The sequence below is a fragment of the Myiozetetes cayanensis genome, unplaced genomic scaffold (assembly GCF_022539395.1).
Source record: "Myiozetetes cayanensis isolate MyiCay16 unplaced genomic scaffold, myiCay2020 scf20-37, whole genome shotgun sequence".
In the NCBI taxonomy this organism is placed as follows: domain Eukaryota; kingdom Metazoa; phylum Chordata; class Aves; order Passeriformes; family Tyrannidae; genus Myiozetetes; species Myiozetetes cayanensis.
The window spans coordinates 5905966-5963930 of NW_026087412.1; the positions used below are offsets into that span (position 1 = coordinate 5905966).

A 57965-nucleotide genomic window follows, 5' to 3' on the forward strand; every position below is an offset into this window, starting at 1 on the left:
CGCCGCTCTGCCGCCCCTCCCCTTCTGCAAAGGAAAGCCCCCGCCCTCCGCTAAAAATAATAACAACGATAAGAAAGCGCGCACACACACACACACACACACAGGATCGCTCCGTGGCCATGGCGATCCGCTGTGCCTTATGTAAAGGCAGGGCACACGGCCGATCCCGCCAGGTTACACGGCGGCTGCTGCGCAGCAGCGCCCGCCCCCCGCCCGGTGCCGCAGAGGGCCGGCGGCGGGGGCTGCCCTGCTCCCCCCGGCCCCTGCCCGCCGCCGGCTCCTTGTTTTCCCCTCGCAGAAGGCAGAGCCCCCTCGCCCTCGAGCAGGCGCCGCAGCTGCCGGCACCCCCACGACTTGTTGTTGGTGGGTCTGGTGCCGGAGCACCCGGGAGGAGGGGCGGGGGCGGCGCACGGCGGGGCGGGAGCGGTATATGCTGCTCCTCGCCGGGGCCACCCTCCAGACCGGCCACCGCTCCGGAGCGAGCCCGGACCCTCCCTCCGCCTGGAGTTGCAGTTCGTCTCCGATCCCCTTGGGATTTAAACCTTCTTGCATATATATATATATTTTTTTTTCCCTTCCTCCTTCTCCTCCTCTCTTTTTCTCCCGTGCAAAGTGGAGCAGGAACTGCACCAAGGCAGCCCGCGAGATCCTGCAACACTGCTCCGATTTAATTCCCTGCTATTATTCCTAATTAATTATTATTTTTGACCTCGCCCCCACCCCCCTCCGCCGGGGAGGGAAGCGGGACCATTCTCGACAAGAGAAAACATTTCGCTCCGTATCTATAATAAAGATTTTTGATTTTTCCCCTTTCCGAGGAGGGGCCGGGTGGAGGGCAGGCACGGCAGGGGGGGGCCGGCCCTCGGCGGAGAGCGCAGCCCCGCGGTCCCGGCGCGGAGCGCGGCCGCGGCGGCGGGGGGAGGCGGCCCCAGCGCCGCCCGCGAGAGGGGGGCAGCCGCCCCAGACAGGTGATGGGCGTTTCGGCTGCGCTCCGGATCGACTCCTTGGGTTTCACTTTGGTCTGATCTAAGCAAATATGCAGAAGTACCGGCTGGTCTAGTCCTAAGAGCCAAGAGGAGCGAGCGAGAGCGGCAGAAGGGAGAGCAGCCACGCTCCCGTAGCGAGGGGAACGTACAAACAGCGGCCGCGCCGTCATTAAGCCACCGCCGCCCCGGGCAGCCCCGACCCACCCCTGGATGCGGAGGACCCCGAGCCACCCCGCTGCCTTTCCCCTGAGGGATGGTACTGAATTTCTGCGCGGCAGGAGCCGGCCTGCAGCTCCTCTCCATCAGCGTTGCCTTCCCTCCGTGTCTAAAGTGCACTAGACCGCGATGAGGACCTGGGCTTGCGTTTTGCTGATAGGTTTTGGCTACCTGTCCTTTACCTTCTCCGAGGTAGGTGAGAGCGGCTCCCTGCGCTGCCGGTCCCCGGGGCACGGCCGCAACCGGGGGTCGGGGCGAGCCGCGGCGGAGGGCATCGGGGAGGGAGCGGGCTGCCCACCTGGGCTCCGCGGGCATCCCCGCGTCCCGGCCCCCCCGGCAGCGCTGCCCTGCCCCAGGCCCTGCGCGGCTGAGGCTTGGGAGCAAGTTGCCATTTCACGCATGGCAGAGGCGAAGGGGAATGACCGTGCATTCCGCTCCCAGGCTGCTGGCTGCCCTCAAAAAATTATATATACGTATATAATATATGTATTACATATATTATAAACGCATGGTAAAATATCCACGCCCCGCGGGTGCCAGCGGGCTGCGGCTGTGTGGCAGCCGAGGGTGCGCGGAGCCGCCCGGCCCGGCGCGGCCGCCCCCGCGGCGCCCGGCGCTGCACCGCGGGCACCGCCAGTGCCGCGGGCAGAAGTTGGGCGAATCCCCCACCCGCCCCAAAACGCCCCTCTCCGGTTTGTGAAGCTCCCCCGGAGCAGCCGAGAGCCAGCCCGCCCGCTGGGGCGCGGAGCCGCGCCGTGGCGCTGCTACAGGTGGCCGCGGTCGGGGCGAGCGGGGTGCTCGGCGCTGCACGGCGGCTCCGGTAACTTTTCCCGGGACCGGGTCTGCTTGGCGCTGGGAGCCGCGTCGTGGGCGCTGGTAGGATGGCGGAGGCCCCGTGGGACGCGGTCCTCCTCCTCCTCCTCCTGCTCCCCGGGTCGGGGGAGCCCGCGCCCGTGGGGGACTTGGCACCCGCTCGGGCGAACTTCGGCAGCCGCTGCCCGGGTTGGGCTCCAGCCGCCGAGGGGGGCTCGGGGGCACATCCCTGCCGGGCACACGCTACCCCGGCCGGGCCGTGCGGGATCGAGTCGTGGCGCAGTCGGACGCGCAGGCGGGGGCGGCGGGAGCGCTCCGTGGGGAGCGGGGGTGGGTGTGTATGCGCGTGGGGTTTTCTCCTGCTTAGTCCAAACACGTCCCGCGAACACCCCGCGCCCCTCCTGAGACCCCAGAGCCCCGCCGCGCCGAGCGCTCCGCGCTGCGGGCGCGCCCGGCGGGGACTGCGCGGTGACCCGCGGTGTGTGTGTGTCTTTGAAGGAGGCCGAGATCCCGCAGGAGCTCATCGAGCGGCTGGCGCACAGCGAGATCCACAGCATCCGCGACTTGCAGCGCCTCCTGGAGATTGACTCCGTAGGTAAATTAGTCCCGTCCTCCTTCCTTCCGCGCCGTCGGCCGCCGCCGCCCCGGGGGGAGGCACCGCGGGCGGCCCCGCGCCCCGCTCCGGCCCCCGCACAGCGCTCCGGCCCCCGCGCCTCGGGGGCGAGACCCGTGCGGGGACCCGGCCTCGGTGCTGGGCTTGTTGTCAGAAGGGAGGCGGCGGCCAAGGGGCCGACCGGGAATCAAAACTTCAAGGGGTTCAGGGTGGAGAGGGACCTGGTGACCCCCTGTGTTTTCAGACCTCTCCGTCTCTCAAGCGGAGAGAGGAATTTCCCCGAGGTTTGTTGTTGGTCTTACATTGCTCTGTTATCTTTAAACTACTGTCCTAGAGGTATTTAAAATATTTGAAACAATATTTATGAATGAAGTAATGTCTCTTCAAGAGCTGGGCTTTATTAAAAGGAAAATAAACCGTCCACGCTGATTTTAAACAGGAACCTGCATATGAAGCTTACCCTGAAAAATACATTTTTTTTTTCTCTCCAAAAGAAAATAGTGCAGGGTTATTTTCTGCATCATTAGGCATGCAAATGGGTGTAGTGAGAACGTGCAGTTAAACAGATCGTTGCAGCAGTAAATCAGATCTAGAAGCACTGTATTGCTGGGTTTCTTATCATTTGGTTTCACTTGATGCACTTTGTTCCTGATGATTTCTTTCCTCAGTTGAGAGAGAATAAGCCCGGCACCTTTGATGTGCCCAAGGGAAACCTGCATCTTGCTGAAGCACAAACATGGAGAAAAATGAATGAGTTCTTGCTTGCATTGGTACTGGGCCATCTCCTTTTAAACCATATGCTGTGTATTTTTGTAAAGTCTGTGCCAGGTTCAATCACCTTCATTCACTGTTGCAGGATCCTTCTAGAGTTTAACTCACTGCTTTTTGTACAGTGCTCTATTAATGAGCAGGAATGCATTAGGAACGTATTTTGCAGGCATAGCTTTCAATTTTCATGTGATTAGGGAGCAAACGGTTTCCCATTACACTGAAAATGGGAATATTTCTCTCTCGCACAACACTTTACCATGGAGGCTAATTACTGATTACCAGATTGGCATCGGTTTAGTATTTTTGGAGAGCAGTGCTTCATCATTGTTGTTTATCACTGCAATTAAAGAAACTTTCACAACAGGGAAAGGGTATGCAGTACATATTTCCCCAGTGAAGGCTGTTTTGGACCAGACAAGTGCACTACTGCTAAAATCTTTTTCCCAGTGAACTCGGTGGAGTTGGCTGCTGTTGCAGAAGGGCTGGATCTGAGTGCTCACATTTTAAAATAGTGTATGCTGCTTCTGCCTTTGAGTCAGGGTTCTGTAGCTACCAGAATACATTATTTTTTCAAATACCTCAGTGTAAGAAGCACATGCTTCATTTTTAAATACAACTTAGAAGAGGAGCAAAAGTTCACGTGGCTCCATTGCAAGAGAATCAAGCAGACAAGTGGAGCAATGGCAGGAACTGAACAAATTAGTAGATGGAGCAGAGAAATTTATTTCTGAACATAATTATTTACCTCGCAGCGAATATTAACCAGGGGATGCAAGACCAAAAATGGAAGAGGTCAGCCACGAGTTTACCATTTCATTTTGCTGTTTTCTTGCAATTTGTCAGTTTAGAAACCATTAGAGAAACAAGACACATAAATATTTTACTATTTCAACATGAAACAGTAATTCCTTAAGACATGAACTCAAACAACATTAAAAAATAAAACCAAAATATTCAGCCTTTCACCCGGTTCTTGCTTATGTGAGTGCTCCCTTTGCCCGTGTGCTGAGCTGTACTCTGAGCTACTGGGTCTTTTCAGAGTAACCTGTCTTTACTACCAGCATTTGCATTTTCTGGGCACAGTCCCACGGGCTTTACTGTCATGAGTAATTCTTACTAAGGGCTTATCAGAATGACTAATCAAACATTGAAATTGCCATGCTTTCTTCAGTAAACAGGATCAGACCTGTTTACTATATATAGTATTAGCTTCAATTAGCGAATCAAATGTTTTCTAGTTTTCCCTAGTAAGTTGATATTTCTGAAATGCATTTCCTTAGGGCTGCAATTGCCTTTAGGGAAGGGCTAGTTCAGTGAGGGCTTGTACAGTAGGTATATTTCTCTTCTGTAGCGTATACTCATTTTAAACTAAGGCTCAGAGCAAAATCACTCCAGTGACTATTCTCTCCCTCATTTTAGTGTATGGTATTGCCAGTCCTTCTGCATGTGAGTAGCCCTGTTTAAACTCTGTGGGTGGACTTGAGAATTAAGAATGATCTTGTAGGCTAAGAGTTTGCAGGATCAGGCATGCATGCAGAAAATGTCTGATATTCCTGAGTAACAAGGCAGAATCTGTGAAAAATGAAGGAAGAACAGTCATTTTCTCTCCTGCAGTGAAAAACATATATTTTTAATTGGAAAAGTAAGTTTTGTAAGTCAGAGTGGGCAGGTTTTTCTTCTATTCTGACAGATTTGGTCTCTATATTGTAGCGCAGAGATGACTGATAACCCCCTTCATAAAATTAGAAACCACACCCCCAGACCATCTGGCATATTACTTAAAGAAAAACACTACCCAGCATTGTATTCAAAAAAGAAAATCCAGGCCAGTTTGAGAGCTTCCAGTGCTGCATGTCCGAAAAGGCAACGTGAAAGTTCCCTCTTCACATCAGAAAATAGGCTCTTGTATTAATTTGCTGTGGTTGGGACCCGTAGGCAGTGGCAGAATTGCCTTGGCGTGAGGGAGAGCAGAATCTGACCCTGTTTGAAGGAGAAAGCGTGCCCAGCCCCAGGAAGTAGGCAGCTCTAGTGTGCAGAGTACAGTTTTACTACGAGCAGACTAAACCACGGAAACGGGGGCATTTCCTATGTTCTGCCTGTGAAGTTCTCTTCGGCTTAGCAGGGGTGGTTTTTCTCCTCGCGCTTCACCTCTTCTGTCTGTCCTGTGGGAGGTAGAGTTCATTTCATCACCTATTATGTTTGCCTCCCGCTGGGAACAGATTTTCTCCCAGTCATCTCCCTGCTTGGGGAAAGGCAGGGCTGAGTGTGCTTCTTTGCATGGTTTAAGGGCATCCACCGCAGGGTCCCCTTAGGCCATGTGAATTTAACGGCCTGTGATTAAGAACTAGCAGAGCAGCTTTTGTTAAGTGGAGAAATGTTCTAAATTAACAGTAATACTTTCATGGAGAAGTGTTAGATTGCTGCAGAGCTCAGTCTATTGGAAAATCTGCTGTTGACTTTGTGGCTTTCGGTGTGGTGCTCAGATGGAGGATGTTACAGGGCAATGTGTTGGCTTTCCTTGCACCTCTTAGGCACTATGAGAGGAGGGCATCTGCCATGTGTGTCCTGTGTTTTTCCTGAGACAGATGAGGGAATACTCCTCCTCCTTTACAGATGGTTGATCACATCTAGGTAAAGGAAAAAAAAAAAAACCTAAACAAAACAGGATCTTGCAGGCTGTTACTTATATTTCCTTCAATAGATCAAAGTTGAAAACTTAATGACATCTATCTCTGCAGTTGGATGTCAGAAGGGCGTATTTTGAATCAGCCAAAAAGATCAAACAAACAGTCTGATGTTGCCTTGGGCTTTCTGGCTCTAGGACCGATTTGTAAGACAGACCATTTCAGTTTATTGTACCTTACATTGAATTCCTGAGAAAAAGAAGATAATGAGAATTTCCTAAACTGCTGCTGTTGGTGCTAGAAGTCTTGGATCTGTAATTCTGGATGCACATCAAAGTGACTTCTTAGGAGGGTTTGTGTTAAGACTGCATGTATTGGGGGTTGTATCTCACACAAAGTAGTTTAAGAGGAAGATGGTAATGCAAAAGTATAAACTGATAAATATAAAATAGTAGTAAACTTAGGATGCTTTCCACATGCTTCTTCAGGGAGAAGAGTAATCACGTATTGGCAGAGTGTCACAGGAACTCTGTGATATATACTCCATGACCCAGTGGAAAATTGCCAATCTGACAAAAAAGAACAATTTCAGCTACACTAATGGATTGACCAAGGCTAATTGCAAGAGTTTTTATGCCCATCATTGATATGTTGTCAGTACATAAAAGATTACAGAGAAATTTCTTGATCGGCTGCCACGAAAACATTTTTTTATTATTAAAACGTTAAAAGAGAGCTGCATTAATCTTGCTCTGTGCAGCATCCTCCATCTTCACTTGGTGACAAGCAGTGTTCGATTTCTAAACTAAGAACCACCCGTTTGTAGGCATTCTGCTCTGAGCCTCATTTTGTGAGGCGCTAAGCACCCATAAACTCCCATTTCCTTTGCTAAGAGCTTATCCTGCAACTAAATCAGTACATTAGGGGGAAAAACTGATGCAAATTAGGTATCAGCCTTAGTTAAGTCAAACCAGAGAGTGCTGTTTGTAGCATTGTAGTTTAGGTGAAGTACAAACAAGTCTTCTGGCTGTACATCCAGGGTCCAGTGTGAGTTTCAAAGCTGACTTGGTGATTTTTTCAGTCCTGCTTGGGCAAGACTCCTGTTGACTTAGAGATTGCTTGAAGTGCAGTGATTTTCCCATTGACTTCACTGGGAAATGGAATTTCTTCCAAATGCCTGTGGGGATCAGGGGAATGCCAAGTGCCTTTAGCATTTTAGTGTCTTCTGGCTCCAGACATGCGCTCTGTAATTCTGTTTATTAAGAAAAACCCAACATGGATGCTGTGTTGATAGAAATAATAGAATTTGTGTTGCATAATGCACTGAGGTTTGACTGGAACTTGTTTTGCAGTCTGCTGTGCTAGCTGTGTAGATCTCTTCTTTTAACCCTCACAGCAGAGACATGAACTTAGGAAATGATATACATGTTTAAGATATGTAGTGAGACAGTGAGATACAGTATGAGCCAGGGGCCTTCTTCACCTTAGAAATCATCTTATAAGCAACACATGCTCCTCGACGTGTCATTTTGCTTTGTAAACATGACGATGGAATATGGCTAATTGCAGCTGAGTCGAGCAGTTATATATAAGCACATGGCTTAACATATTGGTTAGCTGATCATACTAGTCCTTTAGTCTAACCAGTTTCTTTGAACAAGACAGCAAGGAATCCATCGTGGTAGAAGGGGGAGCTATGCCAGTGTGTTGTGTGTGGGATTAGGACCTGTAGACCAGAGCTACTGTACAGCTGGTGGCATCCACAGTTTCTCTTTTCAGCAGGATGCCTGTGCCCACCAAGCAGTTTGGATTAGAGGCTTTAGTTTTGTGTTTCATCTCTTTTTAAGCACTGTTTGCTTGTGGACAGAGATGCTTCTTGCTCTGAGCCTAGCCTGGATCTTAGGCTGAGCAGAATTCATGCTGCTTTCTTTTGAGTATCACTTCATTGCCTCAGATTGAGGGAGAGGTTATGACAACTCGAAGCTGCCAGAAAGGAGGTCAGTGTGAAGGTGTTGGGTGGCTGAGTGCTAGGAAACAGAAGAGGGCTGGAGACACATCAGAACGGATCCTCATTTTGCATAACACCATTTGGGATCAGGTGGATGGCCTGGTGCCATTGGAATGGGAATGTGGGAGACCTGGCTTCACTCCCCAGCTCAGTTGCAAACTTCCTGTGGGATCTCTGGCAAGCCATTTTATTTATCCCACTGATGAGTTTTCTGGAGTATGGGGTACAATAAAAGCAGAAATAAAATCCATTAGTCATTGCTGTGTTACATTACAGGACTGGGACTGCAAATAAGGCCCAATACCAGATAATTGGTCAGGTTCCAAAATTTCCCATCAAAATCTATGGGAAACAAACACCCTACATAGGAAGTAGGAGTCAGTTTATTTGGGTAAAATGAGACTCTGGATTTCACAATGACTTATTTCATACAAGGATCTGTTCAGCTGATAAGGAGAATAGGCAGGAGCGGTGGGTGATCCTGGCACTATCTCTTGGACCTCCCATTATATCTTCTCTTAGCTACCTAAAATAGTGTTTTCCAAGAAGTGATGATAAACCCTGAGGCACAGAGCTCTTTCTGAGGTGCTAAAGATACTGCTGTCTTCACATCTTACCTGGCTCTGCAGGTGATTTCACAAGCTCTGTGTTCCTTAGGGCACGGTTTCTTGGAGGGAGGAGGAGAGGAGTTGGTTAGTTTGTAGACCAGAACCTGATGATGTGTGCACCTAGTAAAGCTGAGAGTAAAACAAGTTCCAGAATCACAGTCAACTGTGTGTAGAAAAGGAACTGGAAGCAGGGAGCGTGACAGTGCAGAAGATGGGAGTGTAGGATGTTGGTAGCTTGCAGAGAGGGTGATTGAGTCCTGTGTAATATCCACTTACATTTTTCAGTGCACACCACATTTTTTGTGGAGCCAGCAGTGAAACTTTGAAACTCTCCAGTGATGTTACAGAGGACACTCCAAGCAGCAGAGTGCTAAACCCCTTAGTTTTGGTGTATTGGAATCTGTGTGCAGTCCTCTCTTTGCTTGCATCTTCCTGATCCCCTGTTTGCAGATTGTGCTTGTCGTTTTCAGAACCCCACTGCATGGGACACGACCTGAACTGCTTCACTTAACAAAACCAAATAGTTGGAGCAGTTATTTTGTTGTTTTTTATGATAAATGAAATGCCAAGTTTTCCATCTTTGCTTTTTCTCATGGCCCTTTAACCCATGTGGTAGGCTTATTTAGGGAACAAGACAAGCCTGGATGCAGTCCCAGAGTCTGCAGTAGCTTCAGATGCCCCTCCAAAGGTTAGGATACTTCACAGGGGATTTGTTCTGCAACAGAGAGGCTAAAAGGAAACCCATGCTAGTTACTTTTTGCTTTTGATTCTGTCCTAGTACTGCCCTGAAAACCAAGGAAGAGAAAATTTACAGAGGCAGCATTGTTGCTGTTGGGTCTGTAATACCATATTTTCTACTGTAGCCTCATACCAGAACTTCAAAATGCTTGTAAGAAACATTTCACGTGCAGTATTATTGTTCCTATTTCTCCACCTTTCCTGTAAGAAAAGCTTTATTATGCCTTTCACATAAAAATGCAACTGTTTTACTTTAGATAGGGTTCTCTGCCACAGTGTGTGCCCTGTTTCAGGGTAAAATGGATATTAGAATTAAGTTGTGCATGCTTATACATGCCATTTAACTATGTCTGTGTCTTCCCTGCCTTTTGCCCTTGCAATTGCATTGACAGGAGTTACATTAGACTAATAGCAGCAGGATTTGGTCTTGTGCATATGAACGGCACAGATTTGTATGGAGGGAACAGCGCTGTAGAGACATCGATGCAAATAACATACCTGAGGTTTAATATTTTGTTTCCTGTCCTAGGATACGATGATGTTTCAGAAACAAACTTGAGGTCCTATAGTGTTCATTCTGCTAAACATGTGCAAGAGAATCGTCCTGTGCCCATTCGCAGAAAAAGAAGCATTGGTAAGAAACAAGCTGTTTGTACTTTGGGAGTGAAAGCAGAGGGGGTGCTTTTGGTCAGCCAAGCGGGACATTTCACTGGAAAAATGTGACACACACAAAGGGAAAAAAAAAAAAAAAGGCCATTTCTAGTGTCTGCCTTTCTTTTTGCACAAAACGAGCCGTTGCCTGAGAAGCTGTCTTTCTTCTGGAGGATGTCCATAGGAGACAGACAAGCACAAATTCTTTACATTCACTTTCTTGTTGCAGCATGTTCGAAAGCTAGACCTCGGTTAGAAAATGCTGTGATATTCAATGTATAATTCATAGTGTGGGGAACAACTACAGCAGTGTGCTTTAAAAAACATCAACAGTTGGTAGAGTTTTCAGTACAGAAGCTCCACAAAAGGAAACAGCTTGACTCTTTATTCACAAGAAAAATACAGTTTATCCTAAAAATTAAAAGCCATTGATGGAAACGCTGGGACATTGATTTCCATCACTGCGTGGGGCACCAGGCCTGTTTACAGGGGATTTTATTCTTATTAAGCAATGATGATGGTGACCCAGCAAAGCCCACATATAAATGTAAAGAGATGCTAGACCAGGCTTTGTAATCAGTGCTTGTCCATCTGATTAGGTCTGAGTGTTCTGCCGTTCCCATTTGACTGTGGAAAACATCCATGATCTTATCTGTGATGGGTAGTTCAGAGTCAGTCTATTTGTACTTTCAGCTGTGGTGGTACTCAGAGATAGCACAGCATGCTGTCAGCGTGGATTTGCAGTGTGAATTGGCAGGCGCGCTCGTCACATTGAATGCCTCTAGAGAACAGCGGTTCTGAAACAGTCTGCTACGCTTGGCACCTTACCCTGCAAGGTGCTGAATGCCTCCCCATAAAAGTCAGTGGGAACTGGATATGCTCAATAACTTGCAGGAGTTGCCAGCTATCTTGTGGTATTGGATCCGTTAATTTTCTTGAGTTCACGGCACTGGGGATTGAGAAAAAGAATTTTCACTCTATTTAGTCCATTGAAATGCGTCTCTTTCAAACCTAAGCCTAGATTTTCATGTTACAGGCACAGGCCAGGCCTGAACTTCTTGTACTTCAGAAGTAACTGAAGAAGTGCAGGCAGTGTTCCAGTTCCTTGACACATCTAACCCAAAGCTATCACTGCTTCCACTGTAAGGCAAAAAAAAAAAAAAAAAAAATCCAAGATGTCTGTGGAGAACTTATCGTCAAACAACTTGTCCCTGTGACTGCTATTTTTTGCTGGACCGTTTTGAAATATCAGCTTGACTTCTTAGGCAGTCCCTAGGTTGAGAATGATAAATGGTTTGGATCATGGCAGCATCACACAGTAGTTCAGAACTATATAATATGTGGCTGAAGCTGTGGTTTGCAGGCTCACCTTACCTGAGGCCCAGCAGGATTTGGTTTAGCTGCAGATTTTTTGGTCACGCTACTCTTGTGGTTTTACCTCATTCAAGAAATAATAAATTAAATAAAACCCACCATGTACAAAGCTTTGATAACCTCAGTAAGTTGTTAAGGTTTTGGATGTAATGGCAGGGATGTTAAGGTTTTGGAAGTGGAAAGCCAAGACTCGAAAGGTTCAAGCTGGTGCAGGTTTTCTCCCAGCTGAACCAGTATGACTCATATATCCTGAGTGGAACTGCTGAGGTGGTATTTGCCAGGTATTGCATGTTTGTGTGATACCATGTGCGTGCAGTGATTGCCCCAGTGCTGGAAAACAACAGCTGCTGTTACGCAGTCGCTATGAGGCTGTATTAGAGGGTCGTCAAATCTGGAGGATCCCCTGGCTTGCTGTCACTTCTAAAGAGCCAGGATTGTCTTATCTAATGGTTTGTGCTCCGAGCTATGTCGGGAGCCAGGCCATTGTAAACCCTCATTTCAGGGCTGGGCTTTTGGGAGTGAGTCAAGCTTCTCCCTCGGGTAGCACGCACAGTTTAGTGGCAGGCAAACAACACTCAGCACCGACTTGTCAGTAACCAGTACTCACAGCTTAAGGGTGCCACTTAACAGAGGGTGTAAAGTATCGGGGTGCTGTGAGGTGAGAGCAACTGCTCACCTGGAAGTGTGAATTTCTTGTGTCCGCAGAGGAAGCCATCCCGGCTGTCTGCAAGACACGGACGGTCATCTACGAGATACCTCGGAGTCAGATCGATCCCACCTCGGCCAACTTCCTGATATGGCCGCCCTGCGTGGAGGTGAAGCGCTGCACTGGCTGCTGCAACACCAGCAGTGTGAAATGCCAGCCATCCCGGATACACCACAGGAGTGTCAAGGTGAGCAAATCCTGGCTGCAGAGCCCGAAAACTCCACATGTTTTCATGGCTGTGCCGGTATGACCCGGATCTTCATTATCCATCCTCCAAGCCGCAGGATCAGATAGAAATGCTCCTCTCCGTTTGGAGTGAGCAGATGGCCTTTTCGAGTTACACCATCACTGGAAAATCTTGGGTTTGGATTCGGTTTTCACAGGATTCCCTTTAGGTTTTCTTCCTTTGTAATGAAAATAAAGTTGATTGTGTCTTTCCCATGATCTCGCGGAGTACAGATCTTAAAAGTTAAGAAGATAAAGTGACTCAAGGGGCATTGGACTTAAAAAAATAAATAAGTCACAGTATGGAACGCTGTTTTCTTAATTAAATATTATGCAGCCTAAATTGGGCTTTTATATTTGACAACATAACACTTTTGATCTGAAAAAATGTGTTTCAAATTATCTTACCCCAGGGACAGAAGACTCAACAGCTTCATGCTGTATTTACTCATTAGACAAAATCCCTATTGCGACTTTCCAGTAAATATTATGTGAAATATTTATGTTCATTTGGCTTCACTGTGTTCTAGTTTTTATCAGTATTTAAACAAGTAGTGTTGATCTACATCTGTGTGTAGGAGATTAGACTTACACTTAGCATTTATATTGTGAAGACTCTGAGTTCTTGTTGCCCTGAGTATTTTAAGAGCAGAATTAAAAAAAAAAACACACTGCATTCTTGAACATAAAATTGCCCAGCACAACACACTGATCACTGTACTTGCAATGGATTTCTTATTTAGAAAAGTGCTGTTCACTTAGTGCTGCATGCCCTAGACAGAAAATCAGGCACCTAAGCCATTTCATTGTTTTTCGTGCATGCAGACATGAGTCTGAGCAGGATTTCTTCTTCTTTTCTGTTTCTGAATATCTGAAAAATGTTTTCACATCCAAATAAGCCGGAGAAACATCTGAGCAGATTCCCTCAGTGTTTCCAAAAATAATCACTTTACACTTTGCTTGCTGCCTTTCCTTTGTGGGATATGCTTTGCAGAAACAATTAAAAATGAGTTAAAAATTGGGATCAATAATTATTTGAGGGCTGAGAACAAACTGGGGAAGTTGAATGACTTGCAACTGTAAGCCTTTCCCCATAGGAGCTAAACAGCAAAGTGCCTCAGGGTTTAGTGCTGTTGCCTTTGGGTTTGATGCAGCTTCCAGTTAGTTTTGTGTAGCAACTAACTCATAGAAAGCAGTTGGAAGTGCCCAGCAAAGAGTTGAGACACGTATTACGAACTTGCTGTTGGTACCTGTGTGTGACACTGCAACCTTGTGCTTCTTTCCTACCCCTGCAGGGATGGGGGAGATAATAAATGAGAGAGGGAGGTTTGGCTGCCCAAGCCCCCCATTGCAGGGGACACCAGGCGTCTCCTAGAAGCTGCAAACTTCCCAACTGGCAGCAGCTTTGCAGGATGTCATTGCTGGGCCTGCTTCCCTCATTCAGTTTGCTGATATGGTTGTAGTGCTTTTAGATTTGCATTCGTTTTAGTAGGGCACAAGCTAAAAGTAGGCTCAGCTGAGCAGCTGCTTTTCGTGGCTGTGTAAATATATTGCCACCAGCAATATCAATATACGTCAGCCAGCTTTGGAGGACATTTTTTTTTTTTCCCAAGCTCCAAGACTGCTCCAAACAGTCATTAAGTAGCAGGGAAAAAAAGGACAAGAGGTCAAGCAGGAACAGGATGTTCATTGTAAAGGTTGTAGGCTGACCCCACCGTCACACCAGAACTCTCAGAACAGAATCCATATTTATGCCCTCCAGAGTCAGATCCTCTTGTAGCTTTGATGTAATTGATGGTTTTCTGAGCCTTTTGGCAATCCTACGTTTAGAGCTGAATGCCTGCTCATGCCATTGAGTAGCTGGCCCAGAGTGAGGGTCGCTGGAAAGGTAGGGGGAGCGGTTTTGGAGAGCCTTCTCAGCTGTTCCATGGTGCAGTTGGAAAGCCGGCTTGTGTTTTCCCCTGATGTCAGACTGCATGAAAGCTCTCTTTTGATTGAACATTGAAAAGGCTTTCCCCGCTTCCTCCTCATTGACAAGGTAGTGAGATCATAGCTGGCCCATTCACACTAGAAAAATGTTCATCCAGAAAGGTCAGCATCATCCAACAGGCAAAAGCAGAGGGTGTTTTCTTTGTCTTACTGAGGGCCACTGCAGTCAAGGTTAAGAGACAGCTGTGGCAGTGTGGGAGGAGCAGTAGAGGTGCTTGTGTTGGGGCATTCCCTTCCTGGGACATGAGTCAAAGCTGGAGGGTTCAGGGATGTCCTTACTTTGCCTTCACTGAGGTCTGGTCAGTGAAGCACCATGAATGGGCTTGTGGAATTAGAGCTGTAGGGAGTCTCCAAGCCAGGGGTGTGGGCGGAAGAGCTTCCCTGAAATGGGTCTTCTAAGATTTCGCTTTCATGAGGTGGGTTAGGGAAAGGTAGGTTTGCCTTGCAGTGCAACAGAGTGAGCCTATGAGAGCACAGCCTCCTGGCCCTAAAGACATCTCTGTATAGCAAGCTGCACCTGCACAGCACTGCAGAAATCAGACTGAAAGGAAGAGGCTGGTTGGGAGTTGCTCTTTGATAGGAAGGAAGGGATTGCATTTCTCTCCTGGTAGAGTAATGGTGACAAGAACGGGTGAGTTAGGGGTGTTGGTGTCAGTTACAGAGAGATTTCCTCCTCTGCTTGCAAAAGCATTTCAGTAACATCTGCAGATCAGTTGCTTCTGCCCAGTGAGACCAAGTGCTTACCAAGTACCAGACTTGCTTTTTTTGGAGGGGTTCTGAACTGAGTCTTTTGAAGAGGCTTTTTGTAATACTGAGCATGGCAGTGCTCTTGGTGGTTTTGGTCACAGCAGCATAAAATAGTTAATCTTATAAAGCAAATCTTGACTGTACTGCTAATTTTGAATAACTGAGCTGAACATTATGGTTGTTTGCTCATTTCCAAGCTAAGAAACAAAAGCTAAATGACTCCATCCAGCTCAGCTTCACCTCAGGTTGGCCTTCAACCATAGCCCTGCCAGCTTCAGCCATTTCTGCATATTCAGTGTTGAGCTAATCTGGGGAAGTTTAACCTAGTATATTCTTGGAGTACAGTAATAGGAGAGGAAGATGCAGAGAAAAGGCCTGGAAGGGAGGGAATGCAGGAGCAGCTCCTCAGCTGTCATCGGGGAGTTGTTCAGAGGTTTGAAGAGAGTTGGAAAAAAAATGCAGGAATTCAGAGTGAGTTGTTCAGCAGGGCTACCCAGTCTCTGAGGAGGTTAAAAAGGCCTTGCAGAACAAATGGGACATGTAGGTAAAAGGGCTGTGTGTCATGTTTGTAGGTTTAAGAACATTTTTCTTCAGTGACTTTCCGTCAGTAGGATAAACAGCAGTTTAATTTAGCTGTGGCTTAACTGGCGATTACAGCCAGCACTCGGTGGGACCTGCAGGCAGGACCTGGTATCAAAGGTCAGTTCAGGAATGGGAGAAACAAAGGAAACTCTGATACAGGTGAAGGCGGAAAAGCAGCGATGTGCCCTCAGAGCGTGAGGAGCCCTGGCAGCGGGCAGGGTCTGGCTGCTCTGCTCAGAGACACAGCACACAGAGACCCCACATCAGCCATTCCCTCTGGCCAAGGGGGTGCCAAGTGTGCTTCAGCTGCCCCTGGACCTTGAGGCTTTTCTGAGGCAAGGATTTTGGCAGGGTAGTGCCCTGTAAATGTGTTTTTAGAGTGGGTGCCAGGCTCTGAGGTGCTGGGCAGGCACAGCTGGCATGGTGTGCCCTGGAAGGCATCACTCCAGTCCTGCCCTTCTATCCCAGGAGCAGTGACTTGCCAGGCCCCAAAGCATCCCTGATGCCTCCCCAGTACTTTATTTCCTGTTGACTTATGTCTTCCTCGTAGACAGGTTTTCCATCCATCATACCAGCATGCATAATAGTGAGGCAATAGATTCCAAAAGGTGTCCTCATTCATTTGCTTTTAAGGTTTATTTCCCATCCAGTATTTAGTTGTCAACCACATGAGAAACTTTCTGTGCCTTGCAAGTTCCTGCCCATAAGGTTTGGCTTTGTGCTAGAGGTGTTTTGGACATTTCTGCTTTCACTCTGTAGTTTTTTCCTGCTGTTAGTCCCTGATTTCATCTCTCCCAGATCAGCTTTGAAAAATGTGTTCCCATGATGTTTCCATAGGACCACATACTTTTATCAGATTTTATTTTCATTTTTACTTAACCACCACACTGTATGGCAGGGTATAGACCTAGAGTCTACACTGATGCAACGATGGTGCCACTGGTTATACACCATTTAAGTTAGTCAATCATTTCACTGCCTTTCTCTTGAAAAGTTTTTATATAGTGACATTTTGTGGGTCTGGAGGATTTGAGGATTTTTATTTTTGTTGCATTAGAGACAAGTCGAAGCTTGTTGATTTGTGGAGGACTGACCACCTCAAGGCATTGGGTAACACATTTGAGAGTTACTGTACAAGATAAACACCAGGGAGAAAAATACAAAGAAAAAAAGATCTGCACACAAGGCCAGCTCTCACACTGTTCACAACTACCCCTGTTTATACCCACTGAAAATCTGACCTGCAGCCTTCATCACTGTAGATCAGCACTGTGTGTGGCAGCAGGTGTTAACAGGTGGCACAAACACAGCAACTTGCTTGGTTTGTGCTGCTTCAGTTTGTATATTTGCAGAGTCTTACAAAATGACATTGCTTTAACTTGTGTAGCATGAAGTAGGGCAGTGGAACGTGTGCTGATTGTATTTTAACTGCAGTAGTAAAAAACAGCTTTAAATTGCTGCGTAAATTAATTATCCTCTTCAAAGTATTATCTTTTTTTTTTTTATTAACTGATAGTTTAATACCAAATAGCCACAGGAACTCCATATATCTTTCAGTTTGGGAAACCAAGTGAAACAAGGGCAGACTTTTAAAAGCTTGATTACAGTTTATTTTTGTTGCATGTAATTTGCAATGAGACTGGTTTATTCTAACAGCCGTAATAAGCATGGCAGATCTGAAAGCTGTTTCATGATTGCTGGGTCTCCTTCTTTGTCTCTGACGATGGAGGTGTCTTAATTACTGTTTGTTTTCATAAATTTTAAGGATTAGTCATCCTTTGATGCCAGATGACTCAGTTGTAGCATACATTTTCGAATCTTTGTGTTCAAAGGCTTGATGGGTTCTGATAGGAGATTTTGAAACATACTGCTTCGACCCAGAGTTAAGAGTCTTTCAGCTAAAGTGTTGTGTGTCATGGCCAGCTCCTAATCTGTTTATATGGAGATCTGACAGTTTTGGAATGTACCTTTTAATGTGGATACTTTACTACTGCATCTGTCTCTCTAACTTTTGTTTGCTGGGTAAATGAAAATCATCTCCAGATCCTGTTGACACAAGGGGCAGTGACTAGAACATGTATCTCAATTCCTTGTTCCATGAAGGAAAAGGCAGATCTCCCACTGGCTTTAAGAAGGCCAGGATTTTGGTCTAGATTCTGTCACTGTCATTCAGAGGTCCTTGATAGTTGCGTCCACAGAGCCAGAAGAGCATTTCTGGGAGCTGGGAATGTGATGGGTTTTTCCAGCCACCACTCTCATTTTGTGACACTGTTCCAATTTTGGAAGGGCAAGGGAATGATTTTCATAGTGTGAAGGTTGATTTGGAGCATTAAATCCCCATCAAACACACAAGGAAACCATGACTGGGAGAGTCTAGTGTAAGTGTGGATGCTTTATTTGGTAGTAACAGGAGCTTTTGGCTGGACCAGCCTTTATGGCTTTGTCACGTAACTTTTGTAGACACAACCAACCTCTCCTGTACCTTCTTCTCCCTCTTATTTATGCATCCATGGGATATGTAGTCTTCCTGTTTGCTGGGACAGCCACATTGCAGTGCCCTTTTGTCAAAGGATAAATGGGACTGAGAAGCCATCATTTTGTTTCAGTGATTTCCATTTCAAGCAATTGATTATCACTTAATCTGCAGTGTTTAACATAATTGAAAATGACACATTGGACCCCTTACAAACTCTCTAGGACTCTCTTTGCCCATGTAATGCCATATTCCCTTGCATGGCCATGACCATCACACCCACCACACTTAGCACAAGTCAGTGCCCAGCATCCCACAAGCAGTTTCAGCACCCCAGAACATGAGAGTTCCTGCCCTCTGTGCCATTCCTCCTCTCCTGGCTTCCAGCCTGCTGTTCAGGATGTCCTCAGGTTTGGCATCCCCCCAACCAGTGTCTTTCTGTTCTGCATAATGGTTCCCTTCAGATGAGAGACCTGTGTGTAGTCAGAGCTGCTCCAGCAGCATGCTCCTTCCTCCAACCTCATCTTGCCCTCCAGGCTTTTTTGTTGTAAGGATGCCATAAATGGAGCAGTGCTCTTGGAAAGACTGGAAAGGAATAGTGTACCTGCCAGCTATCCACAGTAAGGCCAAAGGCTGTATCCAGTTTGCAAGTGGTAGTTCCCTTAGACCTAAGAACTATTCACGGGAGCTCTTGTAAACAAGTCCCAGGTTATTGCAGGAAGTGAGAAGGAGTGGGATTGCTGCTTTCTGAGGTGATGCTCAGATCCTGGTTGTGTAGAGTTGAGCACTTTACATTCAGAAGGCTCAGAGACACCAATTTGTAAATAATGAAGTGAATTACAAACCAGTCTAATACCTTCACTGTCAGCCTTTAACAACATGTACAGAAGATTGTGCTAAAAGTGGCAGTTTACAAGAACAACCACTGATTTGAATCCGTATGGAAGTTTATTGTGATATGTGTGAAAACCTGAGTTGCTTAAAACTTCAAACCGAAATGAATGGGAAATTGTTTTATCTCTTGGGGGAAAAGAAAATGGTTTCAAACTGCTGAACTTGAGTAAACAAATAGTATGTGCAATAAATAGTTACACGATGCACAATTAAGATAAAGGATGATTAGTGTGCTAACGTTTTGTATGGGTTTGGCTACATTAAAAACAGAGCTATATAGTTATCTGTCTTCAGTTCTGAACTATAACCATGTTAATGTGTCTCAGTACGTACCTCATCGTATTTTATAGGTGGCAAAAGTGGAATATGTTAGAAAAAAGCCAAAATTAAAAGAAGTTCTGGTGAGATTAGAAGAGCATATGGAATGCACCTGTACATCATCAAATACTAATTCAGATTATAGAGAAGAAGAAACTGGTATGTTTTCCTTTTATTTTTGCATTAATGCTGATTTCATATGGACCTTATTTTTATATTAGTAAAGAATGCAAAGCAAGTGTTGCTTCCAGTAAACTCAGTAGAGAAGCTCCCAGCTACTTCTCCCTGTGTTGAGGATGCAAAATTAGGGGCAGTTTGTGCTATGTAAGGAGTTTGCTTTTCAGGTTTAAAGTGTATCAATTCTCACTAGGTTAGCCTTTAAATAAATGTAAATGCTCAGTAGTATTCAGGTCTTGCTTCACTAAGTTAAAGGTTGTCATGTTGCAGCTTATTGGTGAGCTCTGTTGCCTGATTTCTTTAGGCTTTGTGGAGACAGGGCTAAGGCTGAGATTTACGTGACCTTGGGGAAAATATTAATGAAGTTAATGTAAAGCACTTCAGAATAAATTCAGTATTCAAGGGTAAGGAGTTAGTTTTGTATCAACATTACCCATTCCTGTTGGTTTTCTAGGTACGTGTGGTCAAGAATTTGTCAGTTTGTCACGTTAAACCTAAATTTGCCTTATCAAGACAACATTTAAGTTACAATGGGGAAAGATTCTTGGGGAAAATACTTTCAATCTGGCTTTCATAAAATCATTCTAAATTGATCTAAAATCATAACCTAAAATCTTATCTCACAATCTTCTTACTGGTGTGCAATCCATGCAGAGCTTGACACACACATTAAGGAACCCCCACTACAATAGAAAGGACATCTCCCTTTCTCCTGATACTGATTGAAGGTGAACTCAAAAGTTTGTTTTGCACCTCTGCAGGAAATTTAAGGGTGCAGTAGACCCAGCCCAAAATTAAGAGTCAGTGAAGAGCAGGTAAATACAGGAGGAAAGCTGCCCAGAGGTGATGGATTTTGTAGGTGGCTGGGTGAGGAAGGGCTTTCTGTACTGGCTCCCTCCAGCATGGAGATGTGAACCTGGTCCAAGCAAATGTAAACTTCAGTTGCTATGAACAGAGCAGAAGAGTTAGAATTTGTATAAAAGCAAAGTTAGACCTCTGCTGTGATTTTATTGGACATCAATTTATAATCTGAGCTGAGTGTTTAGGTGGAACTATGTGGAGTTATGAGTAGATAAAGCCACATTTAAAGTGGTTGTTCTTAATGTCTGTATGGTTTGATATATTTTCTGTGTCTTCTATTTGGAAAAAAAAAGTTTCATTTGATCAGTTCCACTGTTCCAAATTGTCTTTAATCGCCAAAGAGTAAGCAGTTAAGATTTTAAGATGAAAATTTTTCTTTCTGATATGTGTTAAAAAAATGGGGTAGAATTGTCATGGAAAATATATAGATTTCTAGGATTTAATTACTGATAGGAACAAAACTTTCACCAGCAAGTGGATGGTGAGCTGAAAATAGCTTAACTCCAGAGCTGAAAGCAAATGTTGAGTACTGCATGGTAACAGTAATTATAGCTGGATCTTGGAAATGACGTATGCAATGCCAACCTCGTTTATTATTTCTTTACTTTTGTATAATTACTTTGTAAACGGAATGTCAAATCAGACCTTATAAAGTTATTACTTTAATGCAAAGGATAATGAGATTTCTTTGAAATGTAAACGGTTTGAGTATTTGTTACTTCAGTGTTCAACGAAATGCATTACCTTAGGGCTTTTTACCAGCCCTGCCCTTATGTTAACAGGAAGGCCTAGGGAATCAGGTAAAAAACGGAAACGAAAAAAGTTAAAACCAACATAAAACCTACTGGAACTATTTGATATTCAGGTAGGACCTATATGCTGAACACCCTAATAGCACAAGTACTGGAAAACTTAATCAAATACCATCACTTCAACTTAATCACTGTTCAAAATCTTGACACTTGCTACCTCAAGGCTGCAAAGAGATTAGATTTGATTGGCTTTGATAATTCTACCTGCTGGTATTTTCCCTTTAAGCTCCACATCACCATCAGCATCTTACATTCTTTAGCTACTTCCTTTTCTTGCCTTTTTCGTTTCTTTTTTATTGGAGGGTGCTAATACTTCAGCTTCTGAAATCTCAAGTTCCATTGCCTCTGCTTGTGTTTCATTATTATTGATTTCTGAGGTCAAAGCATCCCATAATAATGCATGAATGAATTACCAGGTTACAAATTGTTGTGTTCCCAGTCCTTGGCTGTAAAACATTGAGTGTACATACAGCAAATACTGTTACATGTGTGGCCATCAAACCCACGTTCTGTCATGAACTGGGATTGATTGTTCATGCATCTGATAATCTGCCTACCTGGCAAGGAAGATGCTGTTATTTACACCAGAAAATTAAGACTTTTTTTTTTTTGGTCTGTTCAGTCTCAGTAGGATGATGACAGTCAGTCATCAAAATTCATGAGGTTTTCAGTGTAGTGAAAAACTAACACCCTCTCAGTGCAAAAATGACTGAAATCCTTTGGCCAGCATATTAGCAGTGTATGATGATGGCGATACACATTCCAAATTAAATGTGGAATTTCCCTTTTCTAAATGACTTGAAAGGATGTAAACTGCAGCACTTGCAACTGATTCTAGTATTTGGAGTGGGAATGATTTGGATTTTTCAGTGTATGTGCCTAACGCCTGGATGATGGTGAATTTAATTTCAAGCCCCTGTTTTTGCACATGAACTCCCAATGGCAGTTTTTCGTTTATACTGATGTATCGTTGCTAAAAAGTGCTAAACTGGATATCCTGTTTCAGATTAACAGGTATTTATTGGGAGTAGTATGATAGAAGCAAAGATTTTCTAAAATTCAACTTTAAAAGTGAGCATGTAGACTCAATCAAAACAGCATTTAGAACTTCTTGTCCCAGGTTAGTGACTCTTCATGCAGAACAGTTTTTTTTTTTCAAGTCATCTACTTCGAGGACAGGACATTTGATTCTAATCATAGAGTTATTGTATCTTTTTTCTCTCCTACAGATGTAAGGTGAAAATAAGCTAGAAAAAAAACTTCTCTCTGGGACATGGATGTACATGGTTTGTTACATTCCTGAACCTACTATGTATGGTGCTTATTGACTGTATACTTTATTTGTTCTCCTGTGTGAAAAAACTGGCTCAAAAGAACACTTAATGAGAACAAAGAGACAATGTACATTTGTTTAATGTGACATCAAAGCAAGTATTGTAGCACTCTGTGAAACAATAGGAAGCTTCCCTGTCCAAAAAAAGAAAAAAAAAAAATGAAAGAAAGAAAAACAGAAAAGAAAAAAAGACAGTTGAATGAATGGAGGATACCAAAAGTACTCAAAAACATGACAAAAATCTAAGTGAATAGTGGATTTCTGTCAGAGCAGTCAACGGTGCTTTACGTCAAGAAATGTGCCTGCGTTCTTGATGAAGATGGATGGACACTGGTGGACTTCAGGCACAAAAAAAGCAGGAATGTATGAAATGATCAAATGCCACGCAAACACTATAGAACAATACATCCTTGCTTGGTGGTGTTTTAAAAGTCTATACAAAAAAAACCTTCTGGGGAGCCTTAAGTGGAATTTTTTTTTTTTTTTTTTTTTTTTACACCATAAAGTGATTATTAAGTTTTCTTTTTACTCTTTGCCTAGCTTTTTATTATCTCTCGGACTACATTTGCCAATAACACATATAAAAGACTGGTATAACAATAAGCAGAACACAAAACATTATGGTATTTCTCCTAGTGGGATGCAAACTAATGAGATGTATTAAAATAAAAATGGTATACCTATGCATAATTTTCTAGACGTTTCTTGGTTTATGTTCCCCAAACTCCCCCGTAATTTAAAGCATTACATAAAAGAAAAAAAAGAGAAAAAAAAAAAAAGAGATGTGCGTAAACAAATCATAGGCTATCCATGCAAAAATCTTTTTTTTTTTTTTCCTTTAAGACTTATGCCAGTTGCCTACTAGTGATATTGTGTTAGCAATTGTCATTCTTATCAGTATACAGATACTTTTATTTCACATGTTGGAGCTGTGTGAAATGTACAAATTCTTGTATTTGCATTGTATAATGTCATGGTGGCATGGGAACTACCTTGCTGCAAATATTTGAACAAAACCTAAAATTCTTTATTTTTGGTAAAATGTTATGCTTTATGTGTATTCAACAGAAATATGTGTTTTTGTAAAGGTGAAGTTTGTATTTTTATCTAAAAATTAACAGTTTTATATACCTGAGAAAGCCTGCTATGTTTTCTTGAACCAAAAAAAAAAAAAAAAAAAAAGAAAAAAAAAAAAAAAAGCATTTTGTGGTCATATTTTTGTAGTAGAATAGCCCAAATAACATCAAAATCTATTTTAACTATAGCAGGGCAGATAAAATACTCTGGCAGCAGCTCCTGTTTTTTCAAAGTGCCAAAGGATTAAATGTTCAGTTCCCCTTGGATTGCAGTGGGAGCCACATGGCTAAATCCTTCTGTATTGCTTTGGAAATTTAGGGCTGTGCCAGATATGACATGGCTACTCACTTGGCCAAAATCACTGCCCCACCCCAGTAGTTTGGATTATGTACCCTTTGTTTTATTTGGATTATCACATTGGATATGTAAAATGAACTACTGGATTCTTTTATTGTGAAACATCTGCAAAGAGATGAAAGAGTTTTCTTAGTTTGGAACAACAAAAAAGTTTGTCTTGAAGACAGTTTTTCCACTCAAAAATATATTCAAATGTGAATGAACTGCAGAACCGTAAAACAACAAAAGAGAGCAAGATTTTTAACCTTTCCACTTCTCTAAATATAGTTCAAACATTCCCCTCCTGTTCCTGTAGCTATGTCGAATTTCAACCAAACAAAGCAATGTTAGCTAACAGGCATTATTGGCTTCAGATGCTAATGCAGAGATAGAGTTAGTCACCGTTCTATTTTGTGATCATTTTCCCAGTGTATTTGTTGAGCACCAAAACTGGAAATACATTTAACTAAGATTGTCTGTGCTTGTTTTCCACTAAGTGTACTGTTCACAATGTTATGCACATGAATGTATGTGTCTGCGTTTAAAAAAGTGTATAAAATGTAATTTATATATTTATGTTTCAGTGGGATGCCAATAATGTTGCTCCGTTCCTTTTTTGTCTAAAAGATATCTAATGAAAAAAGAAAAAAAAACCAACAAACATATATCCATTAAAATCATGTAAATGAAAAGCATTATGTGACCCACTCAGACACTGTGCAGGTGATGAAAGGATGTCAAAGTCACTTAAGTGGAATAATTTGAAAAACAACTCTCTGAGAGTCCTGTGGTTGCACTGGCATAAGAAGGCTGTGTTGGGATCTGTGGGCCAGCTCCCCTGGAGTGACTCCACGGAGCATCCTGGAGCTCTGCTCATTTACATCACGAGGGAGTCTGGCCTTAGAGTAAAGTCTTGCAAACAAAGCCAGCCGAGGGGCACGTGTTTTGTTGGTGCCAGCAAATAAATGTGTTATGCCAAATTCAGCAAACCAGGGGAGAATGAAGACTGAATGGAGTCCTTTCCAGTAGTCGTTTGTTTGAGACTTGTGGTCTCGAGTTAATTTTGTTACGGGGAATGAAACGCACACGAGTCTCTGTTCTCAAGCACAGTGTTCACACAGCATGTGACAGAAAACACAAAAATCTCAGGGCTATATTCTCAGCTACTATAAAAATTGGCAAATGTTTCTGACTTCAGCTGCCCCTAAGCTAATTTACATCAGATGAGGATCCAGTCCGTGCTTTTATAAATTACGAGGAGTAGTGTCACGACATGAGCACCACTTCCTGTAGTCCAGCTGAGATCTTACCCGCCACCCTACCCGACGTTGCAGGCTGTGGGGTTAGTCCTTCAGAGTGGCAGATACGACCAGAAGGAAGAGTAACGTTTAAGGTTGTGACACGGGAGACGTTAATTCAAAGTTAAGTTGGACATTTCAAGGGCCATATCCTCAGCTGGTGTAAATCACCCATCACTCCATTGCCTGCAATGGAGCTGTACCAGCTTACACCACTTGAGGGGCTGGTCCCTCATTCTTGCTCATCCCTTCCACTCCTTGGTCCCGCAGGGATCCCAGGTTGTCGTGTACGGTTAATGTAATCCTGTGTTCTCTAATACTTAAGCACAATAAGTGAATATAAGAATGAGTGTCAGACTTAACTTTGAATGTCCAAGCTCTGAAATGGTTTGTTTCACCATTGTGGCTGTAAATTAAACAGTTCTCTGTGCATTTGTGGATGCCGTGTCCTATCTTCTTCTGCTGTCTGCTGGAGGTGGACTCCCTCTGCACTTGTAATGTGCTGCATTTGGAGTGTTGCAGGGAAGGGTGTGAGCAGTTGGAGCCATGAGGTATCTGACAGCTCTGTTATTTGTGGGGTGGGGGGCTAGTAGGGGGCTTAATGGAGTTGAGGATGATAGTTGTCATATAAGTCGTGCTTCCATGCAATGCTGTAACACCTTGTTGGTTTTGTCCTTCCACATTGTAGGTAGTGATTTGGGGATAAAATGTATTTCTGTTTCACATTGTGCAGCCACTTCCTCTGTCCAGAGATTCAGAACTTGTTGATCTGATTATATTGTTTTTTGAGGTCTTGTCTGAACAGAAAATACATAGAGAGAGGACTGCCCCAAACCAATCTCAGTTGTTAAAATATGGTGCATGATCACTGATTCTCCAGTCAATGCATTATGTTTAATTCTGTGCTTCATCTTTCCAGACCTTGCAGCAATTGCTTTTGTTGAGTGAAATCAGTGATCACTTCTAGTTTTCTTTCCTTTTTTCCTCTCCTCTGCCCTCCCTGGCATCTGCTTTATTAGACAGTGCACAGTAACTACAGGCAGTTGCTCCCCTCCAGCCCTGGAGGTTCCTAGGCAGCTCCACCACTTTCCCTCTGGGCTTAGGTATTTTAATCTGCTTGGAACACCATCTGTGGGTCTCCTCCCTCCAATGGGCTTCAGCATTCCAGCTGTGAGGTTCTCTTGCCAGTCCTTCTCAGGTCCATGTTGCCTTTCTGTGGTCTCTTTTCCAGTTATTCTCTGCCTGACTTTCCCATCCCTCTGTTTCTGTCTCTCAAATTATTTTCCCTTCCTAAGATGCGTCTCATCTCTCTTTTCTCCTGCCTGACAGAACAGCCTTTGATCTGTTTGTCCCCAGATCAAATGCCTTATCTGTGTGCCCCGAGATCCTACATCCCAAACCAGCAGGCCCATAACTGACCACTCCCCCACATGAAAGATGCTGTTGTGTAGACGTGTGTTTGTGGAGAGAAAAACATTCAGCTTTGCATTTGGAAAAACACCCATTACTGAAGACTCAGCTAAAACTCTGTCCAATCCCAGCAACAGTGTGACTCTGGAATAATGGCAATGAAGCTATACCAGAGATCTGACAGTTTAATTAGGATCAGTTGGCCCCATTTATGATGTAATTTAAAAGTTTTGAATTTTATTTTGACGTTTCAAAGCTACCTCAGATTTGCATGCTCTTATTTTACTGTAAAGTGAAGGAAATCATGTTTGTAGGCCCCTTCCATAGCTTTGAAAAGCTTACTGTGAATAGTTATCTGACCCTGCCTTGGGCTGGAAATCACGGTTGCTTTAAAGCAGACACCATGTGAGGTTTTCAATGAAATAATTTTCTTGGTGTTTCTAATACACAGCTTCCAGTACTAGCAGATCTCAGGTAAACTCATAAGAATCCCACTTAAATTTCCTTTAATATCAGGTAACAGAGAAAAGCCTATCAGTGCTGCATTCCTCAAAGATCACCCTATGTTTTGTATTTATTATTCAATTTAATTACTGTCTGTGTTCCCACATTTTAATAGCAAGGCATTATTCTGTGTCTGAGCTTTTCTGTGCTGCTCTTTGCTGTAGCATCTCTGCAGCACAGCCTTGAGCTGGTTTGTATTCATCTCTCTGAAATAAAGAACTATTGTTATCCCATTTTAGGCGAGACCGAGGCATGGAGAAAAGACTGTGCAAGGTCATACAGCAAAGCTGTGGCAGAACCAGGGATAGGACTCAGATCTGAGTGCTCATCCAGTGCCCTAAATCACACGACCATCTTCCCTTTCCAAGAATGAATCCTTGCACCCTTAGAGCTAAATACTGAAAAGATTGAGGGTAAGTCATTTTGCCTAATTACTGTGCATCGGATACATGATCAAAAGCCACTGCCATATCGTCAGAGAACGTAGTGACTGATGAAAATCCATCTTTCTGCCCATGCAATTAAGCAGCCTTTTATCCTATCATGAGCTAGTCATTTCCTTCTTCTCAAAGGAGTCAGCCTTTCGTGACTTACAGTGAAAATTATGCACATAGAACAAGACTCAGATTTTATGGGAATTTACAAAAATTCAGTAGACAATTTTTATTCCTTCCTTTTATGGTGTGGGTAACATTTCCTAAGGGAACTGTTTTTATCACGGGCCCAATCTTAAATTTTTTTTCCCAGACCTTAACGTGGAAAAGCACTTTAGGAGATGGCCTCTGTTTGCTCTTCAAACTAAGCATGCTCCTAGCTTTGGACAAACATCCCACTGACCTCAGGCAAATGGAGCAGAGTTGATGCTTTCTTATTTTTAAGTAGGGTGTGCCTTCCTGACACAGGCTCCCAGCTGTGGGTTGGGGGTCTTCATGCTCACAGAGAGTTGACATATGTTGTAAGAAACCTTAAAGATGAAGTACCCAGAGTAGAACATACAACTAGGAAGACAGCTGGGAGAGTTCCACTCTCTTCTGCTCCCATGGAAGCTGCCATTTTGAACTACATACTTGTTCTTTTTGGGGAAAATACTTTCTTGGCATGGGGTGGATTCAGGACTGCAGTCACTAATGCCAGGGAGCCCACTTAAGGTTATCTGTTTGGGTACCTCAGAGAATATAATTTGAAAACTCACAGTTGTACCTGATAACAGACAAATCTGAGATGGGAAAACATTAATGGGAGCAAATTCCAGGTGAAATTTGGCAACTTTAGTTTAGGAAAAAGAATTAATGAAAAGGTAGAATAAACAAGATCAAAAGCTCAGTCATTCTTTTTGCAGTTGTGGTGTGTCACCTGTCCCTTTAGTCACTCTAAATATTTACTGCATCAGGCTGAAGTATGTGCTGAAGTAGCTCAGAATCACTACAACATGTAAAAAGTTACTGCTGGTTCTTGTTGAACTGCTGCCTATTATCATGGCATATGACTGTGAGGTGGGGCCTGCAATCAGAGCTGTAAATCAAAGAACAAGTCATAGGTTAGGTTCTGTTTTCCTTAGATATTGTCTCTAAGTTTGTTTTCTCTATGTTAGTCTCGAGTGACGTTTGGTGAGCTTTCCAAATAGGTTTAAAGTCACGAATACCTAGTTCCCAACCTGAAAGTAAGGAAGTGCTAACTCTTGGTGTTGTTCATAATCAATAGATGAAATTCTGGACATGTTCTAGTGGTAGAATTTCTGTCACTAAAAGTTTCAGTGTCGCATTTTTCCGCTGTTAACTTCTTCTTTAGAGGGGAATGCAGTCACTGTTATATTTGACTCAATAGCAGGCCATCAAATCTGACTTGGTTTGAGTTTTGAGTAACTCAGAATTTCCATTTGGACCGATGCTTGTGCATGCTAGTTGTCTTCCAGGAACTTAGATAAAAATACACGAGGACAGACTCACTTGTGTGCTTCAAAAGAAAAGAAATTCACATATGAAGGCTGGAGTGGTCCCTCAAACCAGAAAATAAGAAGCCGAATTTGTAACAAGTGTTACATGCTCATCTTCAGATCAGACTTAGTTTTTTGGCCTCTATATACTGTCTTTGATCTTGCAAAATGAAGACAACTGGTTTAACTGTCCATCTTTGAAACTGAGGGTGGCTGATAAGATCAGGGATGCAAAAAGCAAAAGCACCCAGTGATGCAGTTAAGCTCTTAGTGCTTGAAATCCCGTGGGGATTTTGAAAACTTACTGATTCTGGAAAGCAATCACAAATAAATAGAAGAAAAGCATTTTAAACACTACTGAAAATCCCACCCTGGATTATTTGCCAGGTGAAAAAAGAATCCAAAAAAGAGACTACTTATAATGATCGTTCAGTGACAAAGTAGATATTCATGGAGAGTGCTCATGCTTAAATCTCTCGGCAGTTAATTATCATCTTTACAGACCATAATACTGAAATACTTCACTTATCATCAATACATCAGGGCTTGGATGAACTTTGAGACGCATGAAAATGAGACACTCCTTAGGCTTATGGTAGCTCTGTGTTCTAGTAACTGATCAACCCATTACATAATTGGTCAGATCACTAACTTGCATAAATAGATAGAACTCCATTGACTTCACTGGAGGTGACAGTTACCTGAGAATTGACCCGAAACTCTTGCCACAAAGCAGATAATGGTTTCATATTTTGCTGTTTAGTGTTGTAAAAATAGAATCATTTCCTGGAGGAGTTAAAACAAGAAAGTAGGGAAAAGCAATTTCCCACAGAGACTCATCCACACTGGAATTCACCAAAGTCCCCGGATGTGAACATGTGCTTTTAGAAAACAAAAACAGCAACTTTGTTTAGGGAAGCCTCTGACCTGTCAAAAATGCAGAGCATTTCTTACTAGACTTTTCCTTGGCAATTAGCGGGTAGAATTACTCATAGAAATTGTTTTGTTTGCTCACAAGGGGAGAAGTAAGACATAAATTCAAGATAGCTCCCATTTGACCACAAGAAAAAAGACTGTTCACAGAGGGCCTGTGGGTGAAGTGCTGAGCGGCCTCAGCTCCCTTTGGGGATGAACTCAAATTTTTAGACCTCAGTGAAGTATGAAGAGCCCCTCCACACTTGCTGGGCATCCCTAGCTGTAATTTTTTCAGCAGTTTAAGGGATTTGGCATCCAATTTTAATTCGTTCTTATGTGACTTTCAGGAAACTTTTGTTGCCTTCAGAATGTCTCTATTCCAAAGAGAGACTGATTTCAACCCAGTGATGTGACCATACCTTCCATCTCTAGGTAGCAGCACTCAAACCTTAGATTTGTTTATTGTTGTTTGGGGTGCTTCCCAGCAGTGACCTTTCAAGTGCCCCATTCACTGCTGGAGCAGCCTGGCTGTTCAGGTGGGGAGTTCTCTTCACTCCATTATCTTTTCCTTAGCACTTTGGCTTTAGATGTGTTTTCTGTATAAAGGTGGTGCTGGTTTAAACTGAAGACCAGGGAAGTTTCAAGTGGCCAGATTTTGTGCTGTGGGCCCTGTTCTGCTGCTGCTGGGTCTCTTTCCCAGCTGTGTCAGCTGTGTGAGGCCAGAGGAGGAGAGAGAGATGCTCCAGCACTTCGAGGAAGTGGGCTGAGGGCTCTATGCTCACACACTCGGAACTGAAGACATTTCTTGGTCCAAACTTGTATCCATTTGTTGTGAAGAGGCTGCTGGCCCATCCAAAATGGTTAGGCTATGCCTGCATGGCTGATGGGGTTTTGGGACCTTGCAGCTGGGGTTAGCAAGTGCAAATGTTTCCCATTAGCTCCCTGCATACCCTGCGTTGTGATTCATCAAGAGAGACAGTGGAAAGCTGAACTTGAGACATGAGATGTTTCTTTGAAGTTACTCGTGGTTAAAGTTAGGCATGACCTGAGCTGGCTTCCTAAGCTGAGCCCCTGAAGAGCCCACTGAGTCTCTTCCTCCCATGCATAGACCGGAGTGGTGCTGTTTCAGAAGGATCTGAAACCTTTCAGTAAACCATTTTGTAGTAACAAGGGAAAACTTTAACTATTCAGTGGCTTCCTACCAGCAAGCTCAGCTACACTAGAGAGCCCATAGCAATGCTTGCCCTCTCTGGGCCTCTTAAGGTATATTCCTGCCTTATTTTCTGTAGCATGTTCCTTTTTTTAAGTGAGAAAACTATCTTAAAATGGGACCTTAAAAAGGTGGGAAATTAAGTAGATCATATCATCTTGATTCCTTTATCTCACTTAATTAAGGAGAAGTTTGCCCATAGTGATCTGGTATTTCCTAAAACAAGCATACATGAAGAACACTTTGAGGAACTTCAAAAGAATTTTCAGGCTAGATCAGGAAAAGATAAAACCAGAAGTGGAAACTTCTAATACACTTTATGGCTCATTACTTACAGGAAGTACATTGTTACATAGGATACTAATGAATTCTGCAGGATGAGGTTTCCAAAAGAAAAATAAAATGGCACCTTCTCTATCTTAGAGGAAAGGTCTGAGAGCTTTTGCAATTATGACAGATATGCAGTGGATATGTATGGTCATATCACCTGGATGGAGTCTATCTCTGGGAAAAGGCTATTTAGAGTTTCAAGTGTGTACACTATTGAATTTCTGCAGCAACTTCCTGGTCTAGCTGTTAAAAGTGATAAAGGGAATGGTAAAAGTCTATGTTGTTTTCAGTTGCTCTGTTCTACACCCCAGAGGGCAGAAGTGCTGCCCTGTGTATGGCTGGCAGTGAGCAGGGTGGCAGGAACACAAACTTGGGTGACTAAGGGTGAACGTGTAAAGTTGATGCTGATGTTCCCAATCAGGTAGTGAGGCCAGCAAAATGGACACTCAGATTTTCCAGTGACACTTGTCTGGAAAATTATTATTTGGCAGAGCCTTAATTAACTGAAATGGACAGGTAATTGTAAAATCCTGATTTTGGAATCCCCAGCTACTGGGTTTACTGTTAGTGAGTTAATGCTGCTCAGAGGTGTTGTGGTATGGGAATATTTAACATTTGTAAAGCACACAGAAATCCTAAGGACAGCAGGTAACAGTTTTCTACTGTCTGAAGAGCTCCGTGGTGTAAGGAGGCCCCTCGATGGTGCCTCGAGAGCTGGGGGGTTGTGCCCCAGGCTCAGCTCATGGTTTCAAGTCCAGACGTGCTGTCCCCAGGTCAGCAGCACCTGGAGCTGGGTGCACCTCTGTCACATGCAGTTATTGCACACATGCTGGTTACCTTGTGTTCTCCACCACGGGGGATGTGTCCACCTGCCAGCTCCTGTATTTCACTCAGGTTGTAAGGATAGCTTTGCTTTATGTATGAACATATTTTAGGTGGCAGAGCATTTCCATCAGGACTGAAGCACATGGGCAGTGAAGCTTGAACATTTTTTCCCTGTGTGCAGGCAAGATATTTAAATATGGGGTTAGTTGCTCTTTGTATCTTCAGGGCCCCAGATACTTCTAAACATGTGGTCACTGGAAGGCTGTCTTGCTAAAAATCCAGAGGCCTTTGCCCTTGTGAAAGTTTCTACTCTTGCTTGAAAAGTGAGATTTGGACTCCTGAGTCTCAGAGATGCTTTTGCAAGTGTTGTATCTGTCTTTCTGCTTTTCTATAAATCAGCTTGCTTGGCCTGAACTGGATGTTTAAATAATAAACAGCTGAAGGACAGTCTGATCACTTCTTTCTGAGCGTTTCCCATGGGGAGCGCTTGGGGTCACATGGCATCTGCTCTGACCTTAAGGACCTGCTTTCTGGAGGCTTTTTTACGATGCTGACAAACCTCACATTTTAACTAGCTGTTAAATAAGCCGGTCAGTGGTAACTATTCAGGATAGGGATTAGAAGAGTATTCTTGCTAGGATACAAGATGGCTCTGTCCATGTGCTGGCCAGGGATGAAGGGCTGGAAAACTGTGTGGTGGAAGAGACTATTAATGTGATTTTCCACAACTTTCCTTGCAGCTGCATTTTTGAGAGGAGAGAGAGAGATGGCTAGGCTTGCAGTAACATGTTGTGCCGTCATAAATGCTACAGCCACCATCTGTTTCCAGCCCACGACTTGAAAGAAAACTGAGCAGTAATCTCATAATTCACATGAGCATTTTACACTTCTGAACCCTTCCCAACCTTTGTCTAATAATGAGGGGAGTGCATGGTGCTAAGTTTTATTTTTTTTCCTGCACTTATTAGTGTTTATTTTTATGTGTCTTTCTCTTTTGTTGTTTCTGTTTTTTTTTTTTCATAAAAAAAATTTCACTGGGAGGAAAATCAGACCAGTTCCATGGACAAAAGAAACATAATGAGGGCAAAATCCCAGTTTCATTGATCTTGCTGACAGAATTCTCCAGGAGTAGGTGTATTTAATATTCCTCACTGTGTCTGCCTTATTTACTTGTTGATTAAAGGAAAGACAGTAGAAAGTGAAGAGGCAGGTTGCTGAACTGCCCTTTCCCTGCAGAAACAGAACTGCTAGAATAGCTGGACATGCGCATTTTTAAAACCAAGCCGTCAGAGAGGATGGTAATGGTGGGTTGGATTTTAATGAAAACAAATTCTTCTGCTAATCTTTGCTTGGGGCTGGCCCTCCACAGGATTAAGGATACCACCTGCTGTGCCAAAGACATGCTCAGGTTCGAGGCTGCTGGTGGGTGGGAAGAACACAAACATCTGAGAGCGACTCTGGTGAGGGATCACAGTCTGTCCTGTTGTAGTGCCCTCAGGGAAGCCAAAGAGTTGAGATCATTTAGTTGATGGAAATACTGCTCCCCTCCAGCCTGCAAAGCAAGGATAGCATCATTAAGGATTTCTGTTTGGCTGTTCTGCAAAACCAAGGGCTGCTGTTTCTCTAGGCCTCCTCTCGTCTTTGGATCCGGTTTGCTCACCTCCTCCAACCACAGCCGGACCGGCTGAATGAACTCCTGCTCTCCTCTGGCCTTAGGAACAATGGCTTTCATCATCCCCACCAGACTGCAGAGCACTTTAAGGATGAAAGGGCTTCTCATTTCATATATCTCACTGCTGCTAGAACTATAAATCATCAATGGACTGAATTTATAGCCAACTGCTACTGCAAGCGAGTGAAATTTATTTTGTGTTGTCATATGTATGGTCCAACTGTCCAAGAAGTTGCCAAACAAAGAACTGAGCTGCTGATGGGCAACCCACTCAATCTATTCTCATTTTATTTAAAAATAATAAATAACTATCAATCAAAGGAACTTATTTTGACATGTGCTACCTGTTGGGTGATCCTCAGTATCTTTGGGATGTGTCCATAAATGGAAGAAAACTGCCAGCTGTTGCCAGGTCCAGCAGATATTACATGGATTTCCACCAAGAAAATCACTGGGGTTGAGAGCAGATTAAGGACTTTCTCTTTTTTTAACACTACTTGCTGTTCTGAGAGTGTTTGGCCAGGTAGCAAGTGTGCACAGAGGTCACATCCAGCCACGCTGACCTCTGCTTGAATCAATGACAAATCTGCATTGACCTGTATACAGCAGTGGTCCTTCTTCTGCCTCACAGTTTGATGACAGGTGGATTTTTGGTGGATTTCTGGGATCTGGAAAGCTGGCCTGTGTCTATCTTGGTGCCTTGTGATGGTGACGAGCTAAAAAGGAGATAGTAGAAACTCTTCAAGCTGCTGGGGTCTGAATCACATATTTCTGTATGATTTTCTTACAGAGCGAACAAGCCTGAAAGGTCATTTTTGTGTTTTACCCAGGCCCATTAATTACAGCTGGGGGTGTTGGGAGCTGCCTTTCCCCTCCTTGCTCCTGCTGTCCTGCCCAATTCAATCCCTGCAGCCTCCCAGCCCCTTGTCTGCGGTTTATGGCCACATCTGGAGTGTCTCCCTGCACACGTGCTGGTAGGAGCCTCCTCCCTGCCAGCACACACATTGTGGCTTTTTGGTGTCCGTGGGGTTCTAGGCATCTTTCCCAACACTTGTTTTTGCCTGAGAGGGAAAGAGAGAAGGGGCACGGGAAGGGCAGTGGCAGAGAAGGCCTCTGACATGAAATTCCCAGGAACAGGATTTGCACATTTTATGACCGTTCAGATGGAAATGCAATGGAGCTGAATTATTCCTCCTTAATCCTGCTTTCTCACTTTTCTCCCAGCAGCCTCTTCCCCTCCAGTTTAGGTAATACAGAAGCTTATAAACAAATCCCCCCGCGTGAAAAATAGCAAAGCCCGGGGGGAAAAAAAAGGACCTGGGTTAGGGCTGTGATGGATAGACAGGTGGAAGGCAGGCACCAGAAGGGAGGATGAATGGTAAAAGCCTTTGATGGAAACACTAAAGAGCTATTGAAAATCCAAGGGGTAGGGGGAGGGAGGAGAAAGAATAGCAGGAGGAGGGAAAGCAAGGGAGCCGTGCCCCCGTCCCCCCGCCCTCTTTCTCAGGATGTTGAAAGTATTTGTCCTTCGTTACAAAATGATTGAACTGCCGCCAGGCCAGGCCACCCTTCCAGCCATTGCACTGGGAAACTGGCACTTCTGAAAGCCTCGTCGCCTCTCAAATTTTATAGCTTTCCCTTTTTTTTGTGGGAGTTTTTGTGTTGTGCTATTTGCAGGATTGTTTTCAGATTTGCCGCATATCAAAGAAACTATATTTTGTTGCTCTGACAAACACAGAATCCAGGTAATGAAAAGAAGAATTAAAAAATAAAGGCCCATTTTTATCAGAACACCCAGCTGTCTGCCTTTCATTGAGTCCAAATTTCATACATTTGGTATTCACTCTGTGAATTTGGTTTACCTCTAGTGCTTTTTGTAGGAGGAATTTCATGCTGTAAATAAAGCTTCTACTTTACTAATGTCTCGATTTGCACAAAAGTGATGCCTATTCTTCATAGTCAGAGTAGTGAGTATGATCTTGTGTCATAATTAAAATAGTTTTTGCATCAGGCACACATAGACAACAGTGGAAAAAAATAATAATTTCCATTTTCAGAACGGTCCCTGAAGTTCTGCGATGTCTTTATCCTGCAGGATCTACAGATGGGAAGAACTATTGAAGATCTGTGTACGAGACTGTTCCTGCTGCCAGAGGCTGTATTTTTATCATGTATTTATATGTGTATGTATTTATATAAGCCTGATGCTTGGAAAGGACTGCAGTCATGTGTGTTCTCAAGAATTAGATTTGGGTGTCTGTAGATGCAGCCTCCACCCAGGCTCTTGTTAACCAGGGGAGGACCCAGGGCCATGGTGTCTCCCTGATGGCAGTCACATGCCATCCCTGACAGAGATGTCGAGGAGCTTGTGGTGCCCTGTCCAGGTGGATGATCAGGGCTGCCCCTGGGCAGGTGCCTGCTCTGCATGTGGGGTGGGTGCATCACCCCCACTGCAGCCCCAAGGGTGCTTCTCTGAGTACACTGTGCAGACAGTCAGCTGTCTGTTGCCTCCAAGATTAGATCCTGGGATTAGGTCTCTGATGGTCTGGCTGTGACATATAATTAAAATAGTCCCAGGAGAGCAGAGAGGCAACGTGCCACCCATACACAGCTGAGTACTGGGGGGCTGTGCTTCCTCACAGACCCGCCACAGCTGAACACAAATCTCTCCACTAACATAATTTACAATAGCAATTTCCACCTAAACATCTCCACTGCCTAGTTATGTTCATTATTGTTTGCAGTACCCAGAGAGATAACACTGCCTTGATCCTCACTTCCAAAAGAGGAGAAAGGGTAGGTTATTTTCTCAAGGTTAGATGGGGAGTCACTGGAGATGGTGCTTCAGTTTCCTGCCTCCAAAGGAATTTGCTGCAGTGACCAAAGCAAACAGTCCCTGCTGTTACCACGCCGGACTGCGGCGTGTCATTCGCACTTTGTATCTGAGATGCTGTGTCTGGGTAGGTATCACTGTCCTTGTGAACTAACTTTTAGTTCTGGAGCGTGGGTGAACACTTGTCATCGTGCCAGGATGACACAAAGTCTAGAAATTATGATGGCAATTCAGGTCATGGGATAACGGGGGAAAAATGCTGTCTCAGAAGTGTCCCTGTCTGGTGTCACTGCTAGTAATTATTTAAGTTGCAGGACATGGCTGTGGCAAAGATCAGGTTGTAGCTGATATGAATCATGCCTTGAAATAACACTTTCCTTCTTACATTGTGAAAATTACAGTGGTATGGGAAGTGAGGGAAAATGGGATTTCCCTGGAGGTTAAAGATTTTCCTTTAATCAGCTTTCATAATGTTAATTAAACGTTTGGAACAATGGCTCAGTCCCGGGATCCGCCCGCTCTTGCATAACTATCTCACAATACCGTTTTCACTTTCATGTTTATTTGCCAGCGTGATTCAAAGTGAGAGCTGAGCAAGATCGCTGCATCAAGGAGCTGTTTGGGATTTGGGAAAACTCACCTCCCTCTCTTCCCTCTCCTAGAGAGAGAAGACCCCAACTCTCCCCTCCCAAGGAGGAGCAGTCCAGAGGGATCATAGCACTTTGTCTGTCATCATCACCCCATCTGCAAATGGGGCTAATAAAAACTTACTGGTATTTTGAGGCTGGTACATATAAATATATACCCACCCATATGGAGAAAAGGGTGTGTTTATAGAGATCAGTACATGGATAGATCTATTCCGGGTAGGTAAGATAGATTACAGTGCCACTTGTTCCCTGAATTTTTCACTCTCTCTGTGGCGTAGTTGCTATGTGCCCATGGGAGCCATCGTCTCTGGTCCTTTGAGCTGTGGGCTTAATATAACCCAGTCTCATATCACACACATGGAGCATTCTGAGGAAGGTAAAATTTGGGGAATGGTTCACAGGCAGGGGATGACATTGATTACCCCAGGGACCACACACCATGGGAATGGGAGTTGCGCCGGGCACGTTCCCTGGGCCCCTTGGTGCCAGACTGGGACATCTCTCCTGGTGGTCTGAGATGTGTCAGTGTGTCCTAGAGCTGGTCTAGTGATGTGCTCAGAGCACCCACTGGCCACACACGTGCAGGGGTTGCACATGCATCCAGAGCCTGGCCACTTTGTTCTTCAAGTTAGAAAAGACTTTTTTCAAAAATAAGGTATTAAAATGTACAAATGTCAGACACTATCAGAAGAGAAAAAATGAACCTTTTATATTTTAGGTCAGAGTGTTATCTAGTTCAAGATTTCTAAATATGTGCAAAATGCACATTTTTCTGCAGAAGGACCATTAATCAGTCGCTGGAAGAACTGCCTTTTCTGCCTTTTTTTAAGCTGCAAAGATTGTAAACAAAATGCGGTGAGTGCCGGGGCAGCTCCATTTTCCCATTGTACGGACAGCGGGTCTTGGAGCAGGAGGGCACCTTTATCCACAAGGGTTCCTGCTTCCCTAGCAACGTGTTAACATCTCTGCAAAAGCTGTTTAAATACACTGAGCCGCTTGCCATGCAAGCTCTACATGGCAGTTTCCCTGTTGACACACGCTTTTGTCTGCTCAGAGGAGGTGCTCTGTAAACATCAGTGTGAGACGGTTTTTATGTTACTTATTTCTGATTCATTGGTTCTAAATTGGTAGCTCAGAGGCACATACCTTTTGTACAGGCAGGGAAAGGGATTGCCTCTTCTCCCCACCTTTGGAAACTTTGACCTGCTAAGATCACAGACTGTTGGAAATCTCAGAGGCGAAGTCCCAGGTACCACCAGCAGTAAAAGCTCGGAGTAAACAGATTAGGTGTGTTTGAAAAGCGCTTTAAGGGAGCTTGGGCTATCTGGCTCAGTTTCTATATGCCACAAGCAAGATTATTTCAAGACTGATTTTGATGGCATGAAGCCTTCTTCCTTAATACAGGAATTGGCTGTGTAATTTGCATATATATATATATATATTTATCTTTTTTCCGTTTGGCAGTGCGGGACATGAGGAATCGAAACTTCTTCTCCACACCCCTTTGATTAGCACAGGAGTGGCAGGAGGAATTTTTTTTCTCTTAGTCATTCTGGGCAACCTTTGAGCCCGGCTTTTCCACCCTGTTCCCATTAGGAAGCGGCAGAGGCCACGCGAGTGAGTTCCTGGCCAGCTGGGAGCCGTCAGCTGCCTTCAAAGCCTTGGCCAGCCCTTCTGTGATAAATCTACGGCGAGGTGTGTAATGTGCATGGTATCAGCCCCGTATCCCACACAGTTCCTGTCCCAGCAGGGATGAAATGTTTAAAAAAATTAGAGTACAAAAGGGATAAACCTATTTCTTGAACTTATAAGTCAGTTTATGGAGCAGTCAAGGGTATTAGCTTTGGGTCTTGCCTTCAACCAAGGGCTGCTGGCTGTGTGTTTTACCACCCTTTCACGGGAGTGGGGTGGCAAAACCCTGAAACCTGAGCTGGTTCCTCCTGAATCCTCCCTTGCAGATGGTGAAGGACATTGTTAATTTGCACAAAAAAGAAATGCAGAATCCTGTCTATATATTTTGGTCTGAGACAAATGAAAATTTTGTTGTCAGTCTGGCTTGGCATGACCTTTCCAATTCTCTTTTATTTGGTCTCTCTGCAATTCATCTCTCCATTTCACTTCTCTTTTGTTTGCTCCATAATTGCTGGCTTAACCTGGAGGCACGAGGCTTCCTTGTGGAAACATCACCAGGCTGTCAGTCAGCCATGGAGAGGTGGTACAGCTGGTACAGTCCATCCTCCCTCTCAGGAGTGAGTGAATCATCCCTTGAATATGCAATATCATCCAGGACAGGAGCCAGGATTCTCAACAGGCACATGAATTCCAGCATCTCTGGAAACATTATTTCCACATTTTGGGCAGACTAAGAGACAGTAAGTAAATAAGCAAGCTGTGGCATTTGCAATCTCTGTAGTTTTATTTAAAGTGACTGCCTGTGCTCTAAATGCTTGTGTGGGTATTAAAAACACAAAGAGAAAAGCGTGTATCCTTGATCTGATACTGCCCAAGGCAGCTTCACGGCATGGCCCATTTAATGCCATTGAGCAGTCCATTGAACAGTTAAGAACCCACCAGAAACAGTAACTGCCTGCTTTCCTCCTGAAAAACTCACATGAACTGACACATCCCAAACCCTCTCTGTTGCTGGCCTCTGGATTTCTCCTTTGAAACAGTGTCAGTGCTGGCTCTTGGTCCTGCATGGAGTTGTTTCCCATCGCCCTCGGACAGAAGCAGTGACAGGCACACAGGCTCCTTCCCTCAGCCAGGATCTTCTTCAAAGGTGTCTCCTCTCCAAGGAAAAGGCCCATTTCCAGTGATTGCTCCTGGGAATGTATCTGGAGGATCAGGGAATATTCACTGCATCATCAGGTAGCCCATGACACAGCATTTTACAACATCAATTGGTTTTCCTGAGCTCTCGTGTGCTCTGCTCATGAATTCAATAAAGCTGCCTCAGAATGAATATACAATTGAGAGAGATACAATGGGAAAGGAACACTGCTCTGACTGAGCTGGAAAATACTGGTCAGAAGGGCTATGATATGGTTTTCTCTACTCTGTTGGTATTGCCAATAGCTAAGACTTTTTCTGCTTCGCTTTTGTGACAAGGTTATAGTTATGTGTTAACCTTCATCAGTCCTTCTGACGATAACAGTGAAAGCAAAATAACATTAAAATTATCTTCCTATATGTTTAAACCACTCTGGCACTTTTCCAGGCAGTATTTGTACCCCTGTTTATGCTGCAGACCCTGGTGACCCTGGAATACTTTTATTTACGACAGCATAAGCATCATTTCCATGGCAACATGCTTTTCAAGCTGCAGATTGAGGATTGCAATTTCCTGAGCAATAGAAGAAGCAATGGTGGATTTTTTTTCCCCTAATCAGCTAGTAGCAACTTTCATGTGCAAAACGACCAGCCAGGACAAATCATTTAAAAGCTACATTATCATCAAGGCAATTTGAAAGCTCAGCATGGTTAGCCTAAAAATAAAAGAGAGTTAGATCCAGTTGTTTAATGGAAATGAAGATCGTGCGATGATATCCTCACTGCTGCTCCAGTAAATTGGCTTCAACGTGCTCTGCAATGCTGCCTAATGAGGAGCAGAGCAGTTCCCTTCTCTGAAATGACACATTATTTACAGGAAGGAAGACTAGGACACAGTTATAATCCTATATGGCTTCAGACAGTGCTTTCCCATATTGGAGGAGATGACAAAGCCTGTTTGAAAACAGTCCAAGCTATCAACAAAGGAATGTTATTAGCAGATATGTTGGTGAGCGGCTCATGTGAAGCTGCACTTAGTGCTTTCTGCCTTCAGAGAGCACCGGGGTGGAGCTGGTCCCTGAGACGGAACAGCCGCCTGTGCACACGCAGATGCCAGCACAGCCCTGCCCGGTGCTGTGAGCAGAAACACAGAGCTGAGCCTATGGGGAAGCATCATTTGGCAGTGCCACAGCATTGCTTCCCTCCCCCAAATCAGTTTTCAACAGTGGTTAAGTGTTGCCACTCCACAGATAGGGATGCTAAGGGGCAGAAAGATGCAATGGTGTGCCCCAGGTTGCCCCGGCTGACACTCACAGGTATTCCCCAGAGTCCCAGGACACCTACCAGGGGCTGTGTTCCATCTATCAGAGTAGAGTGTTTGAAGGCTCGAGCTGTCCCCTGCTCAGCCAGCTCGATGCCCAGCACCACTGGGATCATCACCACTCGCTGGAGGACAGCACTTCTCACAGCTGCTCTTCTCACCATCTCTCACTGGTAGAAAATTTGAGCTAAAAATACTGCTTTAAGGAATTCAGAAAAAGGTGAGGATTTTCTTTCTTGTTAGATTGCCTTTGAGAGCAAAGAAATCTTGCTTCATATCCAGGCAGGATTTGTTGCTGACCAGGCTAAGACCAGGGAGCTGCTATGTAGCAGAATGGGTGGACTTAGCAGCACTGATTCACACCTCTCTGTATTATCAGTTACTCATGTCTCTGAGTTCCAAGTTAGACTTAATGGTAAGGGTGTCACTTTAGAATTATCAGAGACAAATTTCTAAGTCATGGTAGAAATTATTTAAAAGAAAATAGGTGTTGCTGCTGGGTTTCTTTCTCCCGGAATTATTGGGTAGTGACAGGTAAAGAATCATTAAACTACATTCTGTTATGTTAGAAGTACACCCTACTTGATAAAAAACTGGTTTGCTTTGGGCCTCCGGTAGTTTTGTGGCAAAACTTTCACTGGTTTTGAAAACATTGGAATAGCAGAGGTGGCCTCCAGTTTTGGGGGGCCCCCAGATCTTGCAAGGTACAGCTGGCCATTAACTCTCCTGGTGGAAGCTGAGGAGATGCTGCTTTTGAACACCAGGTTTTCCATGCCAGGGACTGGTGAAGTTAGTGTTCTGGGGTGTTAGATAATGGACCAAGCACACCACAGAGCTCAGCATCAGAAGATTTCAGGACATCAAGAGCTGCAAGAAACCCTGGACTAGATGACTTTAAAGGTCCCTTCTGGCTCAAACCATTCTGTGATTCTATGACTGAAGTCACTGCATATTAATGTGCAACTCAATCTGCAGCATCCCAGCGTCCTCCTCCCTTTGAGGTCACTTGTCAGACTTGATTTGGAGCCTGGGCACCTGGGATAGGAACTCAGGCAACCACTAAGTGTGTTCTGCCCTAGGGAGAGCCCTCACCCTCACGCTGGCTGGCGATGGAAGAGGAGGAAGGTTTTTCAGCCTGCTCTTATGGTTTAGACTTGAACTTGGAACTGTTTGTTTTTGCTACGCCACCCCTTCCGCCCTAGTTAATAGTCAACTTTGAAACCCAGCTTTATGTCCCATGTGTTTGATTTACATTTCAAATGCAGGGCCAGGGGGGCAGGCTGTCTAAATCACTTGTCAGCACAAGGGAAGGAGGTGACACAGTGGGAGGAAAACGTGAGATGCGGTTATGGCCCAGTATAAACTCTCAGACATCTGGACAATGCTGTTACTGGGAGTGTCCCCAGCAAGTGACAAATGCTCACCTTGCTCAAAGGTTGGGGTCTAACCCAGGCACCACACAGGGACCAGCTTCTCTCCTTTGATTTACGCTCCATTCCTCCAACTCTACAACCCTGCATCCTGTTTACCTTCTCCTCTGCAGCTGTACGTGGAGGTGAGGCCTCAAAAAGACCTAGCGAGAGGAGTTTCTTTTGAAACCAAAAATAGCCTGTCATGATTTTACTTTTTTTTTTTTTTTTTTTTTGGCCAGCATGTCGCAGTCCTAAATTTATCACTAATCTGCAGCTGAATTGGCATACAGGAAGCCTCTCTAATCGCCAGTTGGAGGGCACAGGGCAGAGCGAGTTCACTGGCCACTCTTGAAAACAGTCTGGCTGGAAATATCATTTTCAGCTGCTCTTTGATGAGGTAACATCAAGGAGCAAAGCGACTGCACGCACCACCCAGGCCACTGCCAAATGGTTTGCAGGGCCAGTCAATGCCACATTGAGGAAAGGGGAAACATTTGCAAAATCGGTCAAAAATGAATTAGATGTGTTTTACAGCAATTACTTTCCAGACTGTTTACTCTGAATTACACAAACATGGTCGACCTGTCCTCAGAGACCTTCTCAGGCTTGACCTGATGGATGTGGTGATGCCTAATCCTGCCCTGCTGATGCTGCCTGGAGTCACGTTGTGCGTGTCTCGACAGCTCATCAGCAGAGTCTTGCTGGCTGCCACACAACTGCCCTGATGCATTTTTACAACAGGACAACCTTTCCCTTTCATCTTTTTAAATTAAACACAAGATTCTCGGGCTGCAGAAGGAACAGTCCCTTGTGGAGGTGGCAGGTGGAGAAGCCAGAGCAGAGCCACAGCCCAGCACCATCAGTGGTGTGAGCATCATGCCTCTCCAGCGAGCCCACACCCTCCCCAGCTTCCCAAGATTTTACTGGAAATAGCTACCTCTGCTTCTTGCAAGCATGTTAAAAACTACCTGCTGGGTTCAGCCGATGTAAATTCCCATAAATTCATTCACCAGCCTTTTTCCTGGAGAACTGCTGCTTAACGCTCTGTTTCTTCATAGCTGCAATTTCTCTCAGTTTATTTTAACGTGGTGCCTTGCTCTCAGTTTCACCACACATGTCTTCTGTATTGCCAAAAAGGTACTGGTGAACATGAGCTGTCCTACCAGAAATCACATTCCTTGGCTCATTTCTTCCTCATTTCCCTTTACCTTCCTATTTTAAGACGGCATGCATGACATACCTGTCAGCTAGATCCACTCAAATATTTATCCAGTAATTTAATCAGTGAATTTCATGGTACATTGCTAACTACATTGATGATTTTCTCCTCATTCACGTAGTTTGGGTTGCGGTGCGTTTGGGAGCTGGAAGGCTGCAGGTTCATGGGGATGTATGAAGTCAATGAAATTTATAAACCATAAAGAATTTCTCCTTTTTTTCTTGGAGCCCAGAGGCCTGTGAGGAGCCTTGGCTCTGTGCTGAGGGGAAGGGGAAAGAGCCAGAGCTTGCTGAGACTTGGGCATCGACGTGACCCCTCATCAGCCTGAGCTGTGGGCCAACTGCCGGCACATGCCGAGGGAAAGCAAACAGAAAAGGGGCAGAGTCCACTGAAAAGGGAGTGAGGGATTTTACCTTTAAATTTCAGAGGACACCCTTTTTCCCTCCTGCCTGTAATCCCCAGTCATTCAGGAGAGAGAAACTAGTCTTTCATAGGAAATTATTCTCACAAACAAAGCTCACTCTTAAGCCAATCCCAGCTTCCAGGCTAGAACAACTTTAGGGCATACACCAAACCTCCAGACTCTGATCTTGAAGCCCACCATGACCCCAGGTTGGAGCACTTCCAGCCTGCACGAGCTCCCCAGAGCCAGGGACCAAGTCTAAGCACCCCAAAGCCACCCTGCTGTGTGCTCCAGGGCTGGTTAATCCTGGGCTCCAGTGGTTTGGCCAGTCAGCCCTTTCCTCACCTCAAAACGGGGCCTCAAAGAAAGGGAGGAGTGAGAAGTAGCACCCTTTTATAGTGTGAGTAACTGCTCTGCAATATGTTCCCCCGGGGCAAGGTATGCTCCACAGCCGTGATTTCAAAAGAAGTTTGGAAAAAAAAAACAACAAAGAAGGAATGAGGAACTAACTCAACACACCCTGTAGGTAGGTTCTGGCTTCCTAGGGGAGAATTAGAGTACAAACTTCCAAACAGTGTGCTTAGAATGTTTTTTAAACACTTTTTCCTTTTTCTTTTTCCCCCTCCCCAAACCTGAACCCCTCTTTCTTCACAATGCTGTGCCTTGATGGGATGAGAGAGATGTTGTATAATTGTAGATATAGATACTTTATTTATCCATTTCCATTAATAGCTATTAAGAATAGAGATAGAAATTATAATCTCTCACTGTTGCATCCTGTGCCCAGTCTCCAAGAATCCTGTTAGTTAATGTTTGAAATATCCTTTGGAGGTAGATGAATATAATCATCCCCCACTCATCCCTGGCTCTGGAAGCAGCAGCACACCCGGAGCCCAACGCGAGCCCTGGATTTGGCCACAGTGGTTCAGGCATTTGCTGAAGGGCTTTGCTGGGTTGGTGTGCTTGATATCTTGCAGGATAGGTTGGAAAGGCAGTGAGAGATTAAGGATTTTATCATGTTCCCAGGAAAGTTCAGTACAGAGCTTCACTGATTTGCATGGACAAGAAGCCAACCCTAATAGTTGACACAGCTGGGAAGGTGGCCTGGCAGATCCCAGTGTCCCATCCTTTCCTCTAACCATCCTTTCCTCTAGACTACACTTCTTGGAGAAATATGGGACATGGGGGGATTTACACTCTCTTGCAACCATAAAGGTTGCTCCAAAAAAAAGTAATATTCTTATATAATAACTAATAGAAATCTACAATAATGATGCAATCAAGTATAATGGCATCAGTATAAGTACCAGGCTGAACACCATGCCTTTAAAAATACCTTGGCAGTTTTGCCAAAACAGCTGATAAGTGGAGATTGATACAACCTTGTCAGAAGTGTGGATTTTCCCCCCATATAATACCTGCACTTAGCTGAAATTCCAGAAGTGATTGCATTTTACTCAAGTGTATCTCCTACAGAAATGACATAAGGTATATTAAGAAATAACTTAAAACTTTTTGAAATTCAAAGTGTTTTCAGTGTATCACTAACCTCAAACAGTTCTGGTTAATGGCTGAGGTAACATTGCCTTCACCTCTCAAACAGTGTTAGCTGATTTTAGCCAAGATCAGAATATGAAATAGTTCTAGGCTGGAACATCTCTTCTTAAGGCTCTTGTAGCTGCAGTCAGACTAGGTAGCTCAGCATGCCCTGGTTTTCTCAAAACTCTTTGAAAAATTTATAATAATAATTGCAGTATATTAGTTAGTCCTCAGGGATAGCTCCATTTTCCATGCATGTAACCTTTACTGCTTTGGGATGCAAGCTATTTGTTTTGGCAGCCAGAAACAACCCATAACTTCACCATGATAACCATTTTTAGTTTGGCCTGTAGATGTATTTTTTTATCCCTTTTTCAGATCCATCTGTCCTGAGAAGTCAAATTCCTGATTTTATCTCACACCACCCACCCCCTTCACTTACAAAGGAGACCTTGGTGCAAACCCTCATCCTCTTCCCTTGCTCTCTAGTTTTCCCTTGCCTCATTCTCAAAGAGATTCATGTTTCTGTTTCACTGTGTCTGGGTTAAATACTTCTGTCCCTGAAATTTCTGGACTCTGAGGTAGAGAGTTCTTGTGTTTATTACCTTGCAATAACATCTGAAATACTTTTGTTGAATTTACAACAATGTTTAAGAACAATAAAAGCAACCCAGAAATACTTTTCCTGCCTTAACAAAACTGTTGATGATGGGTGAATGCATGAGAAAAGAAACCAGAACTTCCTCCATCCTTTTCTATTTTTTTCAGATGGAGAAACAGCAAAAACATCTCTGCTAGAAAAATCATTCGGTCTCGCTGGCAGTGCTTTGCCATTCACCAGGTTCATTCAGGCTGTTTTCATGGGTGATTCTTTTTTCAGATGTCCAGCATCCAAATATAGCAGATGTGGATGTTTTCTGTCTTTGAAAAGAGAAAAACAGTCATTTTGATGAAGACAGTGGGGCTGATGAAAAGTGCAGAGTGAGACCTGAGTCCCCGGTGAGAGCCCTCGGCTGATTTTGATCTTCACATCATCCTGGGGAGTCTGTAACTAATTCAAAGCAGAATCATGGGTCCATTCCATGTTGCCATAGGATCAAGTTCAGGCCAGAATCTGTACAAGGAAGGAGGGACATAGGTCTGTCTTTGCCCTGTTCCTTCAGAATGTGTCCCCCATGAGCTGTGCAGCCTTTGGACCAAGTGATCTCAGTGCTCTCATCAGCTGCCCAAGTACAGTTAGAGCTGAGCCAACTCAGTGGTGGAGGGAAGAATGATGCTGAAGAATTGTCTTAGGAGTGCTGTGAAAATGGCATTGATTTGAGAGACACTGGAAAAAATGCCTCTGGTAAAACATGTACTTCTTCACCAGTATTTTAGGCACAGGAACAAAATGATGTTGAGTGTTTCTTGCTTCCCACGAAGTGCAAAGCTGTTCCTTTAGGTTCATCCCAAATCATCCGAGTGACTAATTCCCTCTTGGAGTTAGAGGGGAGAGACGCATTGGTCTGCTACACGGAGTTAGCAGGGATTATTTGGTTTATCACCATCAGCTTTCCCACACCCCAGAGCCACTCTTATTCCCAGCCAGATGTTCAGAGGTGGGCCCAGCATCTGGGCGGTGCTTCACCAGATCCTCTGAGTCCTCGCTGACAAATACCTGCAAAAATACTCTTTATCTGTTTGACTTGTCACAAGTCCACACAAAACAGCCCCACAGGCTGGATTCTGTTACTTGGACTCCCACTTGGCCATCTGTGGTGGGTAGTCAGGGACTTTACTGGGTTTTGATCCTCTGTCTGTTTGGGGAACTTGTGTAATTGCCCATTTTGCTGACAATCAGAACTGCTCAACAAACTGCTTTTTGGGAACCAATGCATAGATATTGCTCAGTAACATTAATGAGTTTACCTCTGTGATTAGGAGCAGATGAATCTTAAAATAATTATTATTAATATATTAGTATTAATATATGTAATATTTTAGTATATCAAGATGCAAGTATTAATGAGTTAATGATAATTTCTAGCTAATTAGCATCAGGTTACTTTGGTTATGGGCTTTGCTCACCTGACAAGTGCACTGCTTCTGGAAGTTAGGTTTGATACAGACCTGCAGGATCAAGAGCTTTTTTTTTTTTTAAATTGTAATTGCTATTGTTTTCAACACCCCAGTCTGAGGAATATTGGACTGATTTCTCCTAGCCATAGCTGGAAGGTGTCCTGTGTCATTCCAAGGAAGGTTACTGGGTGAGTACAAACATGCCACATTTATTTAAATCTGTCATTTCCTTTCCCCATGGTTACTCCTAATTCAACACCATAAAGGATCAGCCTCCTTGATGATGTCAGGGAAAAGTCTTTGTTTAAACCTACTCTGCCAAGCCAGTGACATAACCCAAGCTCTCAGATATCTGTTTCCTTGCACACAGGTGTCATTTCTCTGGGTCTTTCCAGTTCTACTGCTAAACTGTATCCCATTTATTCTGGTTATCTAGAAATCCTCCCTTCCCCTCCAGCCCAGTCCACCTTTCATCCCAACCATCTGGAAGACTGCTGTTAGGCAATGCTATCTTGGTCTAATTTGCAAGAAATAATTGATTTATTACTGCTACATACCTTTCCTGATTTTCCTGGGCATGGCAGAAGTAACAGGCTGTTCTAGCCTTAAAGAACTTCATATAAATTGCATTCACACACAACATATCTCAGTGATAAGAGGACCTGAGCTCAAAGGAAGCCGCATCATATCTCAACTCTCTGGAGCTTTGAGAGGTTTATTTTAATAATATCCTGACTTTAGCATACACAATCCACGGTATTTGCCAAGCTTAAAACAACAGCCACAGGAGGATCCTGTCGTACGTTTTGCAACCGGTTCTCACATCAACAGAGTGCTGATCCTGCATGGAATTCATTCCACATTTTATTCATTATCTGAGTGAGTTATCAAGACAGCTCTCTGCCTGGCTGGAGGTACCAACATAGTGCAGACAGATTTTTTCCCACAGAACTCTCCGAAGCGATACTGTCAGCATGGCTATATTTAATGGGCTCTACCCATGCAGTCAATCTCTCAGTGCAGAAGAAATAGTTTACAATCTCTGAAACCCTACACTCCCCTCTGCCATGGAGCAGGAAAAAGTAACATCTACCGTCATTCCTTTTGCATGTCGCTGGATCCAGGGGGAAGGGAAAGCTAATAAGACAATGAGGACATTGAAAACAATATTTTAAGAGGCAGAGCAAGGGGAAAAAAAAAAAAAAAAGGGAACCAGTAGTCAGCAGTCAGCATCTGCAAGCAATCTTTGACCACAGCTAAAGGCTGCCTTTAAATTCACATGTGTCATGCCCTACTTACCTTTGCTTTAGGCTTAGTTTTGAAATAACCTGTGATCTTCTTTATATCATTGCTGTTACTGAGTGAAGAGTTAGGACAAAGACTGTTGTATGCCGAGTGGTTTTCCCCAAGTTAAATGCTGTTAGGCAGGAGATAACTGACATTTTGGGAAGATAACATAGGGCAGCATTATGTGCCTCAGAGTTCTTGTGCAGTAGCCCTGCAGCAGTGCCTGACAGAGCCGTGTGCCACACACAGTCAGGTAAAGTTCATTTGTCCAGAAGTGATTTCCATGAAATAAAACTGCCTGTTTCCCAATTTTAGGGAAAGTTTGTGAATATGGCAGAGAAACGTCGTTACATGCTGATCAGGGGACTGGGGTAAGTGGCAGGGTAATGGTGTGACCTTCACTTCACATCTGAAATAAAAGCCTCTCGGGGTGTGGAAGAGGGGTCGGTGAGTGATGTCTGTGAAACCTGGGGCTGGGCTATGGGAAGGCTCCACTCTATGCATGACATAAGCACCATAGGGAGGGAAGTCGTTTTAGTGAAGTTTGGCAGGATTTAGCATCAGGAGTATGACACTGATGAAAAATAAAATGATCAGATGAGACAACACAGCTGGATGGCAGTGACAAGAGGGATGGAGAGCACTTTACCTGGGAATGAGAAGTGGCACAGCCATGTCAGGCAGCTCATCATGATTGAAAATGCAACACAGTTGTAGCAGGGAGAAGGCCAGGAGTTTATATAAGACATCTTCTATGTCCAAAACCCTATTTCCAGGGTCTTCTTGTTAGAAGTGTTACTGAACTGGGAAGTGTGGAGGTCTTAAAATGCAAACATTTGATAGCTACCTTATAGCTCAAAGCTTTAGATTGATATTTATCACTTCTTACCATGCTGTATGCGTGTAAATCCCCTTTTCTACATTAATTTTAATTGCCCAGCTCAAAGTTTGCCCTTCTGCAAGGCACAGGTACAAAGTTGACTGCTTCTATGACACAGTTTAATTCTCTAGTTAGACAGGAAAAGATCCAGAGTCTTTTTGCCCACTACGTCCTCCTCCTCCCCCTGTTATAAAAAAAATACCAAATGTGCAGGTTATAAATAACACAAGTTATCTAACATTTCACCATATAAGGAATAAGCAGAACTGGAAATGCTGATTTCTTTTTTGCCTTTAGCGTTCAAATTAAATGGACAATGTGACAAATTGAATATTCCCAGCAAAAATGGTTTAGGGGTAGCTCTGGTGTTCTTGTGTCCTGTTCCATCTTAGTTGACCTGTTTGCTGATGTTTCAACAGCCAAGAAACAGAAGTTTGACATTGTATTCCTGAAACATATTGGTCTCTGACCAATTTGAAAGCAAGGGAAACGGGGATCTCCCAGTCTTGTGTTGCATGCCATGTAAAGGTAGCACATAGGAAGGGACTCTTTGTAACAGCTAATGGGACATGTATGTACTCGCCAAAGACTGTCATGAGCTCAGTAACATCAACTTCATTGCTGTCTTTAGCTAGAGAACTGATATTTTGAGGGCAAGTACAGACAGTTAGATCTGTTGACATATAGATTAATCCTGAGGTAACAACTGAAGCTAATCTAGGGCTAAAATTGCATCTGAAGTAACTGGTTTGTTTACACCAATTTTTTTTCCCTTATTAAATAGTAGGTGTCCTTCCAGACACCCTTTTCCCCATGAACAGGAGCTGATTTGGTTCTGGGAAGCAGTTCCCTTCCCCTTGTGCTTCTGCTCTGGAGCCTGCACTGGCATCCACTTAATTCATATGGAATTAAAGAAAGGGGTGAAGGTATGAAGCTGTTCTGAGCCTCTCTCTCTCTCATACAGGGAGATATCAGCTACTGAGAAGCGGTTTTGTATCCCCTGGTAACACCAGGCTCAAGAAACATTTCACAGATAAAGAATCTGGCTACCTGGTTATTAACAGCCCAGCGCTCACTTCCAGTTATCTCCTACCCTATTTGCTCACAACCAGGTATGAAAACATTTCTGCCAAAAAAAATTAAAATAATGGGAAAATTCACTGATTTTGGAAACAAAGTGAGTTAAAGCAATGAACCGCAGTACATGTTTTTTTATGCATGTACAGCAGCATAAGGAAACTGTGGGAAGCTAATTTGCAAGCCTGTTTACTGAATACCTGGAACAACTCCCATTTCCCATTTAAATTAGCTACAGGAAGCCAAGTGTCTAATTTGCTCCTCCAGTACCTGCTTGTTCCACTCATTTATGTCCTTACCCTCGTGCATTTTAGTAGACCATCTCTCCTGGCATTTCAGATGTTTATTGCTGCATCTATAGTCTGTAGTAGCCTCTCCTGGGAAAAATAAACGCAACCTGCTGCAGGCCGGGCTGGCTGGCTCTGTACCTGCCTTGCACTTCATGGGCACTTCAAACAGCTATTTGGAGTCAGGAGAACAGCAGGTCAGGGTTACAACATCCAAAAAATCCCTGGGCCAAAACCGGTATGCAGCTCTTGCAAAGGCAGACTGAGGAGCAGTCTCCTCTTTGCGCTAAACCTGTTCCGTATCCGGAGAGCTCTGGCTACCCGGTGTTAAAGCAAACGACACCCAAGCAGTGTAATAGTGGTATTTAAAGCAATCCTTTCCACACACAACAGCATCTCAAAGCTGCTTTCCAGCCTCATCTGCTCAGAGCTAACCCAAGCTGTGAAGAAAGCCTCTCGTGTCACCGGTTTTGTTGTCCCCTTGGAAAAGGAGGGGGCATGGCTTTGGCTGTGAGAATTGCTCATGGAAAACATCCGGGGTTTAGTCCCTGTGCTCTGGTCTCCAGAGTGTGTGAGCTTGAAAGCTCAGCTGTGCGTCTCTAACCAATTATGGGCTGTGTTAGCTTTGCAGCTTGCTTTTCCAGAGGCAGGCTTCTCGCTGGAAAAATGTGAGAAGTGTCAATAAATACTGACAGTTTTGAGAGCACCGGGCCAAGGTTTTGTCTTGCCTGTGGACATAGTTATATAATGTTTCTTCATTGCCTGTGGACTTTTCTTAACTAAAAATTGATCTGGAATATGGAGGTAATACAGGCAGTGAAAGGTAAATGCCTCTTGTTTAGCAGTTGAACACTTTTGTTTACTCGGAGTAAGATTGAACTAGATGATCTTTAAGGTCCTTTCCAACACGAACCATTCAATGATTCTATGATTTTTAATGGCATAAAAGCACGTGGAGCATCATTTTAAATGCCTTCTCCAACTGCTGGCCAGGTTCTTTCACCAGCCTGCCTCTCTGAGTAGAGGTTGATATTTCAATAGTACAGTAAATGCCAGTTCACCCACTTACATTTTCTGCATTTGTTTGTTTGCTAATGATAAAAGAAAAAAATTGCTTTATTCTTTTCTCTCCTCTCCCTCCAGAGAGAACAGGATTTATCCCTGAATGATTACATGATCTGTTTCATGCTAATTAAATAGAAAGCAAGTAAGAACTATTATTTCTGGAGTCCTTAAGCCCAGAGGTCTTATTTTACATTTCAGAAGGAAATTGAAAACATTATTCCTTAGAGAACCGAGATATAAAAACACTGGGAAATATTCATGTAAGCAGAGCACACAGAAATATCTTTCATTTATGTTCCCATTTGTTAAAACAAAACGGTACTTTTTTAAGCAAATGATTAAAACTGAATACTTTCTTCACAGTAGGAATATCACTAGTATCAGTCTTATAGCCAGAATGACCATCTCCCCCCTGGCCCTGGAAAACATCCTTTACAATCCAGTGGAGTCAGAGTTTGTCCCAGTAGGTGACTTGTCTTGCTAAAGCTGTTGTAATTTGCACTGTGTTCTTCTTTAAAATATTCATTTAAAGAAGGGGTTGAAAAAAGAACTGTCATTCTTCAAGTATCAATGTTTGATTCACTGTTTTGACTCCTTTAAAAACTTATCATTATGTCTTCCTCAAATGCCATACATAGTGAGTGAAATGCCTAACCTGTAGTTAAGAACAGCATATTTTTAAATCAATAGTGAAGACTAGGTAGTTCAGTGGAGTTCTAATGAAAAAAAACCACCAACCCAAACCCCAACAGCCAACAACCTGCAACCTGCAGCTGCTTCCATTGCTTCCTCAGTGATTTAAGATTAATTTAACAGGCTTTATTACATTACATGATCTCACCCTTTTCTTTCTCCAGGTGGATGAAAACATGGTCATTGAAATGATATTCCCATGAAACTACTGAACTCAGTTTGGTGGAGGAAGAATGGGGCATAGGTGGTAAATGTTTCTAGGACTGAATCACCTAAATTAAATTACAGTTCCTACAGAACCTGTCTGGAGAGAACAATTTTAAAGCAAGGCTTATAGTAAGACAGGTAATCAGTGGAAGGAAACCTGGTGATCAATCAAAATAGTGCTGAAGAAGATGAATTATGGAGGGACTTTGTCTTTAATTGGCTTTGGATACAGTTATAGGTAAAATCCCCCCCTTACCTAAGGGATTCAGTGGAAGGTGGATGGGGAAGGCGGCAGAAACCCATAAATGCTACACAAAAGGGCCAAAGCCATTTATCTTAGTGACAATCATTAAGGAAGACTGGTAAGTTCCTTTCTCCAGTGGATGGTCTTAGTGAGCTTTGGGATGTCAGTGCAGTCACCCATATCACCCCTGCAGAGCAAACTGAGGGTGTTTTCAACAATAACACAGAGGCAAATGAAGCCATTACTGCAATATTTCACAGAGTTTGGAAAACTAGACTGCGTGAACCTCCTTCCTGCAAATGTGGGAAACACTAGCTCTGCCATACTATCCTCCATGGCACCTTCCTGAAGGACTGGGAATGTACCTATCAAAATCCCTCCAATTTCATGGTTTTTCACTGGCTACTGATACCAATGAAGGGCTTCAGGAATCCTTCCATGCCCAAAGCAGCTGTTTTGCACCTGGTTTTATGGGAAACTGTGAAATGAGATTTTCTCAAGATTTTTGGGGGGTTGAGGGTGGGACCTAAAGAATTTAAAACAACTATATGAGCCTTTATTACTTAATGAAAATCATACATTCTGGAAGAATTCAGTATTAGAAATCTAATGAACTGTTAGGACATCACATTTCATGTTTTGATCTTAAACTGATTTCTGATAAATATTTTCAATGATGAAGGCTGGCTATGGTGACTAATCTTGGAAAAGTATTTCATACCAAGAGAAAACCACAAAAGATTTGCTTTTTGTACATAACCCACAGAGAATAAGCATGATACTACAAACTGATTTTCAGTTATACAAAATACTCTGCTGGAAAATTTTCCATCAAGATGGAAACTGTATTGTTAGATGAACATTTTTATTAGTATTTGCTTTAGTTACATGTCCATTTTCAAGCAGAAAACTGATATTTTTTTGGCTGAAAGTTCTTCCCTCCTCCAGTTCCCAGTGCAAAAATGTCCAACCATTTTCTACTAAACAGGTTTTTGGCTTTCAGGTTTCCAAGAAACAAGGCAAATATATATCCACTGTATCCCTTGTCTAAGCCACTTGATTTTACTACAGCACCGGGGAGGTTCACAGCTCAGTAGAACAACAGTGTGCAATGTGTGCCAGCAGATATGCAGGAAAATCATGTCTCTGCCCCCACAGCTTGCAGTGTTCAGGGAAGAGAGGGAAAGAGAAAGAGTGAAGATGTGCCTGAGCAGAGATTTAGCTGTATTTTATGAGCCCAGTCATTCTTTCCTTCGTAAGAGTTCCAGTGAGACCATATGCCTTGGGGTGAAATTTGGAAGAGGATGTTACGAGTGAGGTAGGAGGGAAGAATGATGGAAAAATAATAGTGGAAAGGAGAGAAGGAAATGTGTGAAGTGGGAAAAAAATGATATAGAGAGGGAAGAGATCAGAAAAGGGGGGGAAAAAACCCCCACAATAGAGGAGAGTGGTGGTTGGTGGGGGACCTGAACAAATAGGATGGAGCAGGACAGAGGGGTTGCTGCAGGTGAGGAGAGCAAAGCCTGGAGTCTCAGAGCTGAGGAGGTGGCTGGGGCCCACAGAGATGTCTCTCCCCATGGCTCCTGCTCTTCTGTGTGTGGGTCACCCAGTTCTGTCCTGACCATGTTCCTCTAAGAGGGGAAGGTAAGAACTAGAAGCCTGTACAAGGGTTAATGGCTTCAAACTGTCAGGGGGCAGATTTAGATTAAACCTTAGGAAGAAATTCTTCCCTAGGAGGGTGGTGAGGACCTGGCACAGGCTGCCCAGAGAAGCTGTGGCTGCCCCATCCCTGGAAGTGCTCATGGCCAACTTGGATGGGGCTGTGGGCAACACGGTCTAATGGAAGGTGTCCTTGCCCATGGCAGCAGGGTTAAAACTGGGTAATCCTTATGGTCCCTTCCAACCCAAACCATTCTGTGATTTTATGACTCCTCACCCTTCCCATCTGCTGCTGGGACACTGTTGATCCCAGGGCTTTTGTCCCCGTGGCAGATCAGTGATGGGGTGGCTGGGAGCTCTCGGTGGGGAGCAGAGCACAGTGTACGATGTGATTGGAGTGGTGGCTGCAGAAAAAGTATTTACCACAGTGGAAAAGGATACACACAGATGCATTTCATTCTTCTACTCTTAAATCGGTAACAGGCAGCACGGCTGAGCGAGCCAGGCGATCCTATTACATTTCAAAAGGTAGCTCTAAGAATTCATCTTCCCCACACTCTGCGCTCCCATATGTTGTGTGAAGGAGATGGCTTTACTGGAGCTACTATCTCCTATTGGCACGATGGGTATATTCCAGGAAAGCTATTAAGTGAAACATCTAAGTCTGGTGCCGATGGTATTTTTCCTCCCCCCTCCGAGCAAACTTTCTTTCTTATCTCTGGCTGTCTCATGTATTAGCTCACATGAAAATTTCACTGATACGAATTGTATAAACCTACAGGAGAGGCTGCAGAACAGGGAGGCTCTATTGTAAAACCACAAAAAGCACCTCATGGATGAATGAATATAACAGAACAACAGAAAATCATTAACAGTCCACAGGCCAGCTAAGTGTGCTGACCATAATTTATTCGTATTTGCTTAGGTTTCTCTTCTGATTCTGACTAGACATAAATTAGAAAACCTGATCAACCATATCATTATCTCAGGGACAAGTGCACTTTAAAAAAATGATGGCAGAAGTGCCTTCTTTTCAGCAATCCTCACAGTCTTCAGGAGGATAACAGACATCTTTTGGTGAATTGCATCCAAGTAGTGTAAGATGTCACCACCTCCCTGGTAGCAGAAGATAACACCCAAGGTCAAGTAGTCCCCAAGCCTCCAGTGGCCTCTTTCATCACCTTGCTCCTCCAAAGATGGCTTGGACATAGAGGAGCAGTGGAGTGAGGAAGAAAAGACAGCAAAGGGAAGACCCTCACATTTCACAGAATATTCAGAGTTGGATGGGACCCACAAGGATCATTGAGTCCAGTCCACTCTTCAGTGAATGGCCCATACAGGGACTGAACCCACAACCCTGGTGTTAGTAGTACCCTACTCTAACCAACTGAGCTAATATCAGGGTCATGACAGGTCCTGGGGTGCTTTAGGTCTAGAGGTCAAGGCCCAAATCTTCTGCTGGCAAAGCACAGACAGCCTGAGAAGACCTGTCACAAGCAGTGGTGGAGGAAAGCCTCATCCCAGGCAGGTGTTTGGACAGGGGGCTCTGGTGCTCCCTGCATACCCAGCCTGCAGGAGGAAACAGAAATGCCAGGAATGTTCCTTGGAGCAGTGATGAGCAAAGTAGTGGAAACACCTGGTTATAAGCTATCTCCCTGAAACATTTTGTGGAGAAAGAAGCAGCCCTGGCTCTCTCCAGCACCACCTGGTAAGTTGTTGAATCTCTCCCCAGCTGTCCCTAAGTCATATTAACTCAAACACCACTTAGAGACACAATTAATATCTGTTCCTCAATAAACATTTCCCTTTTTGAGAGGAGACAGAGCCCACCCAAGTCTGGCCAGACGGTGAAAATTTGCTCTGCGTTTGGCCATCTGAGTCAGAGACAAGAAAAAAAAATCATTGTGTGCATGAAAGTCCTTTTTGTCTGGTGTGTGTGTGTGTGGGTGAGGGACCCTGCCAGCATTTCGATGATCTCTTCTGTTTCCTTGCTGAAGTTCTCATCTCTGTGCCCTGCTCCTTTGATAAGCTGGAGACACTTCTGAGAAGCCTCATATGGAGTCAGTCCACTAAGGAGAACCTGGCTGGTATTTTAGGTGAAGATACTGCCATAGAATTCTTTGAAATTAACAAGCCTATGGCATCTTCTAACTTTCTGAGACCTCTTGATGCCAACTGAAAGAAGCAAAGTGGGGAAGGGCTGAAGTGAAATCTGAACTAAGTTACAGAAGGGTTTCATGGTCATCTTCCCCTTGACTGAGGGTACGAGTTCCTATAAATGTATTTGTAGTTATGCAGGTGGCTAGGTCAGCCTCCTTCTCTATCAGCAGACC

General features: G+C 43.9%; 1 protein-coding gene across 8 annotated transcripts; it reads left to right on the forward strand.

Moving 5' to 3' along the window:
* Window positions 1-451: 451 nt before the first annotated feature.
* Window positions 452-35820, forward strand: PDGFA (platelet derived growth factor subunit A). 8 transcript variants are annotated; one of them, XM_050317443.1, is made up of 8 exons: window positions 453-1394; window positions 2514-2610; window positions 9907-10011; window positions 12108-12295; window positions 19369-19495; window positions 21157-21239; window positions 22193-22306; window positions 22416-25662. In XM_050317443.1, the coding sequence occupies exons 1-6, from the start codon at window positions 1332-1334 to the stop codon at window positions 21210-21212; spliced, it is 636 nt and encodes a 211-aa protein (XP_050173400.1). In that variant the 5' UTR covers window positions 453-1331; the 3' UTR covers window positions 21213-21239; window positions 22193-22306; window positions 22416-25662. The 8 variants fall into 8 exon arrangements, with proteins under 8 accessions (XP_050173396.1, XP_050173397.1, XP_050173398.1 ...); XM_050317439.1 differs by lacking the exons at window positions 21157-21239; window positions 22193-22306; window positions 22416-25662 and adding exons at window positions 27384-27557; window positions 33098-35820 and having other exon boundaries at window positions 452-1394; XM_050317440.1 differs by lacking the exons at window positions 21157-21239; window positions 22193-22306; window positions 22416-25662 and adding exons at window positions 27384-27557; window positions 33727-35820 and having other exon boundaries at window positions 452-1394.
* Window positions 35821-57965: the final 22145 nt, after the last annotated feature.

What these genes read in the sequence shown, in the direction of transcription:
- PDGFA (XM_050317438.1), top strand. Translation starts at nt 1,332, where the DNA reads ATGAGGACCTGGGCTTGCGTTTTGCTGATAGGTTTTGGCTACCTGTCC. An exon ending in TCGCAGAAAAAGAAGCATTG is followed by an intron (nt 10,012 to 12,107) that starts GTAAGAAACAAG and finishes TTGTGTCCGCAG; the next exon opens with AGGAAGCCATCCCGGCTGTC. An exon ending in TACACCACAGGAGTGTCAAG is followed by an intron (nt 12,296 to 19,368) that starts GTGAGCAAATCC and finishes CGTATTTTATAG; the next exon opens with GTGGCAAAAGTGGAATATGT.